Source organism: Malaclemys terrapin, chromosome 5, assembly GCF_027887155.1.
Source record: "Malaclemys terrapin pileata isolate rMalTer1 chromosome 5, rMalTer1.hap1, whole genome shotgun sequence".
NCBI lineage: Eukaryota > Metazoa > Chordata > Testudines > Emydidae > Malaclemys > Malaclemys terrapin.
This window is the reverse complement of record NC_071509.1, coordinates 21,716,192-21,788,280: the sequence shown is the minus strand read 5'-3', so window position 1 is coordinate 21,788,280 and position 72,089 is coordinate 21,716,192.

Genomic DNA, 72,089 nt, shown 5'->3' with positions numbered 1-72,089 from the left:
GGTTTTTTCAGTTTGCTTTTTTGTTTTTAAACTAAGGTATTATTTATATAGACACACACCTGTTAAAAGAAAACCATTATGGTTGCAAAGTCAAGCACTCAAAATTTAGGAAATGCCAGAATGAATGTTGCCTGTGGAACCTCAGTATGCCCCCTTTGTGAATATGCATTATGATGCAATCTTTAGTTTACAGTTAGTCAGGCAAGAGGGCAGATGTTTGGGGAGTGAAAATCAATGGTGAAAATCTAACTGGAAGGAGGAGAAGAATATATGTTGTTGCATAGGACCAGGCTTAAGTGGTAGCATTTAAAAAAAAAAAAAGTGGAGGGGAATTTTAACTGTGAGGAAACTATTGGAGCACCTCCATTAGTAATTCTGTCACACTCCCAAATCGAGGGGATAAAGAAGATGGCACTATAAAAATACAGACCATGAATTAATCTATTTTATAGAGATGGGTGTGTTTGTTTTGGGGGGCAGTTTGTTCACTGAAAAATGCAGTTTTGAGTCAACCAAAGCTGTTGTGAATTTCGGTTAAATCTGGCAAATAGTTTCACCAGGGGAAAAAAATGGGGAAACACAACAATTGAAACATTTTTGTCTCAACATTTTCAAAATGAAAATTAATGTTTTTTTTAAATTTAACTAAAAATAAAACCCCACACACAAGGGTGAAAATAACCCACCCAAAAATTAAACAGATGTTTCTTGTTGAAATGAAAAACAGATAATTTGATTTTTTGGGGGGTGAACTGAAACAAATTTTTTTTTTCAGTTTGGCCACCAAACCAAAAAGTCAATTATTCACTCAGCTCTAGTTTTTTGTATCTGTTTACACGGTAAATTTAGTGGCAGCTTCTTCTGTTTATATATAGGGTTCAGCACACTTTCGATTGATATTTGTCATGTTTATTTCCTTATTGTTTGTTTGTTTGTGTGAGGCTAGGTCTATACTACCCGCCTGAATCGGCGGGTAGAAATCGACCTCTCGGGGATCGATTTGTCGCGTCCCGACGGGACGCGACAATCAATCCCCGAATCGGCGCTCTTACTCCACCAGCGGAGGTGGTAGTAAGAGCCGTCGACGGGAAGCCACAGAAGTCGATTTTGCCGCCGTCCTCACAACGGGGTAAGTCGGCTGCGATACGCCGAATTCAGCTACGCTATTCACGTAGCTGAATTTGCGTATCTTAAATCGACTCCCCCCTGTAGTGTAGATGTACCCTCAGAGTAGGAAGTCTGCCACTACAGATGCAGCACATTAATCCTCTATTGGTTTTTCACTGGATCTTTCAATATACATTCTAAAAAATATTCAGTCATAGAACTAATAATTGAATGTCATTACCTAAAGCTATTACAGAGCTAAAATATTGTATCGAACCACATAAATAAGTATAGATATTAGCAAGAATACTGTTCACTACAAGCTCTATTAATCAAATTAACTAAAACAATCAATTATCTAGCATGGAATTACATTCCTGATTCTAGTTAGAAATAATTAGGTAAATTGGCTTCATTTTATAGACACTGTTCCCAGGAAAGAGAATGGAAATATTTCATTTTGATTGGCTTTAATAATTTTGTGTTGTCATGAGAGTTACGAGAATTGAGATGTGGTGATTCTTAAATCTTATCTATCATATAATTTTAAGACTGAGAATTGTAATTAATATGAAGCTTTTTTAAAATATTTTCTCTCATAGTTTTTATATGCCTTTTTAAAATATATTTCTAATAAAAGTTGAAAAAATGTTTTATTTTCAAGTCTTGATGGCAGTATTCTGGAACTAGACCTTTATAACTGAATCTTGAACCTACAAGGACCTCTCTGGCAGTATTGTGATACATTCTTAATCTAGAGGTGAGGAACTCCTTTCCTTTTCTTTAAAAATGTATTTTGCAAAGTGTTGCAAGGAACTTGTGTGTGTGTGTTTTGTTAAACATGAGTATTTATATGGAGAAAAAATTGTCTTGTACATTAGTTTGTCTCCAATGTACTAGCTTCTATGACTTTATGAAGTTGGGGGAGTTGCCATTTTACTCCATACTGCCACTTTCAAAGAACTCTGACAAATATTACATAAGAACATAACATAAGAATGGCTGTACTGGGTCAGACCAAAGGTCCATATAGCCAGTATCCTGTCTACTGACAGTGAATGTCAGGTGCCTCAGAGGGAGTGAACCAAATAGGCAATGATCAAGTGATCTATCTCCTGCCATCCATCTCCATTCAGCATCCATTACAATACACTCCCTAACAAAGTAACCTGTTTTTATTTGGTCAATGAAGGCTTGTCTGCAGTGCGTTAGCCCACACTAGAGTTATAAATTCTAGTATGCATTAGCGTGTGGTACACCAACTGGCCTGTCTGGACCCTGCTGGCACTCACTAAGTGTTCCCTATGGCACATTACTGTAAAACTGATTGAAATGGGACTGCATTAACACATTTTGGGAACTTGTAAGGGCATGCCAGCAGGATCCATCTAGGACAGTCAGTGTGCAAAATCCTAATGTGTTAGAATTCATACCCCTCTATTGCGGACTCATGCATTGTGTAGACTAGCCTATAGATAAGCTACTACTCTTCCAAGTCACAGCTAAGATGCAAGACTCTTTGTGTATATAATAGTTACAAATGAAATATAAAAACCCAGTGGCCTTGATTCCATTTATGATGTAAGTTGTCTCAGAAATAACATGTATGCAGCATAGTTGTAGCTATGTCAGTCCCAGGATATTAGCGAGACAAGGTGAGTAAGATAATATCTTTTATCAGACCAACTGCTGTTGGTGAGAGAGACCAGATTTTTGAGAGAACTTGTATGGCTCAAAAGCTGGTCTTTCTCCAGCAGAAGTTGGTCCAATAAAACATATTACCTCACCCACTTTGTCTCTCAAATAACATCATTTGCAGAAATATTCTTTCTAGAATCCACTTATTTATCTCTAAGTTTTGTATGGTGTGCAAATACCAGCTATATATCACTGACTTCTGTTCTTGGTTCTACCACTGAGTTGGATGCCCTGGAGCAAGTCATTAGAAGCTTGGTGCCTCCATTTCCTCAGCTATAAAATGGGCATAATTCTGATGCACCTTATGAGACTTGACTAGTCCTTAGAATCATTAATAAACTGAGATCTACTGTGCTTTGAAATGGGAATAGGTTACTGTGCATTATGGAACTTAGTACACATTAGCATGGTCTGCATGGACAGGTAATGCATGACACATTAGTGCACTGCAGATTTACACTCCAGCTTTCCGCTCACTAACTGGTCATCTAGACAAGCCCTAAGATGCTTCAAGACCTTCAGCTGGAAGGTGCTACAAAGCTGCAGAGTGTTTTACAGTGCCATTCTAGAACAAGAATGGAATAAATGCACCCACTGTACCCCAAAGCTCTAGTATCTAGATCAATAGTTCAATGAAGGCCCTTACTCAGGAAAAACACCCTTTGACCATAATGACCATTTTGCCTGAATAAGTACTGCAGTATCTGGCCCCAAATAGATGTGCTTTCTAATTAAGAGCCCTACTCCAAAGTCTGCTGCAAGGTCAGGAAGATATGCGGTAACCAGGCAACACTAGGAGAGCAGGATCAAGCCCACTTGTGTAGCCAATTTCCTGTTCCTTCTTCTGGTTTAAGTAGAGGGAGTGAGCCAATCAGGAGTTCCAGAGTTCCACCAGTTAGGGCATAAGGGTGGCACCTTTTATCCAAGCTGGTCTTCAAAGAGTCCCATTTCTAGCTGATGCCAATAAGCTGTCTGGTGGTTGATTGGAGCATGATGTTTCCCTAGGAACCATGCAGACCTGTGCGTGAGACCCATAGGTCATGAAAGCCTATAGGGTGCCTAAGTTCATGTAGTAAAAGTTCCCTAGAGCCCTATGTTTCTGCCTTTGAGCATATAACACCTCAGTCTCACTAGAGGCATCTAGCACCTATTTCCTGCCTCAGTCCCAGGGCAATTTACAAATGAGGGAAGACAGGTGTTCAGTTAGCTAAGCTGTGTACAGGGTCTGATTTGGCAGGCATGCTCAGAGGCCATCTACCCACTCAGGTCCTTCAGATCATTTCACCTAAAACAGATGGGCAGGAGAGGAGGTGGACCTCCCTTATAAGCTTTAGCCCAGTGGCAAGGCTGCTTACCCTCTTCCTGAGAGGGAGAAGGAATCTACCACCTCTTAAGTGTGTGCCCTAACCACTAGGTTATAGAATCATTCTAGCACTCTTGCTGACCCACTTCATATTTAATTACAAAATTATTTAATGAAGTTGTTCCACATAAGGAGAGAGCGAAGGAGCCCCACATCAGAATATCCCAGTAGATAGGGCTCTCAATCTGAAAGGGGACAGATCCCAGTTCAAATCCCTTTTTCCCTCCCTTGGGAGTAGGGGGGAGTTGAACAGTGGTCTTTCACATTCTAGTTGAGTACCCTGACCACAAGGCTAAAAGTTATGAGGGAGGTCTCCCACTCCTTTCTTGTTTGGCCTCACATATAACTCAGGCAGCTGAACACCTATCTTTCCCCAGTTCATGGACTGCAAGCAGAGACAGTTGGTATCTCCTATTGGCTGGCTTAGGTGGCTCTCTTTCCAGCGTGTTGATTTTATGGCTTTCATTCTAAGGCAACAACCTCTCTCCATTCATTATATAGGAGCCTAGTGCCTGACTCAGGCTTTGTTGATTGCAGTGTCATTCCTGTGAGTTTCTAGGCACCTCTGTCCCTTTGTGCATCTGACTTTGCTCTGTTCCAACACTGAACATAGTATTATCCCTGATATTGCTCTATTTGTCTCTCTCTGTCTCTTCACCTCAAGAGCATCTTCCTATAACCTCCTACAGCCACTCTTGCTACAGATTTAAAGAAACTGTATCCAGCCTCAGACAGGGCCTTCTAGGAGGTATTAGCACCTTCATTGCTCTCTGAAATCAACAGGAGCCAAGGACCAAAGCCTCCCCAAACAGCCAGCCCTACCACTTTTGGAGTGTGCTGCTGCTGAAAGGGTGGGTGCCTAGACTGTGGTCCTGCCCACGTTCTGCCCTGAAGCCCCACTCCCGCTTGTCATCTTCCCTCTGAGGCCCCACCCCTTCCCATCCCCATTCCACCCACATGAGGCCCTCACGGGAGGGGACAAAGAGGTGTGTTCAAGTGGTGAGCAGCCAGTTGGGGGAGGGCGTGAAGAGGCAGGAGCAATGGGTAGGAGGGCTCAGGGAGGGGGTGAAGAGTAGTGAGTGGCCAGCCACTTGTTGGGGGGGCAGGAGGAACCTCGGGGGGTAGGGCTGAGCAGGGCCAAGGGTGGAGTGTGAGCAGGAACAGACTTTGGGGCAGAGTCATGGTCCAGGCACACCCAGCCTCCACAAATGGAGGAGTCACGGGCTGCCCATACTGAGGACTTTGGATTTTCTCCAGAAACATTGGGCTCCATTGCATCAGATGTTTGTCTTTAAAAACAAATACTGAGAACTTTTAAAGGTTTCAGAATTCAAACTTTAGCTCCATTCAAAATTTAGATAAAATGTCCAGTTTAAAAAAATACAAAATCAATGTGTACACGCCAATAAAAGTTATTCCTTTTCAAATCTATACGACATTTTACCTCTTTCAAGACCAATCTTGAAAACTAAATAACTGATAACCTCTCCAGTGAATTAAGCCTCTTTTCTTTGTGCAAGTTTTCCAGACCTTAAGATTTCCTTGAATTTATTCATTGTTTGAAGATACTCCACAAAATGTCAATGAATAAGTCTTAGTTTGTGGATTATTCATGAACAATCAATTGTGGGTATTCAATATAGAATTATATGGCTTTGCTTTGATTGAACACACAACATGCAGAGCACTGTTTCAGTTTGCTTACTGGCTCAGCGTAATTTTTACCAATCAGATTCATGAGGTGAAAATTTATGTTTGAGTTCAAAATTCATTTTCCACAGATTCTCTAATAGTCACTTAACAGTCAGGGTTTCAAATATTTCTGCCAGTAAACTAGCTTGCTCTTATATTATTAGAAAGCAAACCCAAGAGGAACATAAACACAGCTGAAGTGAATTCCATTTTCTAATCAAATATGAATCAGAAAATGTTCAGTATTAACCCAGTTATGTCTGTCTCTTTGGAAGAGGAGGGATTAACAACTAAAATGTATAATATTGGAAAGCAAGAACAATTTTGCAATCACATTACAGACCTTAGTGGAGACCTAGCAAGATTAAAGACTAACACAGTGGAATTTGATTACAGTTACAAAGACTGTAGAATGCTGCTGACTAACAGAATGATGACTATGATTAGCCCTAGTATTATGAAAACTTGGTCCTTTTAGGACCTAATCCAACACCCTTTGAAAACAATGGGAGTTTTTTCCACTGATTTCTTTGGATCAAGCCCTTAAGCATTTATAGCTGGGGCCCTACCAAATCCATGGTCCACTTTGGTCAACTTCATGGTCATAGGATTTTTAAAATCGTAAATTTCATGATTTTAGCTATTTAAATCTGAAATTTCACGATGCTGTAAATGTAGGGGTCCTGACCCAAAAAGGAGTTGTGGCGGGGTTGCAGTACTGCAACCTCCATTTCTGCACCGCCACTGGCTGCCCAGCTCTGAAAGCAGCACAGAAGTAAGGGTGGCAATACCATGACCCCCCTAAAATAACCTTGTAATCCCCCCCCCCTCGCAACTCCCTTTTGGGTCAGGACTCCCAATTTGAGAAACGCTGGTCTCCCCCATGAAATCTTTATAATATCGTGTAAAGACCAGATTTCATGGTCCGTGATGTGTTTTTCATGGCCGTGAATTTGAGTAGGGCCCTATTTATAGCAAATGATTGAGTAATGATAATACTTGGCTTTTATATAGTGCTTTTCATCCATAGATCTCGAAGCATTTTACAAAGGAGGCCAGTATCCTTATCAGTAGTATTTGGGTGTCGGGTGGCCCCTGGGTTCTTGGCTGAGGCACTAACTAATTGTGAGCAAGTCAATTGATCCTCCCTGCACCTCAGTGAATCAACTTGTACATCTCAGTGCTGCATGTTGTAAAATCTCTCTGGACAAATCAGCCCAATTATTTAGAAGTAATGGATTTTCTATGGACCCTGTGTAATACAGCTTACCTGGAACACTATACTTGGAGTTAAAAATGCCACATTTTTCTTTTCCTCGCTGTGTCCGATATGCTTCTTTGGCTTACAAGTGCCAACAGATGTTGTATAGTACAAGGAAACATGTGAGACTGATAGTCTAACTTTGCCATCCAAACAGATGGACGTGAGACTAGGCAGCCAACAGAAAATACATAGGCACTGAGGACAAGGATTCCCAGTTGTGAATGATAAAAACTGTTGATCCTGAACTTACAGTATTCCATAATCAATCCATCCATAAAGTAAATTAACTGAAGAAAAACTACTGAACAGTTTCTGTGGCAGGATAAAATATTTTTGGCCTGCTTTAATTACCTGCAATGCAGTATTTTAATGATGTCTCCCTTTAGTTTCATTTCTATTGGGAATCTCAATGAAACAAGCCAGCAACTTCCTGCACTCTGGCTGAATTTCAAGTAGAATTTGAAGCATAGATAACCTAGTTGCATAAAACTGGTCTCCAACTTAGAATCATAGGACTGGAAGGGACCTCAAGAAGTTATCAACTCCAGTCCCCTGCACTCATGGCAGGACTAAGTATTATCTAGGCCATTCCTGACAGGTGTTTGTCCAACCTGCTCTTAAAAATCTCAAATGATGGAGATTCTACAACCTCCTTAGGCAATTTATTCCAGTGCTTAGCCACCCTGATGGTTAGGAAGCTTTTCCTAATGTCCAACCTAAACCTCCCTTGCTGCAATCTAAGCCCATTGCTTCTTGTCCTATCCTCAGAGGTTCTAAAACAATTTTTCTCCCTCTTCTTTGTAACAATCTTTTATATACTTAAACTGTTATGTCCTCTCTCAGTCTTCTCTTCTCCAGACTAAACAAACCCAATTTTTTCAATCTTTCCTCATAGGTCATGTTTTCTAGACCTTTAATCATTTTTGTTGCTCTTCTCTGGACTTTCTCCAATTTGTTCACATCTTTCCTGAAATGTGGTGCCCAGAACTGAACACAATACTTCAGTTGAGGTCTAAATAATGCAGAGTAGAGTGGAAGAATTGCTTCTCGCATCTTGCTTACATCACTCCTGGTAAGACATCCCAGAATGATGTTCGCTCTCCTTTGTTTAAATAAAAAAAAAAAAGACATATTTAGGTTAGAGGCCACTATGACCCCTGGATCTTTTTCTGCGGTACTCCTTCCTTGGCAATCATTTCACATTTTGTATGTATGCAACTGATTGTTCCTTCCTAAATGGAGTACTTTGCATTTGTCCTTATTGAATTTCTTCTTATTTTACTTCAGATCATTTCTCCAGTTTGTCCAGATCATTTTGAATTTTAATCCTACTCTCCAAAGCACTTACAACCCCTCCCAGCTTGGTATCGTCCGCAAACTTTAGAAGTGTATTCTCTATGCCATTATCTAAATCACTGATGAAGATATTATACAAAACCAGACCCAAAATGATCCCTGTGGGCTCTCTCTCTTTATGCCTTTCCAGCATGACTGTGAGCCACTGATAACTACTCTCTGAGAGAGGTTTTGCACACACCCTGCCCCCCTTACAGTAGCTCCATCTAGGTGGCATTTCTCTAGTTTGTTTATGTGAAGGTCATTCAAAACAATATCAAAAGCATTTCTAAAGTCAAGATGTACCACATCTACCACTTCTCCCCCCCCCCCTCCACAAGTCTTGTTACCCTGTCAAAGAAAGCTATTGGGTTGGTTTGACACAGTTTGTTCTTGATAAATCCATGCTGACGGTTTATCACCTTATTATCTTCTAGATGTTTGCAAATTGATTGCTTAATTATTTGCTCCATTATCTTTCCGGATACAGAAGTTAAGCTAACTGGTCTGTAATTCCCTGGGTTGTCCTTATTTCCCTTTTTTATAGATTGGCACTACATTTGCCCTCTTCCAGTCTTCTGGAATCTCTCCTGTCTTCCATGACTCTTCAAAGATAATCACTAATGGCTCATATCTCCTCAGTCAGTTCCTTGAGTATTCTAGGATTCATTTCATCAGGTCCTGGTGACTTGAAGACATCTAACTTGTCTAAGTAATTTTTAACTTGTTGTTTTCCTATTTTAGCCTCTGATCCTACCTCATTTTCATTGACCTTCACTCTGTTAGACATCAAATCACCACCAACCTTCTTGGTGAAAACTGAAACAAAGGTCACTAAGCACCTCTGCCATTTCCACATTTTCTGACATTATTTTCCCCTCCTCATTGAGTAACAGGCCGATCCTGTCATTTGTCTTCCTCTTGCTTCTAATGTATTTGTAGAATGTTTTCTTGTTACCCTTTATATGTCTAGCTAGTTTGATTTTTTTTTTTTTTTCCTCTCTCTCTCTGCAATGGCCTTTCTAATTTTGTCCTTACACACTTGTGTTATTTGTTCATGTTTATCCTTTGTAATTTGACCTAGTTTCCATTTTTTGTGTGTGTTTCTGTTTTTTAAGATCATTGAAGATCTCCTGGTTAAGTCAGGGTGGTCTCTTGCCATACTTCCTATCTTTCCTATGCAGTGAAATAGTTTGCTCTTGTGCTCTTAATAATGTCTCTTTGAAAAACTGCCAGCTGTCTTCCATTGTTTTTCCCCTTAGACTTGTGTCCTGTGGAATCTTACCTACCAACTCCCTGAGTTTGCTAAAGTCTGCCTTTTTTTCAAATCCATTGTCTCTACTTTGCTGTTCTCCCTCCTGCCATTCCTTAGAATCATGAACTCTACCATTTCATGACCACTTTCACCCAAGCTGCCTTCCACTTTCAAAGTCTCAACCAGATCCTCCCTATTTGTCAAAATCAAATCTAGAACAGCCTCTCCCCTGGTAGCTTTCTCCACTTTCTGAAATAAAAAAAGTCTTAATACACAGGGCCGGCTCTGGCTTTTTTGCCGCCCCAGGCAAAAAAGCCTCCGGCCACCCCCCGCCCCAGCGCGGCAGGGGAGGGCGGCCAGAGCGCCGGGTGGAGGGCGGCGAGCCCCGGCCGTGGCCCCGCTCTCCCTGGCGGCCAGAGCGCCGGGGGGAGGGCGGCAAGCCCCGGCCGTGGCCCCGCTCTCCCCGGCGGCCGGAGCACCGCGCCGCCCCCCTCCAGGTGCCGCCCCAAGCACAAGCTTGGTGGGCTGGTGCCTGGAGCCAGCCCTGTTAATACATGCCAAGAACTTGTTGGAAAATCTGTGCCCTGCTGTATTTTTCCCAAGGTGTCTGAGTAGTTGAAGTCCCTCATCACCACCAAGTCCTTTGTTTTGGATGATTTTGTTTAGTTGCTTAAAAAAGCCTCATCCACCTCTTCCTGATTTGGTGATCTGTAGTAGGCCTCTACCATGACATCACCCTTGTTTTTTTTACCCCTTTTATCCTTACCCAGAGACTTTCAACAAGTCTGTCTCCTATTTCCATCTCAACCTCAGTCCAAATGTACACATTTTTAATATATAAGGCAACACCTTCTCCCTTTTTTTCCCTGCCTATCCTTCCTGAGCAAGCTGTATCCTTCTATACCAATATTCTAGTCATGAGTATTATCTCACCAGGTCTCTGCGATGGCAACTATGTCATAAATGTCTGTATACTAATGCGAGAAGTATGGGGAATAAGCAGGAAGAACTCGAAATGCCAGTAAATAAACACAACTAAGATACTGATTTGATTTCTCCTCCCCTCCACAGTTCTGTCTTTTCTCTCCTTTATCCCTGCTATAACAGCCCATGCTCCCCCCAAATTCCAACCCTTCTCCCAGGTCTGCATGTTTTTGACTTACCCGTGGGCTTTGAACCTAGTTTAACCTGTTGAAGGTAGACCAAAGTGATATTTAGTATAAAGATTGCCACATAATCCAGTTATCCAGGGAAACAGTAAGAGGTAAGTGGCTCTCAACTGATTATTTCTTACCACTGTTAAAATAACATTTCTTGGTTAATTATAAAATGGAATATAAAATTTGATAAGAATCAGTACTGATTCTCTTTATATCTGTTAAGACTTCTCCTTAGTAGGATAGATAGCAAATGTGTTGCTAGGACATGAAAGTCAGCTGATAAACATTAAGGGCTAACACTCATAAAAAATATCTATAGGAAAACCCAAGCTGTGTCTTTGGCTTTTGTATCAGACAACCCTTCTGACCTTCTATCTAGGCAGATTATTCATATTTGGATTTGGTCTTTTCTTTTTTCTCTTCCCCTCCCCTTTCTCTGCCCCCCCCCCCCCCCCCCCATGATCTCTTTTCTCTAATTCAGTATTCTCTGGTATTTTTTGTGTGCATATAAACATCTTGCAAATACCTCTAAAATTCTTTATATATATGTGTGTGTGTGTGTATATATGTATGTATATATGTATGTATATACATATGTATATATGTATGTATATATATATATAAAAATATGGAGAGAATCATTTCTGTTCATGAATTTATCTCAAGACATTTTTCAGCTTGGTTTTATTTTACATATTAGACCTGAAATTGGCAATTTTTGCATTTTGTATCTATTCTATTGACTTTACTCACCTGCATTGCATGATGCAATTGGGAATATTATTTGCTTGCTCTTCCAATTTGAATATCTTAAATCATTTCTTTAACAAAGACCTCAGTCTTAAATATTTACAACAATCATGGATTTGCATTAGTGTCTAGCACCCTGCTATCCAAGTGCTGCACAAAATTCAAGAGTACAAACACCCAGAACTTAAAAAAAACAAACAAACAAAAAAAACCCTCTCTCCCTCACCCTGTGTTGATCCAAGAGAGAAAAGACTATTAATGTTGTTGGGGTGATTTTGGACCAATTTTTTAGGTCTCTAATTCAGGACAGCACTAAGCAGAGGCTTAAATCTCATTAAGTTAATAGGACTTAAGCACATGCTTAAAATTAAGTACATAGTTAAGTCATTTCCTGAATAGAGATGCTTTCCTAAACTGAGGCCTATATGAGCATGAATGCCCAGATCCTCAAAGGGACTTAAGCACCTTAAAGATCACTGGAGCAACAATGGGAGCCACAAAGCCTGATTTAGGCGCCTAGACTCTCTATACAATGCATGAGGAGAGACAGGCACTTGAGAATGTGATCCACAGAAGCCAGCACAGTAGACGGGGAGCAGCCTAAGCTAGATAGTAGCAGATGCCAATGAGAGCAGTGTGTCCTAAGACCTCTCTTACAGAGTTAGGTACCTAGGTGCCTTCCTCTAGTCTGGACTTATCTCTACTTGCGATCCAGAGCTGGGACCCATCCCTCTCCTGAAGTCACACACCTTAGGCACCACGTGTTTCTTGTGAGAATATCTCTGCCTAGCTCCATACAAAATAACTAGGTGGAAAAGGAAGAAGTGTTCCCTTTAGCCTAGTGGTCAGGATATAGATTCACTGTAGGGGCAATCATAAGTTCAGTTCCTTTCTCTGTCTGATAAGGAAGAAGGATTACCCACCTCTGGGATGAGTGTCCTAACTACTAGACTTCCCATGTCCTTATTCTTCAGTTTTGTGGCATAGCAGACTTACTTCCTGAATCTATGACCACCATGCACTGTCCTTGTATCTTTTTCATGACTTAGAGCAGGGGTGGGCAAACTACGGCCCAGTGGCCATATCCAGCTGTTCAGATGTTTTAATCCAGCCCTCAAGCTCTCGCTAGGTAGCTGGGTCTGGGGCTTGCCCTACTCCAGCCAGGAAGCCAAGTTGAAGGCTTGTCCCGCTCTGCACATGCTGTTGCTCCGCACAGCTCCTGGAAGCAGCGGCATGTCTCCCCTCTGGCTCCTAAACATAGGGGCAGCAAGGGGGCTCCACACACTGCCCCTGCCCGAAGCCCAAAACCCAAGCACCGCCTCCGCAGTCCCCATTGGTTGGGAACAGAGGCCAATGGGAGCTTCGGGGGCAGCACCTGCAGACAGGGCAGCACACAGAGCCACCTGGCCATGCCTCTGCGTGGGAGCCATGGGGGGACATACTGCTGCTTCCAGGAGCTGCTTGAGGTAAGCACCGCCCAGAGCCTGCACCTCAACCCACTCCCGCACCCCAGCCCTTATCCCCCCCACTCCAAACCCCTCAGTCCCAGCCCAGAGCACCCTCCTGCACCCCCAACCCTTCATATGCAGCCCCACCCCATAGCCCACAGCAAGAACCCCCCAGCCCAGAGCCCCCTCCCGCACCCTGAACTCCTCATTTCTGGCCCTACCCCAGAGCCTGAACCCCCATCCAGAGCCCTGCCCCCCTCCTGCACCCCAACCCCCAATTTAATGAGCATTCATGGCCCACCATACAATTTTCATACCCAGATATGGCCCTCTGGTCAAAAAGTTTGCCCACCCCGATTTAGAGTCTTACACCTGTCCTGGTGTTCTTAAAGAATTGCAGAAGAGCTTTCTTTTTCTATTGAGCCCTGTTTTCCTTCTATTTTTGATAGATGTTACAAGGAAAACTTTGTTACCATAAGGCCTCTGAGTTTTCTATATAAAACACTTTTTTTTTTCATTGGTACAGTCTTTACAATCTCAAATGATATGATCATCAGCAAATAATGTGATCCCTGTTCTTACAGTCATCTCCTTAGAGAGGCAATTTATTGTGATGTTAAAGAGGGCTAGTCTAACTGCACTCCCTTATGGACTTCCATTTGCAATTGAATATACTTTGGAAAAAGCTTTCCCTATTTGGACTTGTATAGTTCTCCTGCTTAAGAAGTCCCTTATTCATCTGTACATTCTTTCTATAATACCCACAGTTGCTACTTTATGAAGTAGCCCCTCTCTCCAAAACACATCATAGGCTTTGTCTATATCCAGGAAGGTTATTATCATGAATTCTGTGGTTCTCATGCTTTGTGCTTCTGTCTCTATCCTCACAACATGGTGAATCACATTCCTACCTCTTCTGAACCCACTTTGTGTTCCACCTATGAACCTGTTTCTTTGTTTGTGTTCTACTAATCTCTCCATTACCATTCTTTCCATGATTTTACTTAAACATGGTGTGAGGGCAATTGGTTTGTATGCCTCAGGTCTTGAATGCCAGTTACCTGCCTACCTCACTGGACAGTAGACATGTTTCCAGTCCTCAGGTAAATCACCTTTTTCCTCATGTTATTGAATAATTTTAGTGTCACTTTCAAGCTTCCTTCCCTTCAGTGCTTAAGCATTTCAAAGGTTATTTCCTCCTTGCCTGGTGCAGTGCTTTCACTCCTTATTGCTTTTTGGAGTTCTCTTATACTAAAGTTTTCATTTAAAATAATGTTCACCTTCTCCTCCCACCTCTTCATTGTCTCATAATTATCCTTAATGAATTTTCTTTTCTTCTCCCTAATTTCTATCCTCTGATCCTCATTACTGGCTTCTTGAAACATGGGGCCAGAATTTCTGCGTTTTCTTTGTTGGAGCTTATTACTCTATGCCCTGAACTGCAAGGCTTGGTATTATGTGGCTCTTACTCTCTATTCTATTCATTTTCCTTATTTGTTTATATACCTCTACTGTATTGGTATCTTTATTTACTTTCCCATAGTATGTCCTCCAGCTTTCTCTTTGTGCCCTTTTTATAGCCTTTGTGCAACTGCGTTACTTTTTATATTTCATTAAGGCCTCTCTATTTAAGGACTTTTTTGCTGCCTATATGCCTTTCTTTTTTCCTTTCCCTAATTACCTTGTTCCAACATGGACCACTTTTTTCCTATCTTTAAGTAGTGTTGATATCCTAGTAATAGCCAGGCTTTGGCATCTTTATGATTCTCTTAGTAACATTATTACAAAATTCTTCAATCTTCATTTATATATTGCTCATTCACATATTCCTCACCTTTGTTTCTAAAGAGCTTCCAATTTGCTCTTTTTAGATTCCAAGTAGGGATATTATCTTCATCTTCAGTATTTCCTTTCGCTTGATCTATGATGTGAGGAAATGGTCACCCATTCCCTCCTCTCTCTCTAAATTTTCTAGCTGTATTTATTTGCTATGGCACTACAAGCAATTCCTAGATCCAGGTCTGAGAAGCTTCTATCAGCTGTATTGAACCAAGTAGGTGCTCCATCATTTAATATTACTCAATTATTCTCTTCAAAGAATTGCTCTAAACCTTTTCCTTTATATAATATTTTTTCTTACTTCCCCCACAATCTGTTGTGACTATTCAGATCGCCACAGATAATGAATGGGCATATGATATCTGCAATTAATTCTTTTCAGCCCATAGCTGCTAGTTTCCTGCATGGGTTATAGACATTATAAAGTCTTAGACAGAATTGTTTTTTTTTTTGCATTGGTATACTTGATATTTAGCTTTGTAACTTCTAGTTCAGCTTCTTCCCTGCCCTTTCCTATTTCTTTATTATGTCTATATATGCCGTACCCCAGGATTTTATAGTCTAGTCTTCTATTAGCCAAGTCTTCTGCATGCATATTGTATCAGGCTTTCTTTTCATATCAGTAATACTTTTCTTTAATTCCTGCCCATGTGCTATTAAGCTCTGGGCATTCCAGCTGAAAATAGTCATCACCGTTCTTTTAACTGCAATATTTCCTTCACTTGAGGAAAGTATGAAGTCATTCCACTGGGAGGTTGCTTGCCTGTTTATATTTTTCAGAAGCTTTAATTATAATTAGCATTTTCTGTTTTCTTCCGTTTGAGATGTACAATTTATTACTTCAATCATAAATAGAAACAAAGATTGATTGTGTTTAAGTAGTAGGTCATCTCTTTTTAGCCCAATGTTACTCATTACTTCCTTCCCAGTAATTTGTTGCTGGCTATTCACTTCCCCATATTAGGTTCTTTTTTCCTTTTAGAAATCTCCTTGCAGCTTGACTATGTGATATTAGTAATTTTGGTTTTTTAAAATTTCTCTGGCTTGCTTTGCCTCAGTACCTCTTCCATATGCTTAGCTGTATCTTCTTCCTCAATTGCAACTTTTTTTTGTTCTGTCCCTTCCTCACAATTATCTCCATGAATGTTCACCTCCACAATTACTGCATCATATTTTTTTCTTTGCAATTATTTGCTACATGAGCAAATCTTTGGCACCTATAGTATCTCACAAGAGAAGGAACACAGGACTTAGTCCAGAATATCTGATACTCTGAAGTCACTTTATCTGGTAACATTCTTCCCAGCTGTCAAGGGCTTGCTAACACCTTCTCTTTAGCTAATTAGCGTCTTAGCAATTATCACCTTACTTCCACCCATTCCTTGCTTTATTTCCTCTTCTGACATTTCAGCTGGCACACCATGTACTTACCCATCTTGTTTCTGTGAGGAATTTGGGTACCTGACAGCTTATTTTTATTTTGCCTAGCACACTTGTTCTTTGTTTCTACATTCCACTAACAAGTCTCCACCAGGTAGTTTCTTAGCTTTTACTATATCTCCCACACTTGTTTTGAGCTATTCCAGTCTTCAGGGGGTTGATATCCCCTGTCTTTAGGTTCTTACATAATAGTAAAATCCCTAGGTAATTTTTTCCCATTTCCTGCCCTCCCGTTTGATGGTCCTTCTTCTGGTTCCAGAGACTCTACCCTTCTTTTTTCCTTGTTTGCATCCTGTCTTCCACAAAGCTTCACCTATCCTCATTGTCTAGCCTGGTTTTCAGTTTCATTTGTTCTCTCTGCCATCTCACTCTGGGCCAGAGAGAGTGTAAAGCAGTCTCTAGTCCAGTGGTTATGACACTCACCGGAGAGGCCTAATCCTCTTTCCTCAGCCTCTGTTTTATGTAGAACTAGGAAGCCACTGAGTATATCTACCAGATTGGGACCCACAGCTAAGATAAGCAGAGGCATGCCATCTCCCCCAGGGTTGTGCGGCTCAGGCAGGAGATAGCTGTCTGAATGCCTGGAGAGAGGATGCAGCAGTGCACATGCCCAAAGGCAGGCATTTTTACAGTGAAAATTTTTCAACTTGGTTTTGGCTCCTGGCTGGGACCAAGGGGTTCAGAGTCTGGGAGGGAGTTCCAGGTTGGGGTGCAGGAGGGGGTGTGGGCTCCAGACAGTACTTAAGTCAGGCAGCTCCCAGAAGCAGCTGGCATGTCCATCTCCTAGGCGGAGGGGCAAGAGGGTTCTGCGTGCTGCCTGCATGTGCCACCCCCATAGCTCCCATTGGCTGCAGTTCCCAGCTAATGGGAGCTGCAGGGGTGGCGCTCAGGCGGGAGCAGCATGTGGAGCCCCCATGGCCACACCTGCGTCTAGGAGCCGGACGTGCTGGCTGCTTCCCAGAGCTGCGCGACGCCAGGGCAAGCAGGGAGCTTGCCTTAGCCCACTCTGCTGCCAACCGGACTTTTAGCAGCCCAGTCAGCACTGCTGACTGGGGCTGCCAGGGTCCCTTTTCAACCCAGTGTTCCAGTCGAAAACCAGACATCTGGCAACTCTAGCTGTGGGGCCTAAGTACCTTTGTGAATCTGGGCCTATTGCTTGACAATCTTGTGATGAGGTGCACAGACACCATCCCTGGGCTGGCAGTGAAGGGGTTAACCCTTTAGTTCTGGGTGCATCTGAGGATTACTTTAATTAAGGTTATAACCCCATAACAGTTGGGAAGGATCAGGTGAAGGGTCACATGATCTGAGATAAAAGGTAGGATCTCTGCCTTGGGAAAGGGAAGCTAGGTTCTAACAACGTTGTGTTGGGGGGAGGGGGACTTCTAGAGAGAGGCTCAAGGTGTGGCGTGGCGATGGCAGAGCTCCCCTACTAGAGGAAACTCCAGAAACAGAGCTGGGAACCCAAAGCACTGAGATAGGAATCAAATATCCTTGTTTCAGGCTTTTACATGTATGAAGTAGGAGCTCTGACAGTTGGGTCTGAAAGGACTATTTGAAGGGAGAAATACATGAATTTGAGGGGACACAGCCCGGGATATAGAATGCCAGGATTTCGTGGCCTGTAGTAGAGTGTGAATTAGGTCATCTTCTCTCCTTCCTCCCCCCAAGCCTCCCAAATGCTAGCAGGGAAGATGGTGTGTGATTTCCCCTTCTCCCTCACCTCCACCACTAATATGAATGGTAAGAGAGACTATTGAGCCAAGAGACTTGCTGAAAACCCCGTATAAGGCTTCTGGATGATCCTCTGTTTTGCTGGATTCTGTTTACCCCCAGATTTTATGATTTGGTCGGAAGGCTAAATCACTGAAAAGCACAGGAATCAACCCATGCAAGAGCAGGAGACTGAAGTAATGGCCTTGAGAACCCCTGTTCTATGGTGTATGTAGCAATATGACTGTCCGTTTTCTGTATACTGCACCCTTATCACCAAAGTAGCAAGATAGTTCAAGTTGGATATTCTTGCAGTGTTAGACACACACATTGTGCCCTCATGGGGTTCTTTATATTATCTATCTTTCTTCTCTTCATAGTCTACTCCGTGGCTGTTCATACAGCACTTAGCACAATAGGGAATCAATCATGATGGCAGTCTGAGTGCTAATATAATATCAATACTTATTACTCAGGTTATTTCAGTTACTGGGTCAGTTGGGATTGTGTGTCTGGGGACTGTTTAAGCCTTTGTTCCCTGGATCATCCTTGATCAGCCTTGTGATTAACGAGGGGGTAGGCTGACCTAGGCAAGAAGGCCTTAAATGCCAGAGGTTAAGTGATCAAGGGGAGCTAGCGAGCAGGGGGCCACGAAAAGGGGAGTTTGAGATGGCGTTGGTGGGAGGGAGCCATAATATAATCACTATGGTTAGGAAGGGCCATATTGCCAATGCCAACGCTGCTCCTATCTCCTCCACCTGCATCCAGACAGACACCTTAACCATGGATGCCTCTACCCAGATCCTGTGTGGACTTGCAGAGACTGTGGCCTGCATTTCCCACTCTCAGAAAGCCAGGCTTGGGGTGGCCATCCAGTGTGAAAGGTGCCTGCTGGTGGAATCTCTCAAGAAACAGGTGGGAGAGCTACAAGAGGAGGTGGCTAGGCTAAGGAGCATCTGTGCCCACAGGGAATTCCTCAGAGTAGTCCTGTGGAGACATCCAAGGCCGAGGAAGCTATCCATCTCCAGAGGATTGCTGTCACACCACCGGGAGAGGAGGATATGGCTCGGTCACAGGAAGGACACTGGCTGCTGGTTACTTCTGGCAGCAGGCAGCACTCCACCCCTACGCCTACCACGGTGATTGGAAAACCAATATGCTGCCCTGGCAACAAGTGATGAGAATCACCCCCAAAGGTAGAGGAGGAGAAGCCATGAACCCTCAAGGCTGGGAGGATTGCAGCCACCACTCCCAGGAGGAAAGGTAGGGTAGTGGTGGTTGACTCTCATCTGAGGGGGATGGAGGCACCCATCTGTCACGCTGACATGGCACCCTGGGAGGTATGCTGCCTACCAGGGGCTTGTATCTGAGATGTCATGGATGGATTGTTGAGGATCATCTGACCCTCTGACTGCTACCCCATGCTACTCATCCATGTGGGCACTCATGATACTGTGAGGTGTGACCCTCAGGAGATCGGAAGTGACTACAGGGCTCTGGGAGTAAGGGTGAAGAAGTTGGGAGTGCAGGTGGTGGTCTCTTCGATCCTTCCAGTCAAGGGTAGGGGCCCAGGCAGAGACAGATGCATCCTGGAGGTGAATGCCTGGCTGCGAAGATGGTGTCGCCAGAAAGGCTTCACCTTCCTTGACCATGCGCTGCTCTTCCAGGAAGAAGGACTGCTGAGCAGAGATGGGGTCCACCTATTGAGGAAGGGGAAGAGCATATTGGGATATAGACTGGCTAACCTAGTGAGGAGGGCTTTAAACTAGGTTCGAAGTGGGCAGGTGACCAAAGCCCACAGGTAAGTCAAAAACATGGAGACCTGGGAGAAGGGTTGGGGGGAGCCAGTCACGCCAGCGCGCAGCACAGAGCACTGGGTCAGGCCCCGGCTCTGCAGCTGCGCTGCCCCAGGAGTTTTGCGCTGGTGGAGCGCGCTGAGGCTGCAGGAGAGGGGGAACCGCAAGGGAGGGGCTAGGTGCTAGCCTCCCAGGGCAGGAGCTCAGGGGCCAGGCTGGAGGGTCCCACGGGCTGGATGTGGGCCGTAGTTTGCCCACCTCTGGTCTAGATAATACTTGGTCCTGCCATGAGTGCAGGGGTCTGGATTAGATGACCTCTCGAGGTCCCTTCCAGTCCTCTGATTCAATGACTGTTTGCTCTCAATGGGAAAATATAATAGATGGCCTTAAAGGAAAAAATAATAGGCAAACCTAGGAAAAATAGCTCCTCTAATGCTGCGCCAGGCAGCATAGTCTGAGGAAGACATGAATGTCCTCTACTGCCGCCTTCTTCCTTGGATTCCAATTGTTCTGTAGCTAATAGGAAGGAATAAATGTCTGTCATAGGAGCAGCTGAGAAAGTTCATAGCTGCAAGATTTCTAGTTCCCTTTACAGGAAAAGTCTACTTCAGTTACACTAAGAAATAAAAGCTGTGCAGGAAGGTCATCTTATACGCGGGACCCTGAGAAGCTGCCACACATGATGAGAGAGCTTCTGCCACTGAAAATGGTGAAAAACACTGAAATAGAATCCTTTGAAGATCAGTTCCATGGTACTAGAGCATCACTTAATAACCTTGACTGTCTTGCCCAGCAGGTGATTGACTAACAGTGAATAAAGAAAAGTGGAGGTGCACTTCAAGATAGATAAACATTTCAGATAGGAGCCTGATTCCTCTATTTGTAAGCATTCTCTCCAAAGGATTTTGCTTCTTTAGTTTGTAGCTAGATTCGTAAATGTTTGTTAATCACTTTGTCAGTGCATTCAAGCATACTGTACAAATATTGCCTAATTCACAACATCCCCAATGAAGTGTTTATGCCTATCAGTAACATGAAGATGCTAACTGAGGGGTTAGGGGATGATGAAGACCACAGGAGCTTGAATTCACTAATTCTAACTAGAGATGGTCTGAAAACTTTGGGCATAATTATATTTGAATATGCTGATTTGTCACAATGTATCATTTTAACAGAGTTTGAGAATGAGACCATCAGAATCCATTCTGTAGCCTAATGGCATGAGCATGGGATGTGGGGATCCAGATTCAAGTCCCTGCTCTGCCTGATTTAGGGTTGTTAACTCTGCTCTGAAACAGGCAAAGCAGGGATTTGAACCTGGGTCTTCTACATCCCAGGCTATGCCCTAACCACCAGAGAAGGGATGGGCACATGCACATGTTCTCTGAATGTAAAAGATTAGGTTTTGATCCAAAAAATGACCATTTTGGCACAGTTCTAATTTTGTGAAAATGGCTGGCTGAAAGGTTTTGATTTTGTTCTAATGCAGAAGAAAACCAAACTTGCCAGAAAATGGAATTTTCATCGTCTGATAAGCTCTAGTTCTAAATGTCCCCTTCCCCCATGTTCATATCTTGGTATCAGGTGAGTATGTGCAGAACTTCTCTAATGTGTATCTCTCATAAGAGCAGAGGAAATATAGGGTTCAGAAGCCAAAGGGGCTATATGCCACCTCCAAAATCCTATATCCCTGTGGTCTGTTTCTTGAGCTAGTTCCCACACCACAGAGGCTAATAAATAATTAAGTTGTATGCTCAGTAGCTTAATTTCACTTATGCCTTTCCACAACCCCATACATTTTAACAGCCTCATACTGAGCTAAAACATCTTACCTTGTGTGACTAGTCACAAACAATTCTCCAAAGGTCAGAAGCCTTCATGGCTATTTGTTCTCCTTTTGGTCTGGAAAATAGACAGGAAATATGTCCGATAGGGCCTTCAGTAAGACACCTCATTCTGCCTGGCTTCAGAAAAGTTGAAAATAGTACCATGCAAAATGCCTTATTCTGAAGTAGTTTGGTATCTGCACTCCTGGTCTCTGCTACAGTCAGGAAGCCCAGAGGAACACTCATATTAAATACCAAATTGAAAGTTAACATTGTTGGAGCACAAAGCTCTGGATTCAGTTTGTTTTATCTGAAGACTTACTTTATTTTAAGGAGACCAGCCTATTAATTCCTGGAGCTATGAAGAGTCTTGTGGCAGGGTTTCATACAATTATTTTCCTTGATTCCACTTTCTTTGTGTAACCATGTCTTGTTCTCCCCTCACCCAAAGCTACGCTCCCTCTTTAATATTTAGATTCAGAGGAAACTGGGTTCTCTTCTTGGCTTCCAGATTCGGCTCTGCAGGGACTATTTGAGAACAGTAATAAAGTTACACTAAGCACCAAATTAGCACAACATATGATTAACCCTTAATATAATATGCAATCAATACAATATATATAAATGCAATCAAACTCATTCAGGGAGTTTCTTTGTTTTACAGGATACTCCATCTAAGCAAAAGATCAATGTTCTAAGACCCAAACCACCCAGTCACAAGGGGGCACTGTATGTAAATGGTGCTTTGCAAACAATGCCTCAGTCTGTCGGGGGCAGCTGCACTGCTCATCTCTATGATCTAAGAGGTAGCAGCCACCCTCTGGTAATAGTTCTTCTCTTGTTCCTTTTCTGGTACTAGTTAATGAAGCCTGCTCAATACAGCACAAGTTGCAATAAATATTCAGGAATCCAATCAATCTAATTCTTAAATATTTACAATTCAATGTTGAATTATTTACCAACAATTCCATTCTAATCCAACTCCCTTTCTCTCTATTGTGGACCTCTAATTCATCTTGCACTGCTGGTATAATACATGACACATGTATTAACATTTTTTAGCTCAATTTCCCTTTATGACTTCAGGTTTTTCTTTGGAAAAAACTTTGTTTCCATCATAACTTTTAAAATGACAATTAAACTCTTATAAAATCACTCTTCTAAATATTCCCCTTAAGCATTTTGTTCAGTATTAACAGGAAATAGCACATAAAATTAAACCGACACACACAAGTTTCTGTTTAGCAGTTTCTCAATTGCTAATTAACACTTAACCCCCTCCTTTAACCCAGACCTAATCTAATAATCACTCAAAACTATTCAGTTTTGAGTTCCTCAGTGACTATAAACTCTCAGGCCAGAAGGGACCACTGTGATCATGTAATCTGACCTCCTGTTTAGCACAGGCCATAGAACTTCCTCCAAAACAATTCCTAGAACACATCTTTTAGAGAAAAATCCATCTTGATTTAAATATTGAGTGATGATAAAGAATTCTTCAATTGTGCCAATGGCTAATTACCCCCACTGTCAAAATTACCCCCACCTCATTTCCAGTCTGAATTTGTCTTCAACTTCCAGCCATTGGATAGTGTTGTACCTTTCTCTGCTACATTGAAGAGCCCATTATTAGACATTTGTTCCCCATGGAGGTACTTAGACTGTAATCAAGTCACCCCTTAACCTTCTCTTTGTTAAGCCAAATAGATAGAAAACATGCCTTATAGTGATTGAACTCCTTGAGTCTAATGCTTTAATCGTTCTCATGGATTCTCTGCACCCTCTCCAGTTTATCACCATCCTTGAATTGTGGACACCAGAACTGGAAACAGTATTCCAGTAGTGGTTGCACCAATACCAAATACAGAGGTAAAATAGCCTCACTTCTCCTTCTCAAGATTCCCCTGTTTATGCATCCCAGGATCGCATTAGCTCTTTTGGACACTGCATCACCCTGGGAGCTCATCTTCAGCTAATTATCCACCATAACCCCCAACTCTTTTTCAGTCACTGCTTCCCAGGATAAAGCCCCCCAGCCCCCATCTTGTAAGTATGGCCTATACATTCCCAGATGTATACATTTTCATTTTGTGGTATTAAAATGCATCATGTTTGCTTGCACCCAGTTTACCAAGCAATCTAGGTCGCTCTGAATTAGTGACCTGTCCTCTTCATTATTTACCACTGCCACAATGTTTGTCATCTGCAAACTTTATCAGGATTTTGTTTTCTTCCAGGTCATTGCTAAAGATGCCTAAATAGCATAGGGCCAAGAATTGACTCTGCTGGGACCCGCCCTGTAAACAGACATGCTCAATAACTATTCCCCATTATCAGTTGCATTTTGAGACCAATCAGTTAGCTAGTTTTAAATCCCTTTAATGTGTGTCATGTTAATTTTATATCATTCTAGTTTTTTGATCAAAATGTTCAGTGATACCAAGTCAATGTCAACACTATTACCTTTACCAACCAAACTTTTTTTTTTTTTTGGATGAAATTACAAGAGTTCCTGTCAAACTATTTCCCATAAATCTATGTTGATTTAAGTTAATTACATTATCCTCCTTTAATTCTTTATTACTCGAGTCCTGTATCAACCCATCCAATATCTTGCTCAGAATCAATGTCACGCTGACAGGCCTATAATTACTTGGGTCATTCTGTTTATCCTTTCAAAAATTGGCACATTAGTATTCTTCCAGTCTTCTGGAACTTTCCCAGTACTCCAAGACTTATTGAAAATCAATATTAATGGTCCAGCATGCGCCTCAACCTTCATCCAGGAATTTAAAAAGCTAGCTATCTGGACCTGTTGATGTCTGACTTTAGTAGCTTCTGTTTAACATTCTCCAGAAAACTAGTGGAATGGAAAGAGTGTTATCATATCAGATTGCAGCATCATTCCCCCCACCACCACCACCCATCCCCTGCTCAATACAGAACAAATATTTATTGAATGTTTCTGCCTTTTCTGCTTTGTTGTTGATAATTCTACCATTTCCATCTAGTAATGAACTAATACCATTGTCAGGACATTATTCTGTTTTTTTCCCCCTATAGGCTGCTAATGTGTAGGTGGGATGGTGTTGGTGGTTGGTTGGTTGGTTTTGTTTTTGGTTTCCCACCAACCAACATTGTGCATTCCTGTAGCACATTAACTATTTTTTCCTGAGGTTACAATATGCCAGTATAGTATCACAAAACCCACAACAGTATTCACACAGATGAAAGAAAAATGCCCCAGTGTGGAAATGATAGGTGAAGATTAAACCTAGGACACCTATATCAAAAAGCAGGAGCCTGCTGTCTGAACTAAAGAACCCAACCTAGTAGCCTAAAACTAGCAGAAGATTCATCAGCCTTTATACCTGGCTAGTGGGTAGGCCGTGTATAAAGAGCAGCACTGTGTTACTGTTGATTATATCTAAAAGCTCATTGAAGTCAAATGCTTTAGGCCTAGACTTTGCAAATACACTTTTTTTTTTTTATTATTCCTCTGACTACAAGCAGACTGGCTATGTTCAGACCATGTTACTTGACTGAGACCATTTGCCAATTGATATAGCTGCTTAGGGATATCGGCATACTTTATATAATTGTGACATTTCACAATTCTTTGAACAATCTATCTGGCAGTAATTAAAAGAAATGCAGCAACAATACTGACCTCTTTTTAACCATATCAGAATAAAGCACCCCATAACCATCTGATTCCATTGCTGCACAGTACTCTGTGTTTGATTGGATTAGAGCCGTGATACTCAGACCTCAGTGGTCCAGGAGCCAAATTAGCAATCAACATTACCCAAAAGAGCCAAAGTAGTGTGAATTCATTGTTTCATTTACTATTTTTATGTATAATATTCTCATAGCAAAATGACTGACCAAGTATTCTACAATTGGTTAATATAGTAAAGGCATCCTGATTGGTTAATAACTTAGATTAGTTAATCATTAAATCACAGTGTTTTAATATCATGTGTTGCAAAGAGCCACAGGAGACACATTAAAGAGCCACTTGCAGTTTCCAAGCCTCAGCCTGAGTATCATTGGATTACAGTAACAAGTACTAGAACAGTGGTACTCAAACTTTTGTACTGGTGACCCCTTTCACACAGCAAGCCTCTGAGTGAGACCCCCCTTATACATTAAAAACACTTAATATATTTAACACTATTATAAATGCTGGAGGTGAAGTGGGGTTTGGGGGAGAGGCTGACAGCTTGTGATCCACCATGTAATAACCTTGTGACCCCCAGTTTGAAAATCCCGGTACTACAATAATGTAGATACATCCTTTGCTTCATAACACAGTAAAGGGCCACTGTCAAGAGATGTCTGACAGCCTTAAAGCTAGTAAATAATCTATGATACTAGAGAATGCCTGCTGAAGAATAAGGTACATTCCATATTTGAATTGAAGAAAACAAAGTTTTTCATGAATTAAGTAAAAACTTCAAAACACAAAAGAGCCCGGGGCACAGAAGACATCATGAGGAACAGCAGAAGTGAGCCTGAGATTCTTAGGCATCCAGATTTCCTTCACACACCCAAGCCATAGCATTCCCCTCCACTCCACATCTGACAAGTCTGTCTCAGGCAGTCTTCAAAGTATTTCACTATGATGAATGGTTTTGCAATATATGGCTTTTTTTAAAAAACAAATCTGCCTGTGCTCCTGAGCTCTGAAACTTTAGGGGAACACAAAACCCTGAAAACCCCATCCACTGTTTTTGGGGGTTTTTTTGTGGGTTTTTTTTTTCCTTCCGCTACTGACCTGACACAATCTGACAAGCATAAGTTAGCTATACGACAACTGGGCCATCAAGTAAAGCAACGCACCAAAATGATATGAAACCAATGCAACATTAGCGGTCTTGAGGCAATGAATGTAATAGCACAGCTGTGATCAAGCAGATCTGATTAGTTTGTAAAGCTCAGCAGATGTGGTATCAAAGTTATTTCAGTTCAGTTTGTTCTTAAACACATGTTGACTTTGAAATAAAACTACTCTACTCTAGCTGAGGCATTTAAAGAAAAAAAGATTGACAATACTTGTTTGAATATTAAAAGAAAAAACATAAAGGTAAATTTTCTATAAAGTGTACCGCCCTTATAATTCTACTTGAAGTTTCCATGGAACTAATTTACCAAGTAAATCAAGTAAAATGCCACAACACTAGAGAATGAAGCAAATTAATAGCCGAATCCAGCAGTGGTAAACTACCCCCAATACAGGTGGCCCAGCGATCTTCCTATAACTTCTAAATCAGATGCTTTAGCTCCCTGTGTGTTGACATGAATACAGTGGAAATGCATTTTCTACTGAAAGGTACCATAGTGGATTTTTGGTTTGTTATATAAAAACTCTATCTGAATTAGCTCAAACTCACCTTTAGGTTATACTTTGAAATGACTTTTCCTGGTAATTGAATAATTTCTCCATTAACCAGGTTATCTTAATTGGTTTTCCTTCTATTCTACTAGAGCCATTCTAACCACAGTACATTGGTAATGCTGCAAGCACTGTATGTCATGCAAAACTAATAGATTGAAAATGGTAGAGGCTGGTGGACAGACTATAAGGGCCTGATTGACACTCATTGAAGTTAATGGGAGTTTGCCTTTTGGCTTCAATAAATATCAGTTCAGGCCCTAAATTAAATGGAGAGGGCAAAGGCAAATGGTAGCTTTCACTTAACTCAAGTAACATTGTATTTCCAGCACAGAAGAAGCTGGAGGTCTGAAACAAACAAATGAATGTGTATGTCATACACTTTAAGTATGTACAAGCAACCAGGAATATGAGGGAAAGAACCATAACCCATACTAATTAACTGAGATTAAAAGCTGCTTTTTGTGGAATGTTCTCATGTGGAAAGCCAACATAGATGAATAATGTATTATAAAAGAGAGAGAGAGAAGACAGAAGCAGAAAAAGGTGTGGTGTCAAAAGTTTCTTTAAAATACTGGGTCGCTACAACTTGATAATAAGGTGATGGGTAAATGTCTGCATAAAGAATGAAAAGCTAAAGGAGAAATGACTTTAGGTATTGGGATAGGAGAGCAAGAACCAAAAGTTCCGGGACTAACTCTCAAAGTACTCAGAGCGGTAGCCATGTTAGTCTGTATCAGGAAAAACAATGAGGAGTCCTTAAAGACTAACAATTTATTTGGGCATAAGCTTTCGTGGGCTAGAACCTGCATCTGATGAAGTGGGTTCTAGCTTATGGCCAAATTTGTTAGTCTCAAAGTACTCTAAGCAAAGACACTGAATGCCTGGACATAACAATACAGATACATGTTAGACTCATAGACTCATAGACTTTAAGGTCAGAAGGGACCATTATGATCATCTGGTCTGACCCCCTGCATGCTGCAGGCCACAAGACCCTTCCCTGGACTCTGCTGTTGAAGTCCCCAATCCTGTGTTTTAGTGACTTCAATCGGCAGAGACCCTCCTGCTAGTGATCCCTGCCCCATGCTGCGGAGGAAGGCGAAAAACCTCCAGAGGCTCAGCCAATCTACCCTGGAGGAAAATTCCTTCCCGACCCCAAATATGGCGATCAGTAAGACCCCGAGCATGTAGGCAAGAGTCTCTAGCCTGACCCTTGTTGGCCATTATACTATTTACGTACCATTGCTTGGTTTTCCTTGGCTACTATGTTTTACCATTAAACCATTCCCTCCATAAACTTATCTAACTTAATCTTAAAACCAGACAGGTCTGTCGCCCCCACCGTTTCCCTCGGAAGGCCGTTCCAATATTTCACCCCTCTGACGGTCAGAAACCTTCGTCTAATTTCAAGCCTGAACTTCCCCACGGCCAGTTTATATCCATTCGTTCTCGTGTCCACATTAGTACTAAGCTGGAATAATTCCTCTCCCTCCCTTGTATTTATCCCTCTGATATATTTAAAGATAGCAATCATATCCCCCCTCAGCCTTCGCTTTGTCAGACTAAACAACCCAAGCTCCTCTAGTCTCTTTTCATACGACAGGTTTTCCATTCCTCTGATCATCCTAGTCGCCCTTCTCTGCACCCGTTCCAGTTTGAGTTCATCCTTTTTAAACATAGGAGACCAGAACTGCACACAGTACTCCAAATGAGGTCTCACCAGCGCCTTATACAACGGAAGCAGGACCTCCTTATCCCTACTAGATATACCTCGCCTAATGCATCCCAAGACCGCATTGGCTTTTTTCACCGCCACGTCACATTGTCGACTCATAGTCATCCTGCGGTCTACAAGGACCCCTAGGTCCTTCTCCTCTTCCGTTACTTCTAACCAATGCGTCCCCATCTTGTAACTAAAATTGTTATTAGTCATCCCCAAGTGCATCACCTTACACTTTTCACTATTAAATTTCATCCTATTTCTGATACTCCAATTCACAAGCTCATTCAAGTCTCCCTGCAGAATATCCCTATCCTCCTCCGAATTTGCAACTCCTCCCACCTTCGTATCATCCGCAAACTTTATCAGCCCACTCTTGCAATCGGTTCCGAGGTCAGTTATAAATAGATTAAATAAAATGGGTCCCAAAACCGAACCTTGAGGCACTCCACTAGTAACCTCCCTCCAACCCGACAATTCACCCTTTAATACGACCCGCTGCATTCTCCCCATTAACCAATTCCCTATCCACCTCTGGATTTTCATATCAATCCCCATGTTTTCCAGTTTAACCAATAATTCCTCATGGGGTACAGTATCAAACGCTTTACTGAAATCCAGGTATATTAGGTCCACCGCATTTCCCTTATCTAATAAGTCCGTTACTTTCTCAAAGAAGGAGATCAGATTCGTTTGGCACGATCTGCCCTTCGTAAAACCATGTTGTAATTTATCGCAATTGCCATTAACCTCAAGGTCCTCAACTAGTTTCTCTTTCAGAATCTTCTCCAGCACCTTGCACACTACAGATGTTAAACTAACAGGCCTGTAGTTACCCGGATCACTTTTTTTCCCTTTCTTGAAAATAGGAACCACGTTGGCTATTCTCCAGTCTAACGGGACCACCCCCGAGTTTACAGATTCATTAAATATTATCGCTAATGGGCCTGCTATTTCCCGTGCCAATTCCTTCAATATTCTCGGATGAAGATCGTCCGGTCCTCCCGACTTAGTCCCATTAAGGCGTTCAAGTTTTGTTTCTACCTCGGATACGGTAATCCCCCATTCTGTTTGCCCTTCTGTCACGGTGCTAGTATCCCTAATACCTTCATTGGCCTCATTAAACACAGATGCAAAATATTCATTGAGATATTGTGCCATGCCTAGATTATCTTTAATCTCCTCTCCGGCTATAGTCTTCAGCGGTCCCACTTCTTCTTTCTTTGCTTTCTTCCTATTTATATGTCTGTAAAACCTTTTACTATTGCTTTTAATTCCCCTCGCTAGGTCCAACTCTACACGGCCTTTGGCCTTTCTCACTCTATCTCTACATTCTCTGACTTCACTAAGGTAAGTTTCCTTACTGATCCCTCCCCTCTTCCACTCTTTGTACGCTTTCTGTTTTTTCCTAATCGCCCCTTTGAGTCGGTCGCTCATCCAGCTCGGTCTAAATCTCTTGCTTAGTAATCTTTTTCCCTTTTTGGGGATACAGGCCTCTGACAGCTCATGCATCTTTAACTTAAAGTAATCCCAGGCTTCTTCTGCCTTTAGATCCATTAATACGTTTGCCCAATCCACTTCCCTTACCAGTCCCCTTAATTTGTTAAAATTGGCCTTTTTAAAATTATAAACCGTAGTCTTTGACTTAATTCTGTTACTCCTTCCATTTAGTTTAAACCGAATTAGCTCATGATCACTGGAGCCCAAGTTGTCCCCTCCTACCACTTCCTCAACGAGGTCCTCACTACTTACCAGAATCAAATCTAAAATGGCCACCCCCCTCGTCGGTTCAGCTACCACTTGATGAAGGAATTGATCAGCAAGCACATCTGGGAACATCTGAGCCCTATTATTGCTACTAGCGTTTGTTCCCCAATCTATATCCGGGAAGTTAAAGTCCCCCATAATTACACAGTTTCTATTAGTATTTACTTCCCTTAATACATTAAATAGTTCCTTATCCATATCCTGGGTCGATCCAGGCGGTCTATAGCACACCCCAAGCACTATCCCCGGAGAGGCTCTTGTAGTCCTTTTACCCAGTGTGAGTATCGCCCAGACGGACTCCGTGTTATCTATTCCATCCACTATTATTTCTTTACAGCTTATTTCACTATTGACATACAATGCCACCCCCCCACCTTTACCTTTGTCCCGGTCTTTCCTAAACAGCGCATACCCCTCCATACCTGTGTTCCAGTCGTGACTACCATTCCACCACGTTTCAGTTATTCCTACGATATCCGGTTTCAATTCTCGGACCAAGAGCTCCAATTCCTCCATTTTATTACCTAGGCTTCTCGCATTGGTGTATAAACACCCTAATGTATGTCGTTTAGCCTGTCTCCCTTTAGCAGCACTATATGTTGCGGGCCTCTTTGTGTCCATCCCCCCTGTCCTTCCTATGTCCAATCTCATCTCCCCGGCTATGTCTCCTCTTATTTCACTCAGCTTTTCAATACTGGAATCTGGCGTGGAGATTAACTGTGCATCTCCCAACCTTCTCCCCAAACTTCCTAGTTTAAAGCTCTTTTGATAAGATGAGCCAGCCTCCCTCCCAGAAGTCTATTTCCTTCCCTACTCAGGTGAAGCCCATCCCGCGAGAACAGGTGTCTGTCCCCGAAAGCCTCCCAGTGGCCATACATCCCAAAGCCCTCCTTATAGCACCACTCCCTTAGCCAACTATTTATTCTCACAATCCTATCAGCCCTTTGCTGCCCTTCCCTCGGAACAGGCAGAATCCCACTAAAGATAATCTGAGCCTCTATCTCCTTGAGCGTCTTACCCAGCCTGGCATAATCTCCCTTGATTCTCTCTAACGAGAACCTAGCCGTGTCATTCGTTCCTACATGAAGGATTATCAAGGGGTTCTTACCTGCTCCTTTTAGGATCCTTTTCAACCGCAGGTCCACATCGCGTATCTTTGCGCCTGGTAGACAGCACACCCTTCTGTTCTCCGGGTCCGCCCTGGTCACAGGCCTGTCCAATCTCCTCAGTAAAGAGTCTCCAATTACATACACCTGCTGTCGCCTGGCAACAGTGCGATCTAGTAATCTAGTCTCTGATCCCTCTAGTCCTGACCTGTGTCTGTTCCTATCTTCCCTTATGCTCCCCCTTATGCCTTCCTGTATCCTCTGGGGGCCCAGAATTGGTGCTGTCTCCATCAACTCCTCCCCCCTCTCTCTCGGACTAGCTGCTCTTCTCTTCTTCCTCACCCTCCCACCTTCAGTCACCACCTGCTGCCCTTCCACCTCGTTATCCAAACACTCAAACCTATTCCTGAGTTCTATTCCCCCCTCACTGGCCCTTCTTTTCCTTGGCCTGCTTCTCACAGTCACATGCTTCCACTTACCTTGTTCTCCCCCTTCCATTCCCCTCTTGCTGTCATCTACTACTGCCTCCTCCTGCACCCTAGAGCCTTCCCCTTCAGCCCCGCCTTGCCTATCCTCCATCAGCTGCTCAAACCCCCATCTAAACGCCACCAGGGTCTCTACCTGCATCTCCAGCCCCTTAATCTTTTCCTCCAGTAACACTATGAGGCGACACTTCATACACACATACCTTTGTTCCAGGTCTCCTGCTAGGACTATATACATACCACAGCTCCCACATGCCGCCATCTGCATTCTGTCTGCTGCTGCTGCTTGGCTCATGGCTGCTGCAGTCTCTGCTCACAACACCTGGGGAAACAGAACACACACCACACCGCGCCCTCCTGCCTCCCCCTTTACCTCCCCCTGCAAACTCCCTCTCAAACTCCCGTTAGCCGCCCTGTTTGCTGCCTCCGGTCCTAACCAACACAGCTAAAGAGGTGACATTATAAAGGTTCCCAGATTTTGTAGGGAAAAAAAAGTATCCTCCAATGTCTGCAGTGGAGAATCCATCCTGGGACAGTGTAGGGAGCCGTATTGGCAAACCGGGAAGTGGGCGGGCTTAGCCGCCCACTACTAAAGGCCCCTCCCCCAGCCTAGTGGGAGGGACCACTGGACCCAGTACCAAATGATTACGTTGGACAACTAATAAAAAAACAGGGAGCGAGGTGACGGTCAAAGGTTCAAAATCAGGGAACCAGATGGGGACACCGAGCAGAGAACCCCGGACAGCGCCCACTGCTCCTCGAGGTGGCAAGGGAGCCAGCGGACGCTGCCCAGTGAAACTCCGCACGGAGACGTGAAACCAAAGAGGTGTGAAAGTAGGCCCCAAAGTCGCAAAGCACCCCCTCGTCCAACATCTTCTCCCTGGTATTATAGACGGTGAGTTTGGCCAGGGCCAGGAAGAGGTTGACGAGGAGGTCTCGCGACTTAGTGGGGCCACGGACAGGGTGTGCATAAATAAACAAGTGCGGGGAAAAGTGTAGCCAGAACCTCAACAAGAGGTTCTGGAGAAGCCGGAAAAGGGGCTGCAGCCTGGCGCACTCAAGGTAAGCGTGCGCCAGGGTCTCCCTAATGCCACAAAATGGGCAGGCCTCAGGAATAGGGGTGAACCGCGCCAAGTACACGCCCGTGCTCACGGCCCCATGAAGGAGCCGCCAACCAATGTCCCCGGCGGGTCTTGGAACTAAGGTGGAATAAAGGCTGGCCCACCGGGGCTCCTCACCCTCCACAGGTAACAGATAGTCCCTCCACTTGGTGTCGGGGCGGGACACGAGGGTGAGGTGATGCAACGTGTGAAACACAAGCGTGTACAGATAGTCCCTAGGCGCGGTTCGAAACTGGACCGGCTGCAAAGCGCGCAGCCGGCTCGGATTATGGGAGCGCGGGAGCCGGGGGGGCTCACGGAACAGGGGCCCGAGAAAAAGGTCCCTAGGGCCCGGGGTGAGGGGTGGGCGGGGAGCACCCTCCCGCAGGGCCCGCCACAGGAAGCCGAGAGCAGGAGGTGACAATGCAGCGCCCACCTCCTGGAGTACACGCAGAGGGGTCGCGAGGGTGGAGAGCCCCATGCGCCGACCAAGCGCACGGGGATCCACCCAGTCCCCTCTGGTGTAGTCCAGGAGGTCTCCGACCCTGGTGGTTTCCGCCAGGACCAACCTCCGGCTCACCGAGGGTGACTCCGCCACCTGCACACGGAGATCGGGATTGTGCAGCAGGGGCTCCGCGAGGAGATCCGCGCCCTCGGTGGCCACAATGGACCTGGTCGCCGAGAAAAGCTTCCAGGTCCGGAGAAGGTCCTGGTAGAACACCGGCAGCTCCGAGAGGTCTCGCGGAAGACCTCTCGGATGAAGAAAAAGGAGCTGCCGGTCGTATCGGAGCCCTCGGAGGCGGCGGAGGAAGGCGTGCGCTAACGTGCTCCATGCCGGACTACCTGCACCATAAAGGAGCCTCTGCAGGGCCTGGAGGCGGAAGACATGGACCTGGCTACGAAGGCAGACCAGGCCCCGTCCCCCCTCCTCCAGGGGAAGACTCAAAACCCCTGCAGAGACCCAGTGCAGCCCAGGCCAGAAGAACTCCAGGGCTATCCTCTGGAGCCTGGCCAGGAGTCCCGGGGTTGGGCTCAGGGTATTGAGCCGGTGCCAGAGCATGGACAGGACGAGCTGGTTCAGCACCAGCGCCCTCCCCCGCAGGGAGAGACACCGGAGCAGTCCCGTCCATCTCCGCAACCGCGCACGCACTCTGGCCTCCAAATCCAGCCAGTTCTCCGGCGGAGAAGGATGCGTGGTGGAAAGATAAACGCCTAGATAGAGCAGTGGACCCGCGCTCCACCGAATGGCTTGAAGCGCGGGTGGGAGGGAGCCCGCCTGCCAACCGTCCCCGACCACCAGGCCAGAGCTCTTGGCCCAGTTGACCCGGGCGGAGGAGGCGGTCGAATAAACGGCCTGGCAGGCCTCCACCTGCACCAGATCCTCAGGGTCCTGGACCACGAGGAGCACGTCGTCGGCGTACGCCGACAGGACCAGCCGCAGCTCCGGCTCCCGGAGCACCAACCCTGCTAACCTCCGGTGGAGGAGGCAGAGGAAGGGCTCGATCGCTAGAGCGTACAGCTGGCCCGAGAGGGGGCACCCCTGCCGTACTCCCCGCCCAAAGCTGACCGGCTCGGTCAGGGTCCAGTTGAACCTGACCAGACACTCCGCCTCAGCGTACAGCACCTGGAGAAAGCCCACAAACTGGGGCCCGAAGCCGAATGCCCGCAGAGTGCCCAGGAGGTACCCATGGTCCATCCTGTCGAACGCCTTCTCCTGGTCCAGAGACAGGAGGGCGAACGACAGACCATCCCTACGTCCCAGCTCTAATAGGTCCCGGACCAAGTACAGGTTGTTAAAGATGCTCCGGCCCGGGACGGCGCAGGTCTGGTCGGGGTGGACCACGTCCGCCAGCACGGACCCCAGCCGCAGCGAGATGGCCTTCGCTACGACCTTATAGTCCGTGCTGAGGAGCGAGATGGGACGCCAGTTTCGTAAATCGCGAAGGTCCCCCTTCTTCGGCAACAGGGCGAGCACTGCTCGCCTGCACGAGAGAGGGAGGACCCCGCTCTGCAAGGACTCGGCCCAGACGGTGACGAGGTCTGGGCCGAGGACGTCCCAGAACACGCGGTAAAACTCCACGGTCAGCCCGTCCATGCCTGGAGATTTATTAGTGGGCATGAGCCGGAGGGCCGCCGAGAACTCAGCCAGAGAAAGAGGCAGCTCCAGCCGGTCTCGGCCGCCCGCGCTGACCGTCGGGAGCTCGGTCCAGAGCACCCTGCAGGCCTCGGCGTCGGTCGGATCTGGGGAGAAAAGAGCGGCGTAGAAGGCCCTGGCCCTGCCACGCATCTCCTCCAGATCCGTGAGGGGGGCGCCGTCCTCCGCCAGGAGGCAGGTGACATGCTGTTTGGCCCCCCTCCGTTTCTCCAGAGCGTAGAAGAAGCGGGAGCCGCGATCCATCTCCCGAAGGAGACGGATGCGGGATCGAACAAACGCGCCCCGGGCCCGGTGGTCTTCCAGGGCCCGGAGCTCCTCCCGCTTCTCCCGGTACGCCGCGCGGAGGGGTGGATCCTCGGGGCCGGAGGCCAGACGCCTCTCCAGCTCCAAAACCTCCCACTCCAACTGCCCTAACAACGCATCCCGCCGCCGGCTGGCGCCCCAGGTGTAGTTCCGGCAGAAGAGCCGCACGCGGACCTTCCCCACATCCCACCACCGCCGCGCCGAGGGAAAGGCGCGCCGCTGCCCCCGCCAGGCCAGCCAGAACTCCCGGAAGGATGCCACGAAGCCCACGTCCTCCAGCAAACTATTATTAAAATGCCAATAGGCCGGCCCCGGCCGCTCGGAACTGAGAGGCCGTCACGGTCACCAGGTGGTGATCTGAGAACGGGGCCGGCCGGACGCTGGAGGCATGGGCCCGCGCCAGATGAAAACGGGACAGATAAATGTGGTCCAACCAGGAGTGGTGCGACCGGTCGTCCTCCACCCGGACATAGGTAAAGGTGGTGTCGTCGTCCGGGTGGTGTTCGCGCCAGACGTCCACCAGGGAGTGATGGTCTACGATCTCCCTGAGGACGCCCGCGGCTGCCTGGGAAGACTCAAGCCCGGAGCGGTCCCGGTCCTCGAGGGTGGTGTTAAAGTCCCCGCCCAGGACCAGGCACTCGCGAGAATCCAGAGTGCTGAGGAAGGCCGCCGCCCGCTGATAGAAAGGCACGCGTTCCGAGCCTGTGGTCGGGGCATAGACGTTGACCAAGTTCAGAACCAGCCCCTCTACACGGGCCCGGACGTGCAGCAGGCGGCCTGGCACGACCTCGGCAACCCCCAGCACCTCAGGCCGCAGCCCCGGGGAGAACAGGGTGGCCACTCCAGCCGAATGGGCGCTGAGGTGGCTAAAATAAACCCCGTCTCCCCACTCCAGCCGCCAGCTAGCCTCGACGGCCGGAGCCGTGTGGGTCTCCTGCAGGAAAATCACAGAGTACCCCCCCTCCCGAAGGAAGGAGAGCACCTGGCTCCTGCGGAAACCCACCCTACAGCCCCGGGCGTTCAACGACGCAAAGGTGGTAGCTGTCATACGGAGGGCTGGGGCAGATCCTCACGGGCGGAGGGATCATCGGCCCCCAGCGGGCCCCGCAAGATCCCGGTTTCGACTCCGAAGGTCAAAAGGGAGTCGCGGAATCTGCGGGCCCGCCGATAGGCCGCGATGTCCCGCCGACCGGACCCCCGCCCCTCCCCCAAAAGCGCCTTCACGGCCCGGAGGACGAGATGGAAGTCCCCCCAGCGCTGAAGGGCGAGCTGCACCTTACCCTGGGAACCACGGGAATCCGATAGAAAGAGGTGCAGCTCATCCCGCAGCGCGGAGGGGGAGGCAGCGGCCAAGCCGCCGCCATCCTCCGACGGGGCCCCTGAAGGGTCCTCGCGGCCCACGGTGACGGACAAACAAGGGGCCGAGCTCCGGCGCTGCTGCGCTGGGCAGCCCGTCCCCATCCCCGGCAAAGGAGAGAGCGGCTGAGGGAACAACGTAGCCCCAACAGTGGCAGGAAGGGGAGACACGAAAACCGCCCCCTGAGGGTTGTCTGCAGGCAACGGAAATGCGACAACCCCGGGGGCGGCAGTAACACCAGAGGTGGCAGAAGGAGACACCTCGGGGACAGGATCTGGGGCAAGGGCGGGAGTAGGGGCGGGGCTCGAGGCGGGAACAGGGACTTGGGCAGGAGAGGGGACAGGATCAGGGATGGGAACGGGAACGGGCTCCCCATCTCCCGCTGCCAAGCCGCTAGACTGCGGCTCCCCTCGGCCAAGGTCAGCATCCGAGGGGACGGAGGCAGCAGGGACAGGGGAAGCCTCAGGGGCAGGAACGATGGAAGGGGCAGGATCGGGGGCAGGAACCGGCCGCTCAGCAACGGCCGTCGCCCCAAGGGGCTCGGCGGCCGTGCACGAGACGGTAGTCGCGGCCGGGCTGGCAGGTAGGGCTAAGGGTTCTCCCAGGACTAAGTCGGGAGCGGCAGAGTGGGGCGAGGAACCGGGAGCAGGAGAAGGGGGCGGGACTAAGCCAGCACCCGGATCGGGGCCCGCTGGCAGAGGGTCGTCTTCCCCCTGGGTAACCGGGGTCAGACCCAGGGCCTCGATCTCATCGAAGATGGAGGCGAAAGCAGTCCCCTCAGCCCTGGCGACCTCCCCGCCAGTCACGGAGACAAAGGCCGCCCCGGCATCGGCGGCGGCGGCGGGGGGCACAGACGGAGCAAGGGCCGAGAGAACCGCTACGGAAGCCTCCTCAGGTGTGGGCTCAACAAAGGGGACAGAAGTTTCCCCAGCCACTGCCACGGCATCCACGGTCTCCATGGCTGGCACCTCCTGCTGGGCACCGTCCGGGGGCGCGGAAACAGAACTAACAACGTCGGCCCCCCGCGGCATCTTTCGGGGGGCCTGCTCTCCCTCCTCATCAGAGGGGAGGGAGAGAGCCCGCGACCTGCGGGCGCCGCGCTTCCCCCGGACGGTCACCCAGCCCCCCGAGGTGGAAGAGGAGGTGGAGGGCCGGTCAGCAGGGGCAGGGCCAGAGGGCAAGGGCGATGGCTTCGGGGCTCGGGGCGGCAGGGTCGGAGGGACAGCAGGGGTGAGGGAAACCTCCCCCTGGGGCGGGCCCTTCCCCGCGGCCGGCGGAAGCCGCCCCGCCCTCTCCTCCACATGCCCCGCCGATCCAGGGTCGGCGACAGCAAGGCCCGCCCGCCCGGCCATCTCCGCGGCCAGAGCGGGAACCGCGGCAGAAGGAGGAGGGGCGGCGGCAGCAGCAGTGTCCGAACCGCCAGGGTTGCCGGCGATGACAGGGCCGGCACCCTCCCGGGCCCCGGGGGTCTCGGACGCCCCTCCAGGCCGGGCCAGGGGACAGTCCCTCCGGACATGCCCCGGCGCCCGGCAGAGGAAGCACCGGGCCTCCCCCGTCGAATAGTGGACCCAATAATGGACCCTCCCGGTAGGGCACCAGGAAGGACCCCTCGAGCGCCACTCCGGCACCCACCGCCGGTGGCAGCTGAAGCTGGACCTGCCGGCGGAAAGACAGGATGTGCCGGAGGGCAGGGTCCTTACAACCCAATGAGAGAGGGCTCAGAATGGAAATGGGCTTCCCCAGGGTGGAGAGGGCCGACAACAGGGCGGCATTGGGGAGGTAGGGCGGGACGGAGGTCAAGAGCACCCGTACGCCCAGGTCCTCCAAGGGTTCCAAGGGCACAAACACGCCTCCCACCGCCAGGCCTCGTTCCACCGCCTCCTGCGCAGCGGCCACCGACGCCAGGAAGAACACGGCCTTCCCGTACATCTTGGAGGCCGCCACGATGGCCGTAGGCCCCACCACCCTCGCCAACGCCCGCACATAGGTCTCAATGTGGGGCGAGGCAGGCACCAAATGACAACGGACGCCATGCCTCCTAGTCAGCGAGGGGAAGGGGCCGTGGTCACCAGGGACAGGCCCAGAGGCGGCGGTCGGGGCGGACGACGCGGCGGCACGCAAAGAGGCGGCGGCCACCTGGGCGTATGCTCTGGGGGCCGGAGGTGGAGCGCCACCAGAGCTGGTGGAAGGGACGGCAGGAGAGGGAGGGGCCGCGGCCGGTGTCGGGGCCGCAGCGGGGACCGCAGCCCCGCCCGCAGGAGGTCTGGCTCCACGGGCGGGGCCCTTGCCCCTCTTCCTCCCTTGGCCCTTCCTGCCGGTGGAGGGGGCAGCCGTGGCAGCGGCGGTATCCGGGACAGGGACAGCCGAGGGGCCGGCCACTGGGGTGGGCGGGGACAACAGGGCAGGGGCAGGGACAGTGGCAGAGTCCCCCGCCATTACAACCTGCAGCCTCTCCTCCCCTCTAGGCAAAAGACAAAACGAGGGAAAGGCAACCACTCCCCCCCGCTAGGCTGCAGGCTGGGGAGGAGGGTGCCAATGGAGAGGGCACACAGGAGCGAAAAGAGAGGGGTGGGGCACAGGTGCCAAAAAAGAAAGCCGGCTCCCCCGGCTACACTGGGGCGGGGGGGGGGGACTACAACAACAGTAAAAGGGGGGGTGAACAGTGCAAAAAAGGGGGGGGCAACAAAACGGGGGCACAAGCGCGCGCGGGGGGGCGAAGGGGGCGGTGCACCGGAGCAGCGGCTCAGAAACAGAATGGAATGTCCAGCCAGCTGCAGCCCAAGGACAAGGAGGGGTAGGAAGAAAAACTCCAGCCAGCTGCAGCCCAAGGACAGGGCCGGGAACACAGCCAGCAGGCTAGGAACCGAGGGGGGGGGGGGAATGGGCACCAAAAAAATAAACCGAAGGGGCTCAAAGGAGGGAGGTAGGGTAGGGCCAACTAATACAAAGGGGGGTTACAGGGAGGGGACCCCACCAGCGAAACGTAGTTGGGGGGCAGGAGAAGTCCAGGGCGAGGGAAAAGGTGCACCCACAGCGCTCGCGAAGCGCAGGCTCCGCCGTTCACTGCTGCAAGTAAACAGTCCCGGACGATGGAAATGGCGGGGGGAGCAAACAGCCCCGCCGAGGGGTGAAAAGCAGGTCCAGGTGGCACGCGGGGCGGTGGAGGGGTTGTCGGCAGCTGTCGGCGGTGGTGGTAGAGGGGGAGCAGATGGACGAAGGGGGGGGGCACCGCACCCCCCCCGCACCCCCTTCAACAGTCCGCTACGGGGGACGGGACAGCAGGATCCCAAGTCGACCTCGGAGCTTTCTGGCAAGCGACGGCTTCCAGTCCGAGGTATTACAAACGAGAGGCTCAGTACCGTCCACACTCCTAATGCGACTGGGGGCACCACCACCCCAGGAGCAAAGATGGCAAAGTCACTCAAAACAGTCCTCAAACAACCCCCTCCACAATCTCCCGAACCAGGGACGCAGTCTCTTCGCACTCCGCGACGGAGGCAGCAGCTCCCACACAGGAACATCAGCAGCAGCGAGCGGCAGTCAGCCGGCCGGGCAACCGGCCAGGCAGGCAAGCAAGCAGGCAGGTGGGCCCCCAGATGGTATCGGTGTTGGCGTAGGGGGGCCGATGCTTCTCCCTCCGGAGGTGAGGGCGAGGGGGGGGGCAGGCCGGCAAGGCCCCCCCCTCTGCACTCACTCACTTACGCAGCGGCAACGAAAGCAGCAACAGCAGCAGCAGGAGAGGGCCAGGGAGAACGGAGGGAGAAGGGAGCACACCGCTGTAGGGAGCCAGGGTGGCTGCCCTCCAAACCTGAGGGCAAAGGGCCACTCTCTCAGCCTGAGTGGACGGGGCCAGGCCAAGCTTGCTCCACCCCCCGGAAGGGGAGGGGTGGAACAGGAAGTATAAAGTGCGGGGCCCTTAGCTCAGTCAGGGCAGCACCAGGAAGGGAGGCAGATGCAGACCGCGGGCTGCTCCCTTCAGACCCTGCTGCCATGCCAGGGGAGGCCCTGGACCAGTGGGAACCTCACCTGGAGGAAGGACTGGGGCTGCCAGGACTTAGGGTGACCAGACAGCAAGTGTGAAAAATCGGGACAGGGGGTGGGAGGTAATAGGAGCCTATATAAGGAAAAGACCCAAAAATCGGGACTGTCCCTATAAAATCGGGACATCTGGTCACCCTACCAGGACTGCCTGCTGCTGAGTACCCAGAGGGACTGGAGGAGCCGGAGGGGGAGCTGGAGCTGCCAGCAGCCGAGTACCAGGAGGAGCTGGAGGAGCCTGAGCCCGAGGAGGAGCTGGAGCTTCCAACAGCGGACGACCCCGACACACTGGCGGAACCAGAGGGATTCGGACAAGCGATCGGGTAGGAAGTAGCCCAGGGACAGAGCTGTGCAGTGGTGAGTCTATGTAGTGGGAGGACCCTGCTGACCCAGTGGCGGGACCCTCGTTCTGCCACTGTCAGGGTCCTGGGCTGGAACCCAGAGGTGTAGGGTGGGCCTGCGTTCCCCTACCCAGTTGACCCACGCCGGGACCTTTGCCGGCGCTCCACTGCCTGAGGGGCGTGCTATTGACCTTTGCCGGCGCTCCACTGCCTGAGGGGCATGCTATTGACCTTTGCCGGCGCTCCCCTTCCTGAGGGGCGCTCTACTGACACTGGCTGGTGTCCTTCCCGCCGCTAATTCCCCAGTGGCAGAGGCGTGACCCAGGCCAGCCAGTGACGTCTTAGCTCCCCACCGCCCCCTAGCGGGTATGTGGACTGACACCGATCACAGACCGCTATTAAATCTGAGCCAAATTTTGGATAACTAATTCAGATTTGAACAAGAAGTATGGGCAGAGAATAATAAAGTGAGGTTCAAATTTAAAATATGCAAGCAAATACAGCTAAGAAAAAGAATCTAAAACTCATATACCCAGTGGGAGGGAGAGAGATGAGAAGATGTAATTCTGAAAGAGACCTTGTTGTAGCAGACAGATAGATAAACAAGAGACATTAATGATTGCAGTAGTCCCTACTGGCCACCTGCTTTGCCATTATCAGCTGGCTTTACTGAAGGCATCACAGTGGATGTGGGCCTTGAGGAGGGATCTGAAGGATGACAAGGTTGCTGCCATATGAGTTCATTTCTGGAGAATGATCCCTGCATAAGAAGCAGTGTGGAAGGTGACTGAGGGCAGGTCTTCACTACGGGAGGAGGGGCGATTTAATATACGCAAATTCAGCTACGCGAATAGCGTAGCTGAATTCGACCTATCGGAGCCGACTTACCCCACTGTGAGGACGGCGGCAAAATCGACCTCCGTGGCTCCCCGTCGACGGCGCTTACTCCCACCTCCTCTGGTGGAGTAAGAGCATCGATTCGGGGATCGATTGTCGCATCCCGACGAGACGCGATAATTCGATCACCAAGAGATCGATTTCTACCCTCCGATTCAGGCGGGTAGTGTAGAACTAGCCTAAGAGACATGGAGAAGTGGGTGATAGACTGGTACTGTAGTGGAGGAGAGAGAGGCAATATAAGGTACAGGAGCAGACAAGTAGGGAAATGGTAAATTGTCAAGGGCCATGGAGGTTGGGGAAAGAATTTTGGATTTGATAAGGTGCAGGAAGAGAAGCCAGTGGAAGGATTGAGAGATGGAAAATCCATCTTTGAATCAACTTCTATGATTCAAGTAATTTTAATCATCACTGTACTGTCAACACAAAATTCTACTGTACTGTTTTGTCCATCTTTCATCAACACGTTCATAACTATAGTGTAACCCAAAGATCTCTGCTCAGATAAGAAATGAGTAAGGCTAGTTTGATGTGATATGTTTGCAATTATTGTTGACCCAGTTGTAAGAGGGGAATCTTAACCTACAGCAGAGACTGTTTATGAGCCTAACCTAAATCATTAAAATGTGCATGCAAAATTTATGTCTCGTATGCTTCACTTTATTATGAAGACCAAGTAGAGTTCATGTAATGCACTAATGCCTGAAGGAAAAGTCTATACTGAATGCACTGTACTTTAGTGTTTTAAAAGGACTCCTCCCCTTTATGAATTAATAAAGATCCCAAAAAGAGACATTCTCTGATGTCCTACATAGAATATTTCACAAATTTGAATCATGCTTACTTCCTTAGTCACTTGGGAAGGGAGAGGTGATAGCACAGGGTTTATTACTTGCATTAATATGTATCGCATATCTGTCTTTTGCTAGAAAGAATCCTTTCACTACACACATGTAACTCCAGTTATGTACAATGAGGGATACTCCCAAAAGCAAAACCAGGAGCTGTACTGATGCATTTTTCAGAATCTAGCTTCCAAGCTGCCCTAGACTCGAGAGTCAGTGGAGCTGATGTGACTGCAGGCAATGCATCACTACTAATGATCAGACTCACAGATTTGATTGTCTGAAGGTCCCATTTTCAAACATGAAAGAGTGAAAGCTTTACCTGCAGACCTACTATTTTTGGGAGACACTGTATTAAATAAAAATCTCTGCTCAGGCATAACTAATTAGTAGTAGAATTACAAGAAAAAAACAAAAATTGACCCCACCATATTTTGCACCATCCCTATATCATACTTCCTCCCCCCACCCACCAAAAAAAAAAATCAGTAATGCGGGAACTTGCCCTGCTGCTCTACAGTAAAAATTAACCACCACATTCACTGAAGAGTCCATTTGCGGGCTCAGACGGAATTCGTGTTGTCATGCACTTTAGAGTCAGGCATTTGAAAAAGTCACTCCTTCCTGAAACTTGGTATTTTCTCGTAACGTTGAAGACAATCTGATTCACTATCTTTAACTTACACAAATGCCAAGAAATAGAAGCTTTGGTATCTTGCCACGCCATGGCATCTTTATTTTCGTGTAATTGCAATTTTTCAAAATACTAATCATCTGCTCCCCACAGCGCCATTCAAATCTCTGATCTACCTTTGCCTCTTCCTGAGGTTTTACTTTATACACATGTGACAGGGAAATATACACTTGAATAGACATCCCATCTTTCCCCATTATCTTCCTCATTTCCCCTATCTGTGCTCTAAACTATCTTTAGCTATAATTAGTCACTGGGAAGATAACATTATATGCAGAGATTGAGTAGATGTGTATTGTAGTCAGTGTCTTAAGGGGTAAATGGGAATGCAATGGTTCCTTTCAAGGATATTGGCTATTTTAAATTAAATGAAGCAGGTGACATATTCAGAGTGACTGAAAAGAATCTATATTTTGCTCATCTGTCACTTTTTTTATTTTTCTGTTGATACTTATTTTCAGTAACTTAAGTCAAATAAGGGGTGCGATTTCTAGAAAATACAATACTAGAAAGAAAAACAGAGTGCACTAGTACCTAAAATGTGCTAGGAGCTATTCAAGCCCAGAGGAAGATACAATCCCTGCCCCTCAGAGCATATAATCTAAAAAAGACAGACACACAACAGGGAATGGCAGTGGGATGTAACATACAAGTGAAGTGCTCAGCATCAACGGTTACACTGTGTTACTTTTTCAAATTAAGCATGTTAAATTCCCCTTCTCTCCCATAATTCTCCCACACTGATTCTCCATCTGTAGTGTCCTTACATCCCTTCCAAAATTCAACCCCTCTTCTCATACACATGATTTATTAGTATGGTTTCTTCGAGGCATCACAATTGGTTGACTTTTTGTTGCCTTAATGGAGGCAACATTTGAGTTTGATAGACAGCTATTCAGATATCATCTTCCTTTCCAAATCCAAACGGATGGACATCATACCAAATGGACTGAAGGTGAAAAATCCATTGCTATCTACATACTGCACAGACCACAGTGAGAGATTATGCCATACACTATCAAAGAAACTGAGGAACCATCTGATCAGCATCCTATACAACAAACAGAAAAACATCAAGAAAGAGCTCTCCAACCTGGAGACTTTCATAAATAACCAACCCTCCACACAAATGGACTTTACTAAAATAAGACAGGAGATCTACATTATGTACTTCACCTCTCTACAAAGGAAAAAGGACCGTAAGCTGTCTAAAATCCTACCTGCCACATGGGGCCACAACAGGGGTACCCCTAAGTCACCCAGCAATATCGTCAATTTATCCAGCTACACACTCAACCCAGCAGAAGAGTCTGTCCTATCTCGGGGACTCTCTTTTTGCCCCAGCACCCCCATGAACATGATACAGTTCTGCAGTGATCTGGAAGCCTACTTTTGCCGCCTCCGGCTCAAAGAATACTTTCAGGATAACACTGAACAGCGCACTGATACACAGATACCCTCCCACCAACAACACAGGAAGAAGAACTCCATATGGACTCTTCCTGAGGGTCGAACAGACAGTCTGGACCTATACATAGAATGCTTCCGCTGACGTGCACAGGCAGAAATTGTGGAAAAACAACATCGCTTGCCTCATAACTTAAGTCGTGCAGAACGCAATGCCATCCACAGCCTCAGAAACCACCCTGACATTATCATCAAAGAGGTTGATAAAGGAGATGCTGTTGTCATCATGAACAGGTCTGAATACCAGAAGGAGGCTGCCAGACAACTCTCCGATACCAAATTCTACAGGCCACTTTCCTCAGATCCCACTGAGGAATACACTAAGAAACTGCACCATCTACTCAGGACACTCCCTACACTAACACAGGAACAAATCAACATACCCTTAGAGCCCCGACCGGGGTTATTCTATCTGCTACCCAAGATCCACAAACCTGGAAATCCTGGACGCTTCATCATCTCGGGAATTGGCACTCTCACTGAAGGACTGTCTGGATATATGGACTCCCTACTCAGACCCTACGCCACCAGCACTCCCAGCTATCTCCATGACGCCACTGATTTCCTGAGAAAACTACAATGCATTGGTGACCTCCCAGAAAACACCATCCTAGCCACCATGGATGTAGAGGCTCTCTATACAAACATCCCACACACAGATGGAATACAAGCTATCAGGAACAGTATCCCTGATGATGACACAGCACAACTTGTTGCTGAGCTCTGTGACTTTATCCTCACGCACCATTATTTCAAATTTGGTGACAATATATACTTCCAGACCAGTGGCACCGCTATGGTCACCTGCATGGCCCCACAATATGCCAACATTTTTATGGCTGACCTGGAACAACGCTTCCTCAGCTCTCGTCCATTCACGCCCCTTCTCTACCTATGCTACATTGATGACATCTTCATCATCTGGGCCCATGGGAAGGAGACCCTGGAAGAATTCACCATGATTTCAACAGCGTCCACGCCACCATCAACCTCAGCCTGGACCAATCTACACGGAAGGTCCACTTCCTAGACACCACAGTACAAATAAGCGATGGCCACGTTAACACCACCCTATACCGAAAACCCACCGACCGCTATGCCTACCTTCATGCCTCCAGCTTCCACCCCGAACACACCACACGATCCATCGTCTACAGCCAAGCACTGAGGTACAACCGCATCTGCTCCAACCCCTCAGACAGAGACCAACACCTACAAGATCTTCACCAAGCATTCTCAAGACTACAATACCCACACAAGGAAATAAAGAAACAAATCAACAGAGCCAGACGTGTACCCAGAAACCTCCTGCTACAAGACAGGCCCAAAAAAGGAACCAACAGAACTCCACTGGCCATCACCTACAGTCCTCAGCTTAAACCTCTCCAACGCATCATCAGTGATCTACAACCCATCCTGGACAATGATCCCTCACTTTCACAGACCTTGGGAGGCAGGCCAGTCCTCGCCCAGACAACCCGCCAACCTTAAGCATATTCTCACCAGCAACCACACACTACACCATAACAACTCTAACTCAGGAACCAACCCATGCAACAAACCTCGATGCCAACTCTGCCCACATATCTACACCAGCAACACCATCACAGGACCTAACCAGATCAGCTACAACATCACCGGCTCATTCACCTGCACATCCACCAATGTTATATATGCCATCACGTGCCAGCAATGCCCCTCTGCTACGTACATTGGCCAAACTGGACTGTCACTACGCAAGAGGATAAATGGACACAAGTCAGATATCAGGAATGGCAATATATAAAAACCTGTAGGAGAACACTTCAACCTCCCTGGCCACACAATAGCAGATGTAAAGGTAGCCATCTTACAGCAAAACAAACTTCAGGACCAGACTCCAAAGAGAAACTGCTGAGCTCCAGTTCATTTGCAAATTTGACACCATCATATCAGGATTAAACAGACTGTGAATGGCTATCCAACTACAGAAGCAGTTTCTCCTCCCTTGGTGTTCACACCTCAGCTGCTAGCAGAACACCTCACCCTCCCTGATTGAACTAACCTCGTTATTGCCATACTGATTTATACCTGCCTCTGGAAATTTCCATTACTTGCATCTGAAGAAGTGAGGTTCTGACCCACGAAAGCTTATGCTCCCAATACTTCTGTTAGTCTTAAAGGTGCCCCAGGACCCTCTGTTGCTATTCACAGCTGTAACCCAACAGCAGCTGCTCAAGACCCTCCTCTTCAGCATCTACGTGAGACTGCCCAGTGAGACTCTCCAGGGAAAGCAGTACATGCATAACCCTTGTCTGCATGTCTCCTTCTCAGGCACTGTCACCATGTCATCCTAATACCTGAAAGAAATAAGTAGATAGGTGAAGAGCGATTTGATGAATGAAAAGCTAAAGGAGAAATGACTTTAGGAAAAGGGGAAGGGAGGCTGAGGAAGTCACAAATGCTCCAACCATCCCATCAATCAAAGGCATTGGAACACAGATCATCAATTCATCCTAGACTCTATTACTGGACTTACATGGCCTGATTTTCATTGCACAGAGGCAAATGCAGCCAAATTAGAACAGTATCATTTTAAACTCCCTTTCCTTTGCACAGGTGAAAATGACTGCACCAAGGTGCATGGCAAGGGAGACCCATGCCTGGAGATTGCTGCTGGGGTGATCAATGCTTTAGTCCACCTTGCGTTGGAAGAATCTGATACCACCAGAGCCTATATTGCATTTCTACAGTGGGGATTCATTAGAGCCAGGCTGCCAAAGAGTGAGGAGAGCAGGATGGAAACAGAAGCCTTTCCATGCCGCTAGCTCTGAACTCTCTAAACCCTGGAAATTTCAGGGCTTGGGTGCTTATTCCATGAAAGGAATGCTCCCTCTCCCCAAAAGAGTGGTTGGGGATAAATCTCATGCAGACTGTGCCCAGAAGAGAACAGTCAGGCCCATTGACTTTGGTGGAATTATGCCATGGATGCATTTGCCCTGTAGTGTGTGGTGGTCTTTTCTTTTTTTCTTTCCCCATTGCCATGTGTTCCTAAATGCAGTCTTCATTTAGAAGCCAGGGATTCTGTAAAATGACAGGAAATAAACCAACAAATCTCTCATGTCCTTTCTAATTTGGTCAAAGTCAAAGATGGCCAGGTGAGACAAGGTAAAACATCTCCTCCTCCTCCTCCTCCTCCTCTTCATGCTGTGGTCAGAACCATTTGTTCCTGCACCAGTTGGAAGAGAGAAAGTCAGCCTTGCTGCACACTGATTACTTCCCTGCCATAGCTCTTAAATCCTGCCCTCTGATGGAAAGTGTTTCATTAATCACAACAGTTTTGACATAGCCACTGGAATAATGCTCCTGGTGACGGAGACACCATCAAGTGATCAATTTGCTCATGAATTGTTGCCCTGATGGCAGATGCTGCTTCTGTAATCCATGACTTGAAGCCTTCACTGAAACCATGTACTACAGTGTATGCCAAGTTCTGACTCATGATTTTTCTCTCCCTGCTCCTGTTAAAAAGGCTATGATGTAAACAGAATTGGTTTACTTGCTCACTTGGACTCTAGAAGGACAGCACTGCATCAGCACCTCCTTGCCTTTTCAGTGCAGGCCACCTATCTAATCCTAAACAACTGTGACCTGAGACATTTCTCATTATCTCTAGACTGGGGCAGTCCTGAATAAAGCAGGACAGATGAACATAGTGGACAAGACATGGCTGCTGAAAGGTAGCTGATTGATGCCATCTAATGATGGGGAGGGAGGGCTGGCTATTTCCACAACTTGTCATTCTCAAGGACCCTATTCCTTAACTTCTTTTTTTCTTATTCATCCCATTACCCACATTAAATGGCAAGATCTCTAAGCCAATCACCTATATAACATTCCTATTTCAAGCCTGATCAGATAGATGGGGCTTGTATACTTGCCTTTGTTGGGAGTATAAAGATCATCTTCTAGAGCTGCATGGGAAAAAATTCTCTCAACACCTGTGAAAACAACAAAATTGCCACAGGCTTTCAGTTAATTATTTTTGTGAAACACCAGAGACCGTTTTCCACTGACAGAAGACTTTAATTTCAAAGAGAGCTGCCTCTTCCATGTTTCCATCTGTGGCAAAGTCACACTTTATTTTATTTTTTTTTAACCAGGGTTTTAATGCCATCAGTTTTATTACAGAAGGCTTATTTGCTGTTATGAATATCCAAATTTAACTGTGCATCATCTTTGTTAAAACAGCTGTTTCTTCCTGTGAATATTCGTAGCAAAAATCAGTGGCTTTTGACAACTCCAGTCCTATCTTGTACCACCAGAACTCCTTACTCTCTCACTATTCATGCTTCAGAAAATTCTAAGGTTCAGGTTTTTAAGCTTCATGATAATTATATATACTTTATTTTCAGAAGTGCTACTAAATATTTAGAGAATGAGGAAAGACTTTTCTCCTAAGGCTCATGTATGGTGCCATGGTATCTGCTTTTCCACATTCCAGTGTCCTAGGGCCAGATTACGCCATATTTACATTTAGTACCTTATTGATTTCCCTGGGACTTTCCATAGCATAGGGTACTCCTCAACATGAGTAAGAGAGACATAAATTGGCTGTGAATCTTGGTTTTTGTTCCCCTTATTTGCTTTTTCCCCTTCAGCAGGTGCATCCCTTTTCAGTAGTTTTTTAATACCAATAGCCTCATCTGTATAATTAGTGCAAATTATTCAAGATGTATTTGCAAGATGAATATCAGTTTTGTTAGCTAAACTGCAAATTTCTTTCACTATTCCCCATAGGACACCAACAGCCTGTTAGCCTAATTACCATAGTACATTTCTATAGTTGCTTTAGAGCTTGTCTCATATTACCCCTTGATGCAATTTTCTCCTGCCTCAGTAAGAAACCTCAGCATATTCCCTACTTAATTTGCAGCAGGAAGAGTGCAACACAGATGGAAACCCAATGCAATCCTCTCTTTCAGGAAGTTTGGTAATCTGTACCTAATAACACTGAAGAAAACAACAGCAGAAACATGGCTGCTGGTTGTGTACACCACTAACTCTGTTTCAGTTGATAAACTGCAGTTTGCAACAGTTTGGGGGGTGAGGGGAAGAGAGAATCTAGCAAAATGACTTTGGCTAATTTTTAACTTTTGTGCTAATTCTTTCTTCACATATCTGAGATTAGGGACTTGGAGCTTTATTCATATGGCATACAAACTCATATATCAGGTATAAAATGGGGACAAAAAAGTCAAAATAATATGTTTTAAAAAGTTGTATTGATACCTTAGCTACCTGCTTGTTATGCTAACAACTTGACCGGCCAGGTAACTTGGTCATTTGTAGCATAGTTGTGACAGACAGTACATCACCTGCAAGAACTCATATTTAACAGAAATGAGAATTACAGGGAAATACAGGAACTTTACAATTCCCATCAACGGTGTGGAACCTTCTGTCTATCACTGAAAGCAAAGGCAGCAAACATCCCCCTGCAGGGAACAAAACTGCCTGCCTTTATTCTTACCAAGCTGTTTACAGAAAGGTTCTGACATCCGTTAACATCAATCCAGGTTCAAAGCGATCTTTGAAGTGGCAAATATTAAGTAATGGGAGATGGAAAAACAACCTGTGTACCAAACAAATAATGAATAGAACTGGCCCATCCACTGGAAAGGGAATATTCGTTTCAAGGCTCATTGTGCAAACAACATTTAGCTAGTAGTTACAAGGTAATGAACGATGAATATGCACACAAGGATCAGAGAAAGAGCATTCTGATGACAGAAGCCCTGCTTCAGCAAGATACATAAGCAGATATGTCTCATCCTATTGAGGCAGATCCTCAGCTGATGTAAATTGTCTGGTTGACTTCAAAGCATTGATCCCCTGCTTAAAGTCATATACATGTTAAAATACCTTGCTGAGTGAGGCCTAAATGAGAAGATAATGAGTTGGTGGATGGGAGAAGGGAAGGTGTTCCAATCATAAAGAATGGCGTGAACAAAAGGCTCCCATACTCATGGGCATAGCCAATGAATAGGGATAGTATGGTTGACATCATTAGTGGACAGAAGGTGGTAATGTGATAAGTGACGAGGCTGGACAAGTAGGAAAGGGGAAGAATTATGTAGGAAAGAAGAACGAGTTTAAATCCGATACAGTATGCAAGGGAGAGGCAGTGGAAAGATTCAAAGGAGGTGCAGATTGACAGGCAGGAAGATGATCAGTTTAGCAGCCATGTTTTGGATCTACCGAGTGGAGACTATGAAAGTCTTATGGCTTACATCTATATGACAAAAAAAAACCTGTATCAGCAAGTCTCAGTGCCCACGTCTACAGCTTTGGGCTTGTGCTATGGTGCTAAAAATAGCTCTATAGATATTCTGGCTCAGGCTGGAGCGTGGGCTCTGAAGCACAGGGAGAAGGCTAGGTTTCAGAACCCAAGCTCCAGCCTGAGCTGGAACATCTACATGGCTATTTTTAGCACCATAGCACAAGGCCAAGTCTGTAGACCCAGGCCCTGAGACTTGCTGTTGTAGGTTTTTTGTGTGTTTGCTGTGTAGACATATGGAGTCCTGGGAATAGGAGATAAGGGTTCATCCATGCCTTACCCATTGAACCCCAGTGCCAGGCCAGGCAAGTTATGCCTCTCATTATTTCCTAATCTATAAATTTGGGACAATCCTATTTATCTATCTCAGACAATATTTGTGAATCATAACTACACACTTTTGGTAAAATTCTAAGTGTAACCCTGTTGGAGATGGTGCTTCTGAAATACCACACTGACCCTCCAGGAGAATCACCCCTGGAGCACAGCCACAATGGTTACAGAAGCTCAAGACTCTGTTTCCCAGATTGCCTGGGGCCCAGGACAGAGATTAGTTTGACTTATGTTGCTAGCCCGTTCTATCATAAACCAGAACTCACAGACAAAGGGGTTGGTTTTACTTTAGGTTTGGAGCTGTTTGTGTAGTATAACAGGAAGAGAAGCATCACAGCCAGGGATGACCCTTCTACCTGCCACATTCCTACCCCGGAGAAGACTTTGAGTCTTTTTGGGATTTCTGAGATATTGAACAGTGTCCTCTCAGCAGAGACCAGAAAACCAGGAGGCTAAGAACAGTCACAAAGTCAGACCACCAAAAGCCAGCCTAACTCCACTTTGGAATCCAAACCAGAGAGCCACAAGGCCAATCTTACCATCCTTGGAGTGGACTCTTTGTAAGAACACCCCTCTTTGTTTATCTTGCTGCTTTGTTTTAAGATGGCCAGCAACTTCAGTGCTGCACCACTGATCAAAGATTGAGCCTAAACTCTCTATTTGCCTAGGCAGGTGCTGGAAGGGAGCACAAGGTGGTGTGTACTGGCTGCAAATGTTGAGGGGGTTGAGTTATGTATTGTTGTTTTTTTTCCTTTTATTACCCTAATCTCTTTTTGCAGTGTCCCTTATTCTCAGTTCCCCATACCTAATTATGCCCCAGTTACTATTTTATTACTCATGGGAATTGTTATAGCTATTTGATTTTTGTGTGCTCTGAATGACACTCCTCTGTATGAGACTGTGTATTAAATAATTTCCCCAGGGACAGGCCCTTTGTGTTCTCTGCATTAAGAGGGGTTTCCTTGAGTGGAGGAACCAGGCACCCTTGTAGGTGAACCCAGGATCCATAATCCTGAGAAGAAAAGGGAAAAGACCGCAGACATACATCGGGGCTGTGGTTACATAAGTACAGAGTATTAAGGCCAATTAGTGGCAGGGTGGAAATAGACTCAGAGGGTGAAATCCTGATCCCAGCGAAGTCAATGGAAGTTAACTGAGAACTTCCTAACTCTCAAGGTTTGCAATCCAAGGTGTGACTGCAGCAAATTTAGACGTAAGAGAGCCAGCTTTGATCTAGCTAGTTCAATAACAGTGAAGCCATGGCAGCATGGACTAGCTGCCAGAGTATATCCCCAGGGTCCTGTGCACGCTTGTACGGCTTGTGCTGCCAACCCTGCTGCTGCAGTTTCATTGCTATTGTGATTCAAACTAGCTCAGGCATGTCTACATCTGCTGCAGTCAGATCCAAGGTTGCAGTGTAGACATACCCTCAGTCTCTGAGCTGCTTTACACAGCTCGGTAAACAAACTCTCTTTCCTCTAGCCTTAAAGTATTTTGTGATTACTTTTTCACCTAGAAATGATGAGACATTGTTACTGATTGAAGTGTCAAAAGAGGAGATGCCGAAACAAACTCATCATTTAAAGAGCAACAAGTTACCAAGAGCACATGCTATACATCCAACAGGACTGAAGGATTTTAATCAAGCAGTCTAGCTGCTAGCAACAACATGAAATCTCTCACTGAAATCTGCTACCAGACTAGAAATCTGGGGAGTAGCAAATCTTGTAGGTAACTTTAAAAGAGGCTCTGGGCTAATTGAGAATTACAGATGAGTGAGACTTACTTCACTAACAAGTGAATTGGTTGAAGCAATAATTAAAAGCAGAATAATAAAACACCTGATGAACAAAAGACAAATGGGTGAAAAGATATGAACCATTCCATTTAGAGTGGAGATTAATAATAGCACATAGTGAATGGAACACAGAAAGTGAATTGGACACTCCCATTTACCCTTTATGGTAACAAAAGAACAAGGAGACATTCAATGAAATTGCAAGGCAACACATTTGAAAAAGATAAAAGGAAATTACTAAAATGGATAATTAACCTGTGGAACTCAGTGCCACAAAATATCATTAAGGTCAATAGCTTAGCAGGATTCAAAAAGGGATTAGACATCTACAGTTATGATTAAATTGATATGCCTTCTATAAAAGATAAGCCCTCCTGCTTCAGGGCATATGCCAGCTACTAACCAATCTGGCTTAGAAAGAAAGCCTTGAGCAGGTTACCTATATTCTATGATTGTCCCCTATTGAGTTTATTACACCTTACTCTGGAGTGCCTGGAACTGGCCACTGTCAGAAATGAGATACTGGACTAGTTGTTTCACAAATCTGATCCTGCAGGGCCATTCCTATGTTTGTATGAAAGATGCATAAGAACCAGAATTAACAGTTGTCATATTTAAATGTTCAGAAAATAGTGATCACTTGTGTAATTTTCTCTTGCATGTTTTATTATGATAAAATATTGGTCTTGATTGGCAAAAATGCTCTTTCATCTCAGCTAAGGCCAGTGAAAATCTTAACTAGAGGCCTGTTTTTTGTAGTTGTTACAGATCTGGGGATTGTTTGGGTTTTTTTCCACATTTTATCACTGGGTCTGTATTCCCAGCTTTCAGTTATGTCTCCTGTAGCAAATCCCTGACTCTCCAATTATCTTATGGCTAGTACTATGCGCCCTATCCAAGCAGAGATGTAATACACTAAATTATTATTTATAGAAGTCCCCATGGCAATGAACTCAAATGTAATGTTTCTTCCAAAATATTGTGTAAATTGAAGCTCTATTAGCATTGGAGACTTTAGGGAGTCAATGAACAGACCATTGTAAAGAAGAATACCACAACAAAGACCCTGATGTCTACCAATGATAGCAAACAAAAATCCATAGCTTTCATGAAGGTACAAGGGTCATCAAAGTTTTTTTTTTTTTTTTCAAAATTGTTTCCTATAGGGCTGTCTAAGTTGTTGGACTCTTTTTAGGGTGGACAGGGGTAGCAAAATGTCAAGAATTCTTCTGTTGTGACTATTAAGCCCTGGAAAATGTGAATAGCAAAAATGGCTATAAAGCCAAGCAAATCCAAATCACTCAATTAAATAAGTCTTCACACTCTCAGATAAGAAAAGGGCCGTCTGATGCTGTACATGAATCCACACGCATTCTAGAAACAATTCCGCTTGTCACTTATAATGGAGCTTCTGCAATCAAACTGCCTTCCCACTGGGGATGAAAATAATGTTAAATACTATAAGAATGCCAGATGAGTTTCATTTCAGAAACAGACAAATCTGGAATGCTAAGTAGAGAGATAAATGGCTTGTTTGAAATACCTTTTCTAGCATGGTACTGTCTGTCTATAATTAAAAATAATTTTCTACTGCTTACCAACCATGACTAGAAATTGCCTTCTCTGACACAAAATGAGTAGTAATTCAGTGGAATATTGTTTCATATGACTCCCTGGGCAATTTCTTTTCCAGAAATATATTGGCTTCTTGAGCAATAATGAATAGATTTGACTCTACAGGTCCTATAACTGCACCTTTCTTTGATATACCTAAAAATGTTATGTTTTAAAAGAATAAACAATGTGAAAATTGCTGTGGAATTGAAGTATGTTTGGAAGTTGGATTCTGCCATGAAACTTGTGACAAGAGATGTAAAAAAATCTCTGCAGCTCAATCATCTTAATAGTCTGACTAAAAAAAAACCTCAATTCTCTACTACAGATCTCTGAGCCTGGAGATTCTAATGCTTTGGGCTGAATAGACAATAAGTGGGTGTGATAACAATAAATTAGATTAGCATGTGGAGCAACGCTTCTCAGGGCAAACACTGATTCTATCTCAGCAATTAAAGTTTATATTAGTACTTTCAAACTGCATTTTAGCCACTCAAAAAAAAAAAGAAGTCTATATAATACTAAGTATCAGGGGTAGCCCTGTTAGTCTGTCTCCACAAAAACAACAAGGAGTCCGGTGGCACCTTAAAGACTAACAGATTTATTTGGGCATAAGCTCTCGGATGCATCTGAAGAAGTGGGTTTTTTACCCAGGAAAGCTTATGCCCAAATAAATCTGTTAGTCTTTAAGGTGCCACCGGACTCCTTGTTGTGTTTATATAATACCAACCATCCTTATTAATACAAAGCTAAATCCCGCAGTCCTATTTAAGAACGACCCTACAGGGTCAGACCAAAGGTCCATCTCGCCCAGTATCCTGTCTTCCAACAGTGGTCAGTGTCAGGTGCCCCGGAGGGAATGAACAGAAGAGGTAATCATCAAGTGATCCACCCCCCATTGTTCATTCCCAGCTTCTGGCAAACAGAAGCTAGGGACCATTCCTGCCCATCCTGGCTAATAGCCATTGATGAACCTATCCTCCATGAATTTATCTAGTTCTTTTTTGAACCCTTTTATGGTCTTGGCCTTCACAACATCCTCTGGCAAGGAGTTCCACAGGTTGACTGTGCATTTTGTGAAGAAATACTTCCTTTTATTTGTTTTAAACCTGCTGCCTATTAATTTCATTTGGTGACCCCTAGTTCTTGTGTTAAGGAAGTGTTGTTTATTACTTCTTATATCTACTTTCTCTACACCAGTCATGGTTTTTTAGACCTCAATCATATCTCCCCTTAGCTGTCTCTTTTCCAAACTGAAAAGTCCCAGTCTTATTAATCTCTCCTCATACGTAAGCCATTCCATACCCCTAATCATTTTTGTTGCCCTTTTCTGAATCTTTTCCAATTCCAATATATATTTTTTGAGATGGGGCCACCACATCTGCATACAGTATTCAAGATGTAGGCGTACCATGGATTTATATAGAGGTAACATGATATTTTCTCTCCCTTTCTTAATTATTCCCAGCATTCTGTTCACATTTTTGACTGCCGCTGCACATTGAGTGGATGTTTTCAGAGAACTATCCACAATGACTCCAAGATCTCTTTCTATTTTAAATTGATGAGCATTTTGCCTGGGATTTTAACCAACACTAGGAAATCAAACAACAATTTCAAAGGTACATGCAGAAGTAATTTAAACCAGTGAATACTCTGACATAGTTACCCAACTGCTGTGGATGTGTTCTTCAGGTTTTTCTATCCATGGCTTAATAATTATCTCCTTGATTCACCCCCACTAGAGGCAAAAGCGATATGGAGTTTCACTTCACCTTATCTGAGGAAAACTGTATCCATCCAAAGCTCAACTCTCTTGCACTGAGATCCATTCACACTGCTTGGATGGCATAAGGGGATGGAAACAGTTTCCAGGGAATATCCAGTGCTATACCATTGGTACTGGGGGGGCAGAATGGCCCTCCTCCAACCCGTTCTTAAACTCTGTTCCAAAAAAATAAATTAAGCCAATGTATTTCTGAACATGACAAATTGCCCTAGAAGTCCCAGGAACCACTTAACAGTACACTAATGCAAAAAAGGAACAAGGAGAGTTAAACAAAAAACAAACCTGGAAAGTAAAAAGGAAGAAGATGTTAGTTCCCCTCGGCTCCCCAAAGCATCTCAGCTAACATCTTCCTTTTTACTTTCCATGGCTTGTTTTTTTTTTTTTTCTCTCCTTGTTCCTTTTTTGCATTAGTGTACTGTAAAGGGGTTTCTAGGGCAAATTTGTCATTTTCAGAAATATTTTGGCTTAATTTATTTTTTTGGAACAGAGTTTAAGAAAATGTTTTAGGAACACATTTATATTTGTAAGTTTACAAAGTAGCAGAAAAGTACATTTTCTTTATTGTTTTTTTATTATTGATGGTAGTGATGAGTGAATTCTTGGCTTCTTTTCTTTGCTATATTTTGTTTTTTATTGCTGCATACATTAACTAGAAAACAAGCACAAGTGCAATTTCTGTCCAGAGGCGAGGAGATTATGTCTGTGTCTGAGTTGCCTGAGATTCAAAGAAAAAAAAAAATCTTGCCATACATCGTAAACATAAAACTAAAAAATAATTATCCTGATTCAGCCCCTAGAAATATCAGACACTGGGGTCACTCAAGTACAGTTTAGACTGGCACACCTAATTGTTTTGTTTTCTAATGCTTACACAAAATGTCATTCACAGACTTAAGTCTCTTTCATCCAGAAGCATTAGTTTGGTTCTCACTTGTCATGCCTGATAACATGTAGTACAAATCTCTAGCACAGTCCAGTATTATATCCTGTTCTTTTATTGATCAGTATAATAAACTCCTCTGTTTAGGAGAGAGCAGTGCTAGGCCTTCCTTCTAGCATATATTTGCATAGTTTTTTTGGAAAGACCATATGTTATCTTTCAATTCTTATTGCTAAGTCATTGTCATTAATGATTCATAGAATATCAGGGTTGGAAGGGACATCAGGAGGTCATCTAGTCTAACCCCCTGCTCAAAGCAGGACCAATCCCCAGACAGATTTTTGCCCCAGATCTCTAAACGGCCCCCTCAAAGATTAAACTCTCAATCCTGGGCTTAACAGGCCAATGCTCAAACCACTAAGCTATCCCCAGCTCCAGTCTCTGGGCCTGATTCTTTTCCTTATGCTGATGTAATTCCATTGGTTTCAGTGGAGTTACTCCTGATTTATACTAGGGTAAGTTAGAGCAGAATCAGGTCTTCTGAGTTTTAGGAAAAGAGCTCTCTTTTTTTAATACTTGATAGTGTTGTTTTTAGCAATCCGTCCAGCAACAAGCTCCTCAAACATTCCCTCAGTTCACTTTACAGTCTTCAGTCTAAATGAAGCAGCTGTAAATGGTGGTTTGACTAGCACAGTAGGTGTGAGATGGTAATAAAACTAGCATGCATGACTGGAAGTGGTAAAGTAGCATTACTTGCACCAGCCTGAATGAGTGGGTCAATACTTCTCACTGGCTTTATACCATTTACCTCTGTCAAGGCTGAATCCCAACTCTGTCACTCCGAGTGCAGAAGTGAGGCCTGGAAGGATTTAAAAAAATTAATACTGGCCACTCCAGTCTTGTATTAAACTCCCACGGTTACAGCTTCTCCCTGACCTTGGCTTGGTAAACGCTGCCACCACCCAAATGCAAAAAAACCCCTTTGAACCCCGGAAGGAGCATTTGAGAATTCCTCCCTGTAGGTACCCTCAAGCCCTTTCACCACTACCCCCTTTTCGGGGAAGAGCTGAGAAAGAAAACAAAGGAAATTAGCTGTGGCTACCATTTAATCAAACAACAAGAGATGTAAAAAAACCTCTTAGGACACCAAAAATCCAATCCTGTTCTTAAAAAAGGTAAATTTTATTAAAAACAAAAAGAAAGAAAATACATCTGGAACTTAGGCTTTTGCTAGATTTAAAAGAGCAATTCCAAAAATCAAGCACCCAAAATAGCTTTCTTGGGGGTGGGGGGTTCAGCTTAAAGGTTACAAGCAAACAAAAGCATCTGGCGTTAGCACAGAGGAGATCCACAAGCCAAAATAAAAAAATAAACCTGTTCTTATCTAGCTAAACATCCCTAATTTACTTACATATTTAGGGGGTTCCAAATAAGTAATTCTAGGTCTGATCTGATGAATGTTAATACCTGGTTCAAACCTTACACAGCATTCCTGCTTATAGCATTGCTGCCTGTGTCCCTGCAGCCCAGAGAACAACAGACAAAGAGAAAGTTCTTTCCTAGTTTTAAAAAGTTCTACCCTCCCACTGGCTCTTTTGGTCAGGTGCCCACTTTTTTTTCCTCTTTACCTGAGCAGACTTTTTAACCCTTTACAGGTAAAGCAAGTAAAGAACAGCTACCAAGAGGGATTTTGCAGCTAATTGCCTGTCTGGGTGTCAATCAAAGGGAGCTATCCCCCCACTTATTATCCTCCCACCTCTGAGGACAATATTTTTCCCAGTGACTACTTCTACTGTTTAGATATTGATGAAGGCTAAATTCAGTCCTGGAATAAAGGGGGCATGACTCCCACTTAAATCAATAAAGGCTGTGCTTGCTGATGCAGGCCTATAAGACTTACTTCTATAGAACTATAAATCAATATTCCCACTCAAATGAATCTAGTGAACCACGGTATTCAAAGAATATGATTGGCTCATTGAATTTCAAAGGGCTATGACTGCCTAACTCCCTTAGGTTCTTTTGAAAATCCCAGCACACAACAAAATATTTGTAACTGCCAATATAACACATGTACAAATGATTTCAGACTGAAGCTCAAACTTTGATTCTGAGTTGATACATAATAATAATAATAGGAAACATGAATTCAGACCTTTAAACCTTTCTGACCCTGAAGATATAGATTCCTTTCTTCACTGTCTCATTAGGCATGTTTTTGCTACTCACATACTTTTTTTTATTTTTGTCTCCTGATATAATTTCTTTAAAAGGCAAACACCTGCATTAAATCAACCAATGGCGTCCTGCAAATCTTGTATATGCTCAATAAATTTTGACCAGAATTTTGCAACCTTTCTACATTTTCAAACCTTATAGTCAAACAATCACCTGGATATTATTTTTCACATCTTCCAAACAAAATTATACATCGTATTCCTGTGTACTGGTCCAATACATAACCTGTGCTGACATTTAAATATTATCATCCTAGGTTTGATGTTTATTACGAAGCAGAAGACCGCAAATAAAGATAGAAATGTGGCTAGTGCCTAATTAGCCACATCTTTTATTTAACAACAAATATAGAACTGAACTTAACGCTGGGCAGGCAGTCCTTGCCAAACCTGACCCCGGCCAGCATGAACTGGTGATGCAGAACTAGTTCCACTGCTAATAGTTCAACATAGTACATTGGACATTCACACAGTAGAGTTACCAACACCACCCTAAATTTTACCCTACTGATGCTAGTGAGTAATAACCCCCAACCCTCCAAGCTAAGAGGATGAGTCACTTGATACGGCTGCTCTTCTGGCTCATGCTTTATTGGCAAGGTCTGCCTGCTTGGAGACATGGGAACTATGGGAACACACAAGGTGTGCCACAAATATATGGATGTGAAATATCCCCGGAACACCAAGGGATGTAAAAATTCACTTGAGGCTAAACCCTAACATTGTAGAATCAAAGGTTGGTAGGAAATCACCCTGGAAAATTCATTCTTGTCCCCAAAGGTAGTTGGATCTAGACCCCAGGGTCAATGAGGAAAATCACACACAATAAGCAATGACCCAGCAGCATATAACTGAGCAACTTCACCAGAAATGGCAACAACCCCCACAGATGCCGTGTCAGAAAGGTAACTTTGTGTGGAAGACAACACCACATGGAGACATAACCATATGTGATGTAAACAAGAGCTAGATTAATGATATATACCTGTGATGTAGTGTATTCCCCACACTGGCCATGCAAGAGCTGAACTGGGCCAGGTGGGCCCAATCAGACAATTAAGCTGCAAATGGGGGGCTTTAGGCTGTTTGGAGGGAGCTAATTAGAAGGAAGCTCACTTGTAAGGGAACAGGTGAGGCTTCTATAAAGCCAGGAGGCTGGCAACAGGGGGGGGGGGGGGGAAACAGAATGGAGGAAGCTTGCAGTCTCCCTTCCTAAGGTAAGGGAGAAGATGTATGGTAGGAAGGAGTCCAGAGGTGAGAGCAGTAAGGTTAGTGTAGCTGCATACCTTAACTGTTCACTGCAGGGCCCTGAACTGGAACCCACAGTAGAGTGTGGGCTTGGGTTCCCCTACCATCCATTGCAGTGTGGCATTGCTAAGGGTAGTGAATAGGAAGACTGACATAGTCAGGGCAGCTGGCATGAGAACTGCCTGTCACTGCTTCTGGAGAGAGACCTTGAAAGACCACCCCAGAAGAAGAAACCCCTCAGTGACCTGGCTGGAGGGCTGAGTCATGAAGAGGAAGTAGCAGCTCCTGGAATGAGAGAAGGGCTGCAGACTGAGACAGAGTGACATCTGGAAGGGGCATCAGCCTGGCAGAGTGAATCACCAGAACTGCCATCCAGCAGTGAGTAGAGTGCCCCATCACAATACAATTTGCTCTATGGGTGTACAAAAGGAAGGGACCGCACAAGAAGCTGTTAACCTCACATGTGCACACACACACTGTTAGTACCAGGATATAGATGGTCTGGCCTAGTGGTCAGAGCAGGTATCCAGTCTAGTGGGTAGCACAGGCATCCAGATCAGAGAATAGAAGCAGGTATCAGAGCCAGAGTTACCTGCCAAGTACAAGAGCCAGGGGGTTGAGCTGGAGTCAGAACCAAGATTGGTAGCTAATGGTCAGGAGCAGGGTGAAAGAGTAGGAACCCGAGAGAGGCAAGGATCAGGCATGGAGCAGGAGCAAGGTAGGAACTAGGAGGGAAGAGCAGGTCAGGAGCAGAGCAGGAATCAGGAAGAGGGCTGAATTAGGATTGCAGGAGACAAGAGCAGGGTCTGATTTGGCAGCAGCAGCAAGTCTGCACAATTGCTCAGATAATCCACCCAGGTCATTTCCTGGCTTAAGTAGCGGGTGTGAAGCTATCAGACAGCTTCAGGCCTTGGGTGCTCTGCTAGAACATCCTGTGGGGTGAGAGACTACGTTGCCCATCTCCCTTAGTGGTGATGAGGCAGTCTCCGAGATCCAGGGCCCCCACAGCCCTGGGTTCTAGACCTACATCCTTACACCAATACCCTTTTCATGCCTGCTCCCCTCTGGGGTGGTGGTAGGTCTGGCTTGTTAGGCTGAGTCTGGTGAAACTTCTTCACTAGCTATTGGTTGCGGGTTCCTAGGATAGCTCCTCAAGAGGATAGCATTCCCAGTTTATGTGGTATTGGAGGCAACCTTATCACAGACAGGAGTCAAGAACCTCATGCACTGTATATTCTTTGTGACCCTGAATCTCAACTGGTGGGGGGGTAGGTGAGACCAGCCTAAGGAAGGGATTCTCTGTGTAGCGCTTGAGGAGTGATGCATGGAATACTGGGTGGATGCGGAGGAACCGGGGAAGTTGAAACTTGAACACAATTGGACTGACCTGTTTTCAGATTTGGAAGGGACTGAGGAACCAGTGGTATAACTTCTGGGAAGGCCAGCATGTCCTGAGGTATTTTGTTGCAATCCAGACTACCTGTCCCATGGCATTGACGGCACACCTGGCATTGATGGTCTTCAAACCACTTATAGGCTTCTTTAGCCTCCTCTAGGTGCCTCTCAAGTTCATCTTGGATCAGGTGAATTTGCTGGACCCAGTTTATGGCTGACAGGTTTGGGGAGTCTGTGAGTAATGGAGGATGGAAATGGGGTGACAGCCATGGTTTGAGGAGATGTGATTAGCATTATTGTAGGAGAACTCGGCATATGGTAACAAGGATACCCAGTTGTCCTGGTGGAAATTAGAACCGTACTTGCAGCATTTTATTAACACTTGACTGACCAGTTCAGAGTGCCCATCTGTCTAGGAGTGGTATGCAGTGGAAGTGGTTGCACAAACATCAATTAGGCAGAGAGTCTCCTGCCCAAAGCAGGACACAAACTCTAGTCCTCAGGCAGAGATAGACAATATGCATCACCAATAGCTAAGCCATCACCTCAGTTGAAGATAGGTGGTCATGGACTAAAATGGGCCATTTTAAATTAGTTGATCTATAACTGTGAAGACTAAGGTGTGGCCCTCACCACTTGGGAGTTCCACAATAAAGTCCAGAGTGATTGAGATCCAGGGCCTGGCCAGAGTCTCCAGGACTCTTAGGATAACCAGGGGCTTCACACAAGGCATCTTAGTGTGAGCACATATGGGACAGGAGTCTACACAGGTCCAGCATGCACACCAGGCCACCAGAAAAATGGGTGATAATACAAAAAGTCTTGGGGTGACCAAAGTTACCCATGAATGGGCTATCATGGTATAAATTTAATATTTCTAACTGTGCATGCCCTGCAGAACTTATGCCCACCCATTGATGTTCATTATCCCATCCCATGTGGACTGTTGCATCTTAGTCATTCCCTTCTTGGATGGAGCCTCTCTGGAAGTGGTACCTTCCTGATCGGCTGTCTGAAGAAGGGTCATCAAGTCTAGACAGGTCACTCCATGTTCTGAAGTGTCATAACGTCATCAAAATTGTGGTTCTGGATTGGGCTTCTTGTTCCCTAGTAATACTCTCCTTTGCATGACAAAGCAGCTGCCCTTCCATTTCTGGTCCCCTGACAGTAGGAGATGAATTCATACTTCTGTAGCCTTTCAGGATCAACTGGAAATGGTCATCATGTTGATTTGAGATTCTTGGACAGTATTAATATATCATCAAGGTAAAGGATTACAAACTGATTGAGGATGTCCCTGAATACATCATTTACAAAGTGTTGGCAGGTGGTGGGAGCATTGGTTAATCCAAACAGCATAACTAGGTACTCAAAGTGCTTGTAGCAGGTCCAGAATGCAGTCATTCATTCATCTCCTGCCTGAATCTGCACCAAACTACATTTCGCACTAAAATCTAATTTAGTGAAGATCACACTCAGGCCAATAGCTTTGAGATTAAGGGCAGGGGGTAACCGTTTTGGATGGCTGGCTGATTCAAAGCTTGATGATCTATACAGCCACATAGTGTCCCATCTTTCTTTTTTAAATAAAGGACCAGGTCCCCTGCTGGGAAGGTGAATTTCCAGAGAAAGACTTTGCCAGGTTTTCTTTGATGACATAGAGCTCTGGTTCTGACCTAGAGTATACCCACTTGCAGGGAACCTTGACCCTAGGTTGGAGGTCTATCAGGCCATCATAATCCTGATATGGGGATAGGATGTCTGCATGTTTAATTTTGACGATGCCTGCATAGCCTTGATATTTGCTAGGGAGCTGGGGGGGGGGGGGCGGCAAGCGTCCCTAATGGTACCGTTCAGATAGCCCCTGAGGCCTGGTGATCTTCCCCAAGTGTCATAATCCCAGGCTAGAGCCCCAGACATGAGGCTGAGGAATGGGGCTCAGTGGGCTGCAGGCAAAGCCTTTGACAGTACTTGGAGGAAAAGTTGGTTGTCCTCTCCCACCAGGAAATAATGAGGTTGTGCTTCACAACCCGAGTAATATCAAGAATCAAGGAGAAGTATGGTGAATGGATTGCATTAAGTTGCATAACATCCTGGTGCCCCTGGAGAATGACTTCTAGGAATACTGATCACCAGACCTGAAGACCAGTGGGATCCATTGATGGTTTCAGCAAGATCCAGTGTTCTCTTGGGCTGGGGGGGGGGGAGGAATGTGCAAGACAGTCTACCTTGACATCAGTAAAACTGCCTGAAGCCCCGGAGTCAATTATAGCCCATTGGACGGGGGATAGGCTTGGCCGGATCCAGAGCACATATCTGAATTGGAAATGTGGGAAAGCCCCTTGGATCGCAGTATGCACCTGGGTAGTAGGTCAGGAAGTGGAGGTGAGGTGGAGAAAATTAATAGTGCCCATCCAGCTCCCCTTACCGTGCGTAGGCCTCTTAGTTTCCTGACAGTTTTCTGATTGGGCAGAAAGTAGGCTCACCGCCCAGCCCACCTTTGCCTAGTTTCTGTGGTAAGTACAGGGATTGAGTAAGAAGAGCAAATGGCACTGGTTCAAAAATTCCTTAAATTTTCAGTGATTGCTGTCAAAGTATTCAGGTAGGGGATTGGAGGAGCCTGTTCAGATGAGGGAGGTCCCCAGAGAGCCTGGAGTATGGCCACTTCTCCCTGGGAGCGAGCCAGTTATTCGCAGAGGGACCTCACTTCAGCTAAGCCACTTGAGTCTGCACTGCTGGAGTTGGTTAATTTGTTCTGGCAGTTCTAGGACCAAGGGGAAACCAATGGGTAGCAGCAAGCCAACTTCCTCCATTCCATATGCAAGAAGGGGGACCCAAAACATCCAAGCAACTTGCTGGAATGAGTATGTAGGCAGTCTTGCTTAATGAGCAGAGCAGATATTCCAGGTCAGGGAACGGAAGTGGGGGTCAGAGCCTGAGTCAACTACTAAGTACCAGAGCCAGGACTAGGAATCAGAGCTGAAGATTGGAGCCTGGGTCAGACACCAAATGCCAGAGCAGGCATTAAACCAGATTCAGAAGTCAGAGCTGGGGGTCAGAGCCAGGAGTGGTAGCCAATGGTCAGGAGCAGAATGAAAGGGCAGGAAGCAGAGAATTTGGGAGGTTATAATTCCTTTAAAAATTTTCTTGGTCCTGGTAAGGCTTTTAGGTGCTGATCTAAGACAGAATATAACAACTATCAAACAAGCTTAATTTCCAGTCTCTTAAAAGTACCTAATATGCACTTGCATACTAAACCAGAGAATTTTAAGTACATGTGTACAGAATCAGTTTAACAATCTGCATTTAAGGAGCTTTTAGAACATGGATTAGCAGGACTTTTGAAAACACACTATATAAGAAGGATCACATTCACCACTTCATCCCCAATTTCTTGTCACTTTGTCTTCAATGTACCTCATTCTGCCATGGTTTTGCAGATGTCTGATCCTACAGTATTAACATCTGCTGCAATATCCAAACACAATAGGAGAAGTTAAGGATGAATATCCTTGCTTTTGTTGGGTCCTGGAGCAACGTTAATACTATTTGAACACAGCTATTTGTGTTTAACAGAACTACATTCAAGTCTACCGTAGGATTAGTACTTGGTGTGTATGCGTTCTGGGGATTTGCATGATCTCCCTCTAAATTATTCCTTACTAACGGTGTTGCAAGACAGACACATTGCACTGACCCAATTTCTGCTCTGTTGCTGCATTTAACAGTAATTAAAAGAGGTGGGGGAAGCCACCCACCCAAAAGGTTCATATCTAAATTAGTGTGGACATCGTCTCTGAGCCCGTTGGTGGAATACAAGAGGACAGAGGGGAAAGGCTGACCTGTATCCCTTTCCATGAGCAAAGTGTCTAACACAGGTGTCTGCCATCTTTCAAGGAGAGAATGAGGCTGGGCTCAGCTGGTGAGAATTCCTTTGTCAGGCGGCAGGCCTTCGTGGCTCTAAAAAGGAGACACATTTAGGTAGGTCTGCAAGATGGCCTTGTTGTCCTTCATTCATTTTAACCCTGGCTCTGAAGAATCCTTTAGATTTCATATTTTAATTCCAAACACATGGATTAATTTTCCATTCCCAAGATATGGCTTACCCAACCTGTCAAGAGACAAATCCAAAGCTTGTTTGTTAATACCCATTTGAGACTGGCAAAATCATACCCAGTCAGCAGTGAAGGAGTTAAAATCCTTTCATTGGAGTGAAAGAAACCTTGTCCCAGTGTATTTGGACTGCATTAGCTGCCGGGCTGGGGTGTTAGGGCTTTCAGCTGTGGCTTGTTAAAAGGAAGCCATGAAGACATTGTTTCTGGAGGCCACAGTACCTGTTATACTAATAAGAACAGTGTCATGTGGGGGGTTCAGGACAGCCCATGTGGCAGAGGGACGCTCTCTGTAAACAGAGCAGTTATATTTTCTGACTTATTTTTGTTAAACAAAATGCAAAGACTCCATTTCTTGGTGACTGAACCAGTGATGGGCTGTGAGTCTGGCAATCTCTGCAGGGAGAAGTGAAGTGTGCATGAAGATAGAGATGATTATTAGAGCCCTGCATGGATACAAAATTTGTAACCGTATCCGATCTGCAAAAATTTTCCTCGGATATCCACAGATTTGCAGGGCTCAGACAATTGTCTGATTTGGAGCCAAGATCAGTGAACCTCTAATCACCCCTCCTAAAGCAAAAGGATGATCCACACTGTCTTCTCATCCTACTGAGAAGTACAGGTCTGACTTGTTTAGAGGAATAGCCAGAATCAACTAATAACATGGGTTTTTTGATTATCCTGTTTTTGTAGGGGATCAGAGCCAGAAAAAATAGCTGGAGGAGATCTGACAAGCTTCTAAATTTGAGGAAGTGTCTGTCTAATAAATGAATGTAATCTATTATCTGAAGTGCCCATGCTCAGCCCGTGTGTTGCAAACACTGACAAGGGTTCTTTCCGTTATGATCAGAAGTGTTTGTGCTCCATTCTACGTTAAGAAGTATTATTGAATTATATAGGCTGAAGTTAGAGCTTTCCATAAATAGCTTTTCATCCCATGAGAATTTTTTCAAGATTTTGAAAAGATTTTTCCTATCCTAAACAGGAAGAAAAAGTCAAAAATCTCCAATTTTCACAAACTGATAATCCTCAGATTCAAATAGGATAAATGAAAATGTTTTGCTAATTTTGAAAAATTTAGTTTCAATATAAATCTTTTAAATGTTTTACATCTTCTTACTATAAATTAACTCACATTTTAAAAAATGTGTTTCAAACTAATAAATAGAACTTTTTTTTTGTTTAGAAAATGTCAGCTGGGGCATTTTGCAAACTTTGAAACTTTTTTCAAAATATTCCTACCAACAGTATGGGTTTCAACAAATCAGCATTTTCTGATTTAAAAACATTTTGTCAAAAAATTCCCAACCAATTCTACTTACAGAATACTCATTGAGGTGGCACATGTAAGAACATAAGAATGGCCATACTGGGTCAGACCAAAGGTCCATCCAGCCCAGTATCCTGCCTGCTGACAGTGGCCAATGCCAGATGCCCCAGAGGGAGAGAACCTAACAGGTAATGATCAAGTGATCTCTCTCCTGCCATCCATCTCCACCTCCTGACAAACAGAGGCTAGGGACATTATTCCTTACCCATCCTGACTAATAGCCATTAATGGGCTTAACCTCCATGAATTTATCTAGTTCTCTTTTAAACCCTGTTATAGTCCTAGCCTTCACAACCTCCTCAGGCAAGGAGTTCCACAGGTTGACTGTGCGCTGTGTGAAGAACTTCCTTTTTTGTTTTAAACCTGCTGCCCATTAATTTCATTTGGTGCCCCCTAGTTCTTATATTATGGGAACAAGTAAATAACTTTTCCTTATTCACTTTCTTCACACCACTCATGATTTTATATACCTCTATCATATCCCCCTCCCTTAGTCTCCTCTTTTCCAAGCTGAAAAGTCCTAGCCTCTTTTTTTCTCTCCTCATATGGACCTGTTCCAAACCCCTAATCATTTTAGTTGCCCTTTTCTGAACCTTTTCTAGTGCCAGTATATCTTTTTTGAGATGAGGAGACCACATCTGCACACAGTATTCAAATGTGGGCGTGCCATGGATTTATATAAGGGCAATAAGATATTCTCCATCTTAATCAGTAAAAAAAGGATAGAGATTTCTAACATCCTGTTTGCTTTTTTGACTGCTGCTGCACACTGCGTGGACGTTTTCAGAGAACTATCCACGATGACTCCAAGATCTCTTTCCTGATTCATTGTAGCTAAATTAGCCCCCCTCATACTGTATGTATAATTGGGGTTATTCTTTCCAATGTGCATTACTTTACATTTTTGCACATTAAATTTCATTTGCCATTTTGTTGCCCAATCACTTAGTTTTGTAAGATCTCTTTGAAGTTCTTCACAGTCTGCTTTGGTCTTAACTAGCTTGAGCAGTTTAGTATCATGTACAAACTTCACTACTTCACTGTTCACCCCTTTCTCCAGATCGTTTCTGAATTAAGTTTAATAGGATTGGTCCTAGGACTGACCCTTGGGGAACACCACTAGTTACATTTTCAGAATGGAAAGGGGTATCATTTATTCCTACCCTTTGTTTCCCGTCTTTTAACCAGTTCTCAGTCCATGAAAGGATCTTCCATCTTATCCCATGACAACTTAATTTACGTAAGAGCCTTTGGTGAGGAACCTCATCACAGGCTTTCTGGAAATCTAAGTACACTATGTCCACTGGATCCCCCCTTTCCACATGTTTGTTGACCCCCTTCAAAGAACTCCAATAGATTAGTAAGACATGATTTCCCTTTACAGAAACCATGTTGACTTTTGCCCAACAATTTATGTTCTTCTATGTGTCTGACAATTTTATTCTTTACTATTGTTTCAACTAATTTGCCTGGTACTGACATTAGACTTACTGGTCTGTAATTGCCAGGATCACCTCTAGAGCCCTTTTTAAATATTGGTGTTACATTAGCTACCTTCCAATCATTGGGTACAGAAGCTGATTTAAAGGACCTGTTACAAACCATAGTTAATAGTTCCACAATTTCACATTTGAGTTCTTTCAGATTTCTTGGGTGAATGCCATCTGGTCCTGGTGACTTGTTACTGTTGGTGACAAGCAATGAAACATTCAAAGAAAACCGTCAAAGCTCATAAACAGGATTTGATTATATTGCTAGAGAAATTGAGAAGTCACAGGCCAGGCAAAGTAAACTTTTGAGGTGGGACCAAAGAGTAAAGATGTTAGAGACAGGGAAAGTTGTAAAGGGAGAAGTCAGTATGGGAACAAGATCCACTTTCCTCTGTAAGGGGAGTATATGATGGGGAAGACAGAATTTTGATACAATTTACAGGTTGAAAAACAGGGAGATGTGAGACTGGAGAGATAGAGGGGAGAAACCTGGAGATTGGGAGAGAAATTTAGGCTGCAGAAGACTGTTAGCAATGAGATTAGCTACTATATTTTGGACACACTGAAGACAGGAGAATGTGCACCAACAAAACTCCAATGTTTTGGGAAGGCTTTCTGATGAGAGTATTCCCACTGAACTCCCAGACTTGGCATTTTGAGCAAACTGATAATTTAATGGATCTAGGACATTAAAGGTGTGTGTGTGTGTGTGTATGTGTGTGTGTGACCTGCACATAAGAGCTGTCATACTGGGTCAGGCCCTGGTCCATCTTGCCCAGTGTCCTGACTCTGAGTGGCCTGTAACAGATTCAGGGGAATATACAGAACAGGGCAAGTATGAAGTGTTCCACCCCTATATTCCCTGCCCTGGCTGGGATGATTTAGTTGGGAATTGGTCCTGCTTTGAGCAGTGGGTTGGACTAGATGACCTCTTGAGGTCCCTTCCAACCCTGATATTCTATGATTCTATGATTCCACTCCCAGCTTCTGGTAGTCAGAGGTTGATGATCACCCCAAGCATGGGGTTGCCTCCCTGACCATCTTGGCTAATAGCCATTGAAGGTGCTATCCTCCATGACCTTATCCAGTTCTTTATTGAACAAAGTTATACTTTTGGCTATCACAACATTCCATGGCAATGAGTTCCACAGGTGAGTTGTTCATTGTGTGGAAAAAGTACTTCCTCTTGTTTGTATTAAACCTGCTCCATATTAATTTCTTCAGGTTACCCTGTGGTTTTTGTATTGTATGAAAGGGAAAATAAGATTTTTCTGTTCACTTTTTCCACACCATTCATGATTTTATAGACCTATTACATCTGTTCTCCCCCCCCCCCCCACATTGTTTCTTTTCTAAGATGAACAACTCTAATCTTTTTAGTTTCTCCTACTTCGGAAGCCATTTCATCCACTTGATCATCTTTGTTGCCGTTCTCTGAACTTTGTCCAGTCCACTATATTCTTTTTGAGATGGGGTGACCAGAACTGGATATTATTCAAGGTGTGGATGTACCATGGATTTATATAGTTGCATTATGATATTTTTTGTCTTCTCTATCCCTTTCCTAATAGTTGCTAACATACAGTTAGCCTTTTTGACCACTGCTGTGCATTGAGCTGAAATTTTCATAGAACTATTCATGGTGACTCCAAGATCTTTCTTGGGTGGTAACACCTATGTTAGAACCCATCATTGCATATGTATAGTTGGGATTTGTGACATTCCCCAGGGAGTAAGCGCTGGACTGCTATGTCCCCATAGCTCTCCAGCCTGTGATTCCTTCTACGCTGCTTTTCTGGTCAACAGCAATTCCTTCAGGCTCTGTTCACACACCGCCACAAGCATGTAAAATCAGTCCCCTCTAAATACACAAATTCTATGCCCATCCATTCATGAATTACATACAGGATGACACCTGTATATCCCCAGTCTCAGCCTTGCTCTCCACAAATGTGCATCTTGCACTGCTCAGTAGCCCTCTGGACAGTACAAGCTCCTAATTTGTCATTCCAGCACTGGGAAACGATTATGCACCAACCTTATTGACCTAAGTAGAGATTCCCAAATACTCCTGTACCATGATATACACTGTTCTCGGGAGCCAAAAAATCTTACCGCGTTATAGGTGAAACTGCATTATATCGAACTTGCTTTGATCTGCTGGAGCGTGCAGACCCCC